Source organism: Micrasema longulum, unplaced genomic scaffold (genome assembly GCF_059751315.1).
Source record: "Micrasema longulum isolate JH-2025_06_02 unplaced genomic scaffold, ASM5975131v1 h1tg001954l, whole genome shotgun sequence".
Classification (NCBI taxonomy): Eukaryota; Metazoa; Arthropoda; class Insecta; order Trichoptera; family Brachycentridae; genus Micrasema; species Micrasema longulum.
In genome coordinates, this window is record NW_028279128.1 from 20,677 (window position 1) to 92,765 (window position 72,089).

The 72,089-nt window shown below is 33.1% G+C and overlaps 4 protein-coding genes across 7 annotated transcripts in view; 3 read left to right on the top strand and 1 right to left on the bottom strand.

Annotated features, from left to right (window-relative positions):
• Positions 1-2,255: 2,255 nt before the first annotated feature.
• Positions 2,256-14,871, top strand: LOC148273431 (uncharacterized). Of its 2 annotated transcripts, XM_088238707.1 has the most exons (4): positions 2,259-2,369; positions 9,294-9,367; positions 10,755-10,852; positions 11,451-14,871. In XM_088238707.1, exon 4 carries the CDS (start codon positions 11,490-11,492, stop codon positions 12,696-12,698), a length of 1,209 nt encoding a protein of 402 aa, XP_088094833.1. In that variant the 5' UTR covers positions 2,259-2,369; positions 9,294-9,367; positions 10,755-10,852; positions 11,451-11,489; the 3' UTR covers positions 12,699-14,871. The 2 variants fall into 2 exon arrangements, with proteins under 2 accessions (XP_088094834.1, XP_088094833.1); XM_088238708.1 differs by lacking the exon at positions 10,755-10,852 and having other exon boundaries at positions 2,256-2,369.
• A 4,010-nt stretch (positions 14,872-18,881) lies between these two features.
• ArfGAP1 (ADP-ribosylation factor GTPase-activating protein 1) lies at positions 18,882-29,697 on the bottom strand. Its single transcript, XM_088238709.1, has 8 exons — positions 29,330-29,697; positions 27,585-27,752; positions 25,843-25,956; positions 25,572-25,747; positions 25,364-25,484; positions 25,155-25,277; positions 21,346-21,497; positions 18,882-20,805 (listed from the first exon to the last, which is right to left on the bottom strand). The coding sequence occupies exons 1-8, from the start codon at positions 29,387-29,389 to the stop codon at positions 20,655-20,657; spliced, it is 1,065 nt and encodes a 354-aa protein (XP_088094835.1). The 5' UTR covers positions 29,390-29,697; the 3' UTR covers positions 18,882-20,654.
• A 4,611-nt stretch (positions 29,698-34,308) lies between these two features.
• On the top strand, positions 34,309-42,889 carry wnd (Mitogen-activated protein kinase kinase kinase 13 wallenda). 2 transcript variants are annotated; one of them, XM_088238720.1, is made up of 4 exons: positions 34,309-34,657; positions 34,923-35,301; positions 40,720-41,370; positions 41,456-42,889. In XM_088238720.1, the coding sequence occupies exons 1-4, from the start codon at positions 34,432-34,434 to the stop codon at positions 41,970-41,972; spliced, it is 1,773 nt and encodes a 590-aa protein (XP_088094846.1). In that variant the 5' UTR covers positions 34,309-34,431; the 3' UTR covers positions 41,973-42,889. The 2 variants fall into 2 exon arrangements, with proteins under 2 accessions (XP_088094846.1, XP_088094847.1); XM_088238721.1 differs by having other exon boundaries at positions 34,339-34,657; positions 34,926-35,301.
• Positions 42,890-56,784: 13,895 nt separating this feature from the next.
• LOC148273434 (lysosomal proton-coupled steroid conjugate and bile acid symporter SLC46A3) overlaps positions 56,785-72,089 on the top strand; it is an 18,887-nt gene continuing 3,582 nt past the window's right edge. The window contains exons 1-7 of one of the 2 annotated variants that reach the window (XM_088238722.1): positions 56,818-57,190; positions 62,225-62,431; positions 64,742-64,916; positions 66,474-66,662; positions 70,236-70,526; positions 71,643-71,797; positions 71,965-72,089. The exon at positions 71,965-72,089 is cut by the window's right edge and continues 44 nt beyond it. In XM_088238722.1, coding sequence (XP_088094848.1) covers positions 57,176-57,190; positions 62,225-62,431; positions 64,742-64,916; positions 66,474-66,662; positions 70,236-70,526; positions 71,643-71,797; positions 71,965-72,089 — 1,157 coding nt within the window. In that variant the 5' untranslated portion in view covers positions 56,818-57,175. Of the gene's footprint in view, positions 57,191-62,224; positions 62,432-64,741; positions 64,917-66,473; positions 66,663-70,235; positions 70,527-71,642; positions 71,798-71,964 lie in introns of both variants that reach the window. The other variant, XM_088238723.1, reaches the window with a different exon arrangement.

Here is a 72,089-nt window from a genome sequence, read left to right on the forward strand (position 1 = left end):
TACTGAGCGGGTATTGGGTCAAGTCAAGTCTCCTCCCGCACTGTCCTGCCCCCGCTGCACCCACTGCCTTCCCCCGCTGGACAAGGTGTACCCTGCGCGAAAGTTCTTCCACTCACTACTCCACTCGCTATGACCATGCCTCGTTACTAGCTCAGTACTCAGTACTAAATCGTATGTATAGTTTGACATGCCATATTGGTGAAGCTTGAAGCATCCAAATTTATCTAATCGGAGTATATAATAGTAGTTGGTGGACTCTTAAGAACACAAAAAGCATCGGATGGTGAAAATTGCACTAGAGCGTAGAGAAGATGTACCGAATATGGAATAGCTTAGGGAAAAAATCTTATTAATTTTAAGCAAATTGTAAATTACGTAGTTTAAACAAAAATCTTTGGGAACGTAGTAAAGTTATGTAACATAAAATCGGGTTGTGGTCCCGTGGCTAGTGTCTCGGACTCACGGCTCAAAGGTCCGTGGTTCGGATCCCCCTCTACCCCAACTTGATACTATTTTCTAATAGTGAGTTATTTAAAATTCGTTGAAAATGGCCCTCAAAATTAAATATTTGGGTAAATCATAAAAACGCAAACATTTCTTTAAAAAAAAAAAAACAAAAATGGCATCGATACATTTGAAAATCTGACAAATGTCATCGTTTTGAACAAAAAGTAAAACGATAGTAAAAGTGCGTCAAAAGGGTGCTCCTAATATAGGATACTCAGTTTTTTGTTTATTTTTTCATGCAATAATCACATGGTACCGATGACGGCAAGCTTTAAACTGGTTTCACTCTTTCTCTTTTATTTCGTGCCTTTTTCGAAATGTCCCTTTTCTTTTACAAGCCTTTCAGTTCTGTTTTATAAGGAATCTACAATCAAGAAAATATAAATTAATTTAGTTATCTAGAATTCCATAGAAACAATTTTCCAAATCTCAGGGACTACTCCATATTAGCAACAAGATCAGTACCAACAAATATATTCACAGAAAAAATATACTTAAGTTTACTTCAAAACATTATGAAAACATTAAAAATTGGTGGTGCATGGTGCGTCTGCGGCATCCGGGAGAGTACTAACAGGTCGGGGTCGGTCGGTGGGGCAGTGGGTACGCTTGGTTATAGAGGGCGTTCTTGTTTAATTTTTGACAAACGTCCTCATCTCATATTCGAGACAAATACCATATTCGGTACATCTCTTCTACTACTACAAATTGATGTTTTTTGCAACCGTTTGCGGTTGGCCAGATTAAAACCTAGGTTATATTTTCGCAAGTATTTTCCTAAATTATGTTTTACCATAATAGCTCTAGCATAGGCTGATACATTCGACCGAGGGAATAAAGCAGCCAAGGCTTCTCGCGATATTTGCACAGAGTACGGTGAAGATGCTTTAGATTACTTATTAACAAATTACAACAAAGATTAAGAGTATTTTAGAGAAGGGAATATGGAAGTTTAGGCAATTACAGTATTACAGGCAGTTTAAGTGGCCACTTTACACACTGTGTAATATTCACCATTTTGCCTATGTTTGAACTACCACATTTCCTCCATTCTTCCATCTGTTGAATTTAGAACCTTTATTTTTGTGAAGAGAATCATCTGATCGAATTATTTTACATACTAGACAACGCCTGAAAACAATTTTCATATTTTTAAAACTTCTTCTTGGACCAGTTGGTTTTATTACAATGTTTTGAGATTGTCCAAATGTTTGCAGTCAAACATAGGCAAAATAGTGAATGTTACACAGTGTGTAGAGTGGCCACTTAAACCAGCCAACGACAGGTCATAAGCCCTGTAAATGCTTAGACTTCCATACTCCCTCGTCTAAAATGTTTTCCATCTCTGTTGTAATTTGTTAATCTTAATGACTTTCTAGGGGGCGAAATCCAGTCTTTTGTCTACAAACATTTGGTCAATCTCAAAACATCGAGACTAATTTGTTGTAAAATGATGAAGGAGAACACATAATTGACTTATGTGCTGTATTTTTTGTTGCGTCCTCTTGTTCTCATAATTTGTAAAAACGGCCACAAATGACGTTAACACCCATCCTCTCTCACTGTAATCGTTGATTCGTTTGCGCAGGGCTAACCGCGGCGGTACAATGTGCAGTACATATATGTAGATCGACGGTACCGACAGCCGTCGCGCGATGGTCACCTCGGGCCGCACGTATGCGGGAGTAGCCTCAGCACACACTCCCACGATACGAACTGGTCGAACTTTGGTGAACAGTTAAGTTTTTGTTGGCGCAAGTAGTAAGCGCCGGCAGGTGTAGCGCGCGGCAGTCGCAGCCGGATCTCGGCGTGGGAGGTACGGGAGGTTCGCCGGCTTCTCGAGGGCCCTATTCCGCCATGGCGTAAGTCCTTTCTTATTCTTTATTCGGCGCTACAAATCGTCGACAGCGAGGAAACTGTTGACCGCCGGCGTATTTTTCGTCCGTTTCCTCATCTATTGGTACCTGAAAAAAATTTGACCATCCGTCGGATAGATGAAGCTGCGCGATTTATCCCTTCTAAGGAGGAAGTTAAAAGTCTGTTTTTATTTGTTAAAAGACTATTAAACTAAGCCAACATTTTTTTATTTTTTTACATATCGTATTATCAGCGCTATGATTTTTTGAAGTTTTGTATTTCTGAAATAACTCGTCGTGTGACGTCAGAGGTTTTTCTCTGTTAGTTCTTCCCATTGGTTCGTTTACGGCAAGCCAACCGGATATCCTTCACAGCTCTCACATCATTGGTTGGTTCATATGAACCAGTGAAGTCAATCAAAGTAGTTCGTTTTCATTAAATTATTTTTTTCGTGCATTTTCAAGAAACTTTGCCGTACAATTTAACGCTCTAATTTTTACCGCGCGCAAGAAAACATTTTTTGTATCCAATTTCCCGTAGGGCTGAAGTTCCTCATTACAAAACGAGCTTACAAGCTCTTTTGCAAAAATAAAATAATATGTTAAATGTTATTCATTTATCACTGACCTTAAATTTTTCATCAGTGGGCATTCTTAAAGTTTCCAAACGCTAATGCATTTTTAAAAATTGTTGATCTAAATCTGCCGCATGAGAGAGGGTAAAACATTTAGAGAATGCAAAATGGAAGTCTAGGCATTTACAGGACTTATAACTGTCATTGGCTGGTTTAAGTGGCCACTTTGCACAGTGTGAAACATTCACCATTCTGCCTATGTTGAAACATCCACATTTTCTCAACTCTTCTATCGGTTGACTTTTGTGAAGTAAAAGAGCTGAAACCTTTATCATGTGGGTGAGATTCATCCGGCAGAACATCACTACCTACTAGGCAACGCCTGAAAACAATTTCCCAATTTTTATACTTCGTCTTGTACCGGTTAATTTAATCAACAATGTTTTAAGTATGTCCAAATTTTTGCAGACAGGCTGGATTTTATCCCTGGGAGTTATTTAGATCTCATCAATTCGTAATATTCTATAATTTTGACAAATACCCATAAAAAGCTACCAATAAAAAGTCAGTATTTAAATTAATTTTTTTTATCTTTGAAGGTCCTTGCATCTTTTTTCTGGAATGAAGAATGGAATAAATTTACGTATTACAGAAAATAAAATTTATATTACAAACCCGCCACAGGCGAAGGCGGCAAGCACGCAAAAATCGGAGATAAGTCCGCCTCGTCGTGTAGTGGTTGACGCATTCGCCGACCATTCTTCAGGTCCTGGGCCGCGATTACAAACGACATCTTCATCGGTGCATATCGAGACAGTATAAAGTAAAATTGATATTTATTTTGTTTATTCAATAATATACATGGCCTACGGGCTTTACATTTACTAGGAATACATTTATGTGCAGCAGTGAAACATAAGTATGTACATTTATTTAAAATTAAAGAAAAACCTAAAGATACAATAATAAGTGAAAATAAAGAAATGTACCAACATAAGTATATGTATATGGGTATATAAAAAGATAATAAATATACTTACATATAAAAACGTACACACATACATACACATGCACATACATACATACATACACATAAGTATTTACATTATTATAGAGATACATGAAAAAAAAATGTAAATAAAGAACTATATAAAGACAGACGAAATATATCAACTTCCCTTTATATTTGTATGATAATTTGAAGTACCTTCATCTTCTTCTGCCTCGTTCTCTCCACTGATGGATAAAAACCTCTTCCAAACGTCTCCATTCCTTCCTATCACCCGCTTTTAACATCCATGTTTCACCGGCTATCGAGGCAATGTCATCGACCCATCTTTTTGTGGCTTTCCACACGTCTTTTGTTTGCCCATGGTCTCCGCATTATTCTGCTGGGTGTCCACCTGCCATCATTTGGCCCCGCCAAGTGTGATGCCCACTGCCATTTTAACTTTGCTGCACGATCCACGATATCTCCGAGACTCCGGATCGGCGCCTTATTTTCTTCGTACTCGTATTTGTATCTTCGTCGGTAACCTGTGATTTAATATGTTTAGAAAAATAAGAAAACTTTATTTTAACTCCTAGATAAAATTGACGATAAATGTAAACTCATCAAAACATTCCCTTTCCGCACCTAATGATGCATAGGGCACTAAATTGTTACACCAACCACAGCATATGGTGCACTAGAAGTAAAGAATTATTTTATTGTAACAATTCTCGTACCAACTTAGAAATGCATTCACCTTTTCAATATTTGATATTTTCAATACAAACTCTGTTAATGCATTAAAATGAAATTTCACTCGTTATTTTTTAGAAAAGGAATGAGTTTATTAAAAATACATTGTTAAATATAACTTTGTTTTCTTGGATACGTATTTTTGTTTATTTCTTTATAAATAAATTATACATTTGTGGATTTATTGCCAAATTCCAACGTCTTCCAACCAACTGATAAAATAAAGGTTACTAAGATCATATTAACCCAAAAACGTGTTATTTATAAAGTATTATTGTAGCATAATTTTTCTTTTTCATTATTACCTAGTTAAATACTAACCACCTTATGTTTATGTTAAATTATTCTCAATTTTACTTTGTTATATTTATATTAGAACATAAGATTTTCTCACGTTAATTGTTATCTTTTATTTGTCATCTTAGATATGTTATGTTTCTTTTTTACTTTTTTGCAGTTTTTTTTTTTTAGTATTTTACTTTAACTTTTTGTTTAGTTTTAATTATTCAGTTAAATTATATAGTTATATTTCATATTATATATTACATAATGAATTGTTTATCAACCATGTCGGGAATCGAGCCCGAGACCTCTTGCATGGTAGGCAAACGCGCAAATGTAAACTTCCTAATGTAATACGGGCCCTGACTTCGGTTCCCGGCAGAACGAACTGGCGATATTGATTTTAAAGGCTTTTTAAACTGCAATATTTCATTGACTGGTAACTAAAGCGTAGGACTGGCCACCTTACCTTCATGTTGCGCTAGGCAGCATTTGTTTTTACGGTACAGTGACCTATGCACTGAATGCGGAAAGGGAAATGACGATGATGATGGCAAAAACGTATTTAGTAATATATAAAGAACGACATGCCTTATTATAAAAAGGTCATTTTAAACAAGACTCAAATTTTATAAACACACAAAAAGCTCTACTCAGATTCATTATATAATGGGTTTAATCACAAATTCAAATAACGCGTCACTGCCCCCGTAGTGACAGTAAATCCCTAATCATAACCTAATAATGTGTCGCCTGAAAACTTCATTAATTTTTTAATATTTAACCTACCATCGTAATCTCAGTTTTCCAATTTTCTTGGCGTCTTAGCTTTTCTCAAGCCGTTACATTTGGGATAATAACAACTACGGATTCTTAAAAGCGCACTCTCGACAACTGACATTCCGGTAATGCGTTTATTTCCGGTTTCAGTTGCAGAGATCCACTTGTTGCGTTCATCGCAAAAGCACTCCTGTCAGAAGCACTAAACGTTTCGTGGCTAACTGTTTAATAAATTATGTTAACATGTTTATTTAGATTTATAAATCATCATTACTTAAGATTATCAAACATAAATGATGATTTAAATATATTATTAGATCTAATAATTAAAAAGAAACTAAATGCGGTTTTGGCTGTATGTATTGCGAAATGTGTCTTACGATTTACTTCTATTGTTTTTTATTAAAGTTATCTATCATAGTATATAAAGTGTTTCAAATTACAATAGGGATGGAGAATACCTAAGAGAAGGGAATAAGGAAGTCTAGGCATTTACAGAGCTTATGATATCTCATTGGCTGGTTTAAGTGGCCACTTTACACACTGTGTAACATTTACCATTTTGCCTATGTTTGAACATTCATATTTCTTAAATTCTTCCCTTTGTTGATTTTAGTGAAGTTAACGAGCTGAAACCTTTATTGTTGTGAAGAGATTCATCTGACTGAATTATTTCACATAATAGGCAACGCCTGAAAACAATTTTCCAATTTTTAAACTTCTTCTTGGACCAGTTGGTTTCAGTAAAATATTTGAGTTTGTCCAAATGTTTGTAGACAAAAGACGGGATTTCACCCCTTCGGGAGTCATTAATATTAACAAAAAAATGTTAATCTTAATGACTACCGAGGGGGTAAAATCCAGTATTTTGTCTACAAACATTTGGACAAACTCAAATATTTTTTAAAAGGTGTTTCCATAAGCAATCGCTCATTTCGTGGGATATTTTCCATAATTTGTTACTAACGTTTTTATTGAATTTCTCCAATCTACCAATCATCATTACCCAATCTGCACCTACTGGTGCATAGGGCACTGCATATAACTCCAACTGCAGCATAACTTAATCATTTTTATTACATAAAAATAACGTATTGCTTTTCCGGTGCCAATTATGAAATATTGAAACAAAGAATGGAAAATACTCGTCTAGGGTACTCATTGTATTCCACACTCAATACAAACTTACATCATCATTATCATCCCTTTCCGCACCAAATGGTGCATAGGGCACTGCATCGGTACACCAATCGCAACTTATCTTGATCATTTTTTGTTACATGAAGATAAGAGGATTAGTCTTCCGCTTCAGGTACCAGTCCAGGGTTAATTTATGTTATAGCTTAATTTTAAATATTTTTTTAAAGTGTATTTTTGTAATTAAAATTCTATGTAAATATATGTATGGAAAAAAAAGAGACTATGAAATATTCTAATGTAAAAACACCCTTTAAAACATCAACCATGTCGGGAATCGAACCCGAGACCTCTTGCTTGGTAGGCAAACGCGCTGACCATAACACCACGGGGCCGACAAACATTTCATTTAAAAATCATTTAATTTTAAGATTTAATTTTAAAATCAATTTTGTTACGTATTCAATATAATTATATAGCTAAAAAAATAATGAAAGTCGTCGTCTTTCTGCACCTTTATTTTTTTTCTTTGCCTTGTCGCGATTGACATTCAGTCCTAATAGCTACGATGGACCAGTCGATCGCGGTCGCACTAGCGCTGTTATATCATTTAAAATAAAATAAATTACACTAGTACACTATTATAGTAAAATTGGTGAATATGGCACCACGGAGAACACGCCGCACGAACACGTTAGAGACCTCTTAATTTCAAAACATGTACACATATGGCGATAATCTTCTACTTAACTGGTCAGTCGTCTATCTTACATATGTTTTTGGTGTTTCTGTGTCATATTGTTTGATATTTTTGCACAAATTAATATCTAACTTAACTATACAGATGCCCATCATATCCTTGCTCAGATAAACATTAATGTACCTCGCAGTAACTTGCGTACCAATCCTGTCTTTGCTGTGGGAAATTATAAAACTAACATCGGATTATTTTCCCCTCTGCCAAGGATCCTCAAAACAGTGAACGAACTCTCACTAAACTGTACTGTCGATGTGTTCCTACAGGAAGGGCAGGCATTTAAGAAGCATGTGGTGTTGTCTCTCCTGACTTGCGATGTCACACTGGCCATTTCCGCCTAGATTATGCTATATACATACCTTTTGTTAATTTAAATAGATTTTAAGAATGTTTAGATGAAGTATTATTCATTAATGTCAATCCATTAGGGCTTACTTAAGCCTGTTGATTGGCTTTAAAAAAAAAATCGTTTTAAAATTCAAGAAAAAAAAATTAAGGGAAAACCAAGATATGCACCAAAATATTTACATCATAATTTTTTACTAACTGACTCATAAAATTAGGAGTTTCATATTTTTGTTTAGAATCACACAACAACAAAAAACTATCACGCCTTTTCCCATAGGGGTAGGCAGAGAGAATAGAACGCCACATCACTCTGTCTTTGCATACAGACCTTGCTTCCTCTACATTCATACATCTTCTCATACACGCACGCCGATTATTCCTACTTTTGACATGTCCATCTTCAAGTATTTGATGGACTTGATCGTGCCATGTCTTTCTCGGTCTTCCTCGATTTCTGCATCCATCAACATTCGCATCGTAAATCCTTTTAGCCGTTCTTTCGCTGTCCATTTGCTCTACATGTCCAAACCAACGCAGCACCCCTTTCTTGATCCTGTCGATAATGCAAGTCTCAGCCTTGCATAGTTCACGGATCTCAACATTTGTGCACCTATCATGCATCGTTTTACTACACATTCGCCTGAGGGATCGCATTTCAACACCATTTAACCTACTTTCATCATTATTTTTCCAATTCCATACTTCCCTCCCATACATTAGAGTTGGCACTAGAACTCCATTGTGAACTGCTAGTTAATAAACATTTGTTTGCCAAAGTAGATTTCAGTGCACCGTTCACCCTGTTCCCGGCACTCACCCTCCTTTCAATATCTTTCTCAGTCTTTCCATCCCTAGTAAACATACTTTCCAGATACACAAATTCTTCTACCTGATTCAGAATATCTCGTTCACTCTGATCTCACATTTAGTTATATTTTCATCCCTTTCAAACACCATCATTTCAAACCATTGTTTCGTTGATAGGAATTTTTAGATTCAGCTAACTGGGGTTTTTTTTAAAAATGAAAGTGGCAGTTTACTAAATTGAAATTTTTAAAGAATAAATTGTTTATTGACAAAAAAAATTTTTTAGTATGAGACCTACAGTCTTTAAAACAGTTTTCAAATAGTTGGAGTGAGTGCTTTCACTAGAATGTATCTTATAGTACTTTCATATTCTAAATGGACTCAAAACTGTTACAATAATGTATCTCGTGCTTTAAAGTTTTGTTTTCATAGTAAATATTCAATAATTTGTATTTTCCAGTTGCATAAATATGATTTTTATGTTTTTACCTTTTTTCCAGGTTTTCCATTCCGTTCCTGTTGAAGAATCGCTTCCAGTTTATACACTCTACACGCCACTGCTTTAGGAATTCGGGTATATATATTCATTATCTAAATTTGAGTGAAGAGTTGATAAAACAATATTGCGAGATTTGCACTTTAATAATCCTTTTGTAAATAACATTTTCTTGCACTGCGAATTTGTGAATGCCATTTTTTGTTTCACCTAGAGAGCGAACATAGGAAAAAAAAGACTTGGTGGTGGCCAATAAATGTTATGTGCGAGAATCGTTCTTCCCTTTATTGTAATTGTGACATTTCAACAACATATTGAGTGTTTTATTGTTCTTTTCTGATTTTGTATAAACTTATTTGACAGATATCTAAAGTGAACATGACAAGTCTTCCATATTATATGAATAAAAACTTAAATGTAATAATATATTAATACTCAACTAAGGTTTTGCGGCAATGATGCTTTTTAAATATTTGTAAAAACAAATATAAAGTATTTATTTAACTAGCTTTAAAGCCTTTACAATTAAAATAAATCATTCTATTAAATGTTTCAATGTATGAGTAAAGAATAAAACTTTCATAGCAGAGCTTTTTTTGTCAAGAATGCCGTGTTTTTAAAATACTAAGCAATTTAAGCTAAAATAAATATATTATTATTTTTCTCCATCAGTGGAAGTTCTCGGCAGAAGTTAATTGTAATTTATCGGTGATTAGTGAATTTATGGATTTTAGTGTCAATAATATTTCATTTCTATAATAAGTAAATTTATATCAATATTGACTAATTCATTATACGCCACTATAAATGTAATATTTTCATGGCAATTTAGTAATTAATTGGCCCTTAAAGGGGATTATTATGTAAAAATTAAACAAGTTTGCCCTTTGGTCAGTCAAAGGCCATTGGGTACTTCTGCAACATTATAATTAGTTGCAGTCTTGTTTAATACCAAATATCAAATACATACATATTTCTTACAAATGGTTTCATTGAACATTTCAATTGGTTTTTCATTGATATATTTTCACAGCATTGGATATTTTTCATCACTAGTTATCATTAGTCACCATTTAAACAAAATCAGTATTTCAAGCTCTTTGCTTTGAAACGGTATGTTTTTACATTAGTGGATGATATATATTTCATTTATCCATATATTTTCAATTTCAGTGTTCAAATTTTGATGAAAAATTGTGGATTCTGTTTCGGAATTTTCATCTGCGTATAATGTAGTATGTTTATGTATTTTTGCGAACAGCTGACCAAGTATTTATTATGGGATTTCTTATTATATTTTATTATTTGCTTTACAATAATTATAACTTTTTGCGGTATACATACTCGTATGTAATAACTGTTCCTTTTTTGCAATGTAACTTTTTCGCGATGCATTCACTGTTTTTACAAAAAAAGAGTAATGTTATTTAATGATTTTTATTAATAAAAGTTATTTTTTCTTTAGATTCATCTAAAATAACTGCATCAAAAGCTTTTCTGGTTCCAACAAGCAGCCACAAACCTATCTGATTAGTTTTAACTGGTTAAAAATGTTACATTTAGGTGAGATTGAAAGTGATTTTGTAATCTTAACTCCCTTTTCGTGAATCCCTTTTCTTATATTACAATAGCTGTAAGTCAGGCAAAAATCACAAACTGAAAAAAAATCTAGTTTTATCAACATGAAGCTAATTATTATTATTAGATGCGCTAGCAGCTTTAAGCTGATGCATGCACATCTAATGCACTGTGTTTTGAATCATTAAAAACAGAAAAAAAAATGTTTATACAAAATACAACAGAAAACATGTATGCTTTGTGTTGCTAAAAAGGTTTGGTTTTTCATGTATAACAGGAAAAAATAAAAAAATTACTAATTTACTTGGAATACTATTCCAGGATGGGGTTTGCATGAACAGTGCAAAAATATTATTTAAGAAGAAAATCAAGCATTTGTGAATGCACAATACCATTAATCTATAAATGGATGAGTTTTTTTAACATCAAAATAGAATCCTTTTTTAAATGCTTAGTAAAAATATAAAAAGATAATTTACTTTATATACCTACGTATATTTCACAAGTGCTTTAAATATTTTTTTTTTGAAAATATAGTAATTGAGAAAACTGTAAATCTAAATTAAATTAAATATTTTTACAGATTTACATTGAAATCTGCGAGGAACATCTTCAGTCAAAAATGGCTAATGAAGAAACATCGGGGAAAATATGTTTCACCAAAAAGAAAATAAGACTTAGCCAAGTAGTTGATAAGTTGGCCGAGTTGGGTAATGGAAATCTGATGGCTGATAAGGAGAACAATAATGTGAGTGTCTCCCAGCAAAAGCGGGTGGCACTTCAGATGATGCCTCAAGTGGCTTGCACCGCGCCCCCCGCCTTCCCCCACACCCCTGTGCTGCCCGAGGCGGGCTCGGTGCTTGCTGCTTACGCGGCATACAGCCAAGCTGCCTATCCACGCGGCTCCTACCACGGAAAACATTCCCCCCCGTCGCACACAGTGACGTCCGGCTCCTACCAGCCTCCTGTTTACAGCTTCCAGGCCACCACATCGCATCCATCTATCGTGAACCCGGTGGAAAATCAATTCAACCGACTGACTTTGCAAGAGAGACATTCCAGACCGAGGAACAGGTTAGAAATCATCGAACAATGTCTGATTAAACAAGAAGTCAGACATGCACCGATTGACGGATATGGCGCAGCTTCCCAAAACGAAGCAAAGAAGCCTAAAATTGAAGCCAATTACGAAGTTCAACAATACCAGCAGGTGCCCCTAGACCTGTCGGTTAGAGGGAACAATACAAAGCGGAATAATAATAAGACACCGAAATCTAAGCGTCCCACAAATCGAGAGGGTGGATCGGGGAAAGGTAAGGAGAAGGCGGCGGGCAGTGCGTATCCAGAGGTGTGCGGAGACGTCGCGTCGCCGACAACGCGGCAGAGTGTGGCGGCGCGCTACAATCTGCACGTATCGCCAGTGGTGGAGCAGATGCCATTGGGCTCGGACACGGCGTGGGCGTGCCCTGTATGTGGCCAGCTGTTCAGCCAGCGCGACCGGCTGGCCAAACACGTGGCGTCGCGGCACCGCGGCCGCTCGCCTAGCCGCAGCCATGTGTGCGGCAAGTGCGGCCGCGGCTTCTCGCGCTCCGACATGCTGACGCGCCACCTGCGTCTTCACTCGGGCCACAAGCCTTACCGCTGCGCCGTATGTGGACAGATCTTCTCTCGTTCCGACCACCTGGCCACGCACCGCCGCACGCACACGGGGGAGAAGCCCTACAAGTGCCCCCAGTGTCCGTACGCCGCGTGCCGCCGCGACATGATCACGCGCCACATGCGCACGCACCGCGGACGTTCCACCCACTCCTCTGAGTCCAGCCAATCTTAAGAGGCGCTTAACCAAAGATATGTACAGTCAAATTTTAACATGTAATTTTTATTCTCATACGAGTGATATTTTATTTTTACTGACAGGTTTAGTTTAAAATCTTAGCCTTATAATAAAAACGCTTTCTATTCTTTAATTTAGTTGCTACTGATAAGCATTGTCTTAATTATTTATAACAAAACTAACGCTTATCATGCTTGAGATCCCGGGTTCAATTTCTGGGAAGTTCGACATGAAATGTTGATTAGGAAGTTGGTTCTACACTGCAATATTTCATGGCATTGACTGGCACCTGAAGCGTAAGGCTGAGCACCTTACCTTTATGTAGCAGATGATCAAAATGGACTGTATTTGGTTTCCAAATGTGGTATATATGCGGATTGCGAATAAAACCAGCACATCCAGCACTTTTTTCATTATATTATTTTGAACATTAATTATAAATTTATTACGCAGTACAAAAATATTTATATACCTACTATTTATACGTTAATTAAAAAAAACTAAATTATTGATTTCTTATGAACATTCTTACTGTAAATATTAATCTTATCTATTTTCAATATGGCTGAGATGAATATTGTGAAATTTCTTCGTCTATGTATGTTGTACCTGCACACTGCACATTCTTAAATACATATCAACCCCATTCAGGCAAGTCTGTTGGAACTTTTTTTTTTACTCCTGAAAACCTATGTGAATCTTGTAAAACAAATGTTTGTTCTAGTGTAGTTTTATTAAAAAGTCAGTTTTGAATTTGACAAACCTTTACTGAAATATGTTGATGATATAATTTTTAATGTATAAAATTAAAATATCTTTGTGCCAATTTCGTTATACTTACATTATGTGTTATTCAGTCATAATATTATGAAACATGAGAATTTCAGTTAGTTAAACTACTATGATATATTTCAGATAAGCACATCTAAAAAAAACCTGAGTATGAACTATACTATAAAGCACATTTTTTAGGCTAAGATATTTATTAAAAGATTTTTCTATAGTTTACAAAACTAATGTACGCATTTGTTTTTATTGCATAAACAAATTATAAAAGAATGGACGCTCAAATAATATATGAATTTAAAGTAGATAGAGAAACATACATTCCTTAGTTTGAAATAATAATTAGTTTTTTTATTGACAACTTAATACATTTAACTATTCAATTTTTCAAAGATTACATCAAGTTAAATTTTATGAACTTTAAACTGTAGGTATTTAAGTTAAGATTTTACAGTTCTTTTAAAATCTCATGAATTAATATTCAACGAGAAGATAACAGTCCGCTGACACCGACTGCTATATGCTAGGTTGGCCCTTCGGGCCAACATTAGTTGTTCTTCCAGGTCTCTGTATAACTCTGTAAACATATTTTGTATCATAAATTACAGCAATTACAAAGTCAAATACATTTTATGTTTAAATATGACCACAGTTCACTATATTTTTACAGAAAACAAAAGTCATAAACAAACTAATACAAAGTAAACATGCAATCACAGCATGTTTTTAAAACCCAATTGAAAAATAAAAAATTGAAGTTTAACCGGCGTATAAATATAACCTAAAAATATTTGACAAATATAATCTGATTGTCTCAATAACTTTCTGAAAATGTGATCATTCTAACTGAAATGTATTTTTGTTGCGAGTTTAAGTTTTTTTATAACTAAGATAATTTATTCCATTTTTCTATTATGTAAGTTTTGTTGAATTTGTCTTTTGTCGCATTAAAATAAAAAGTTGAACTTGTGAAAAGAAATATTTGAAGTTTAAAACGTTTTAATGAATACGGTTCTTTATATAATAATTTTAATTTTAGGGATTGTTTTATTTGTGTCAGTCAAACTCACAGATATCTAGTGTTTCTTGGAGTTTAAAAATTGAAAAATGACTATTATTATTTAAATACATATGAATAATTATATAAACTATTGTGCTAACTACTTAATATTTAAAAACAAATGTTGTTTGCTTTTTACGTGTCATGACAGCGATCGCAATAATAATTAAAACACCAACACATATAGCACTTATCGTTGCTTTAAAAAATACTCAAAATTTGATTCTTAAATACATATCAAATTATTGCGGAAATTATTATTGCACAGCTGTCTACATAATGTTAAGAATATGTTTTCAATAAAGAAAATGATGTTTAACTGTGTTCAATTTTTCACTTTTTACAAATCCATTGACCTCCCAAAATTATTACTATGGTATGCGTGTTAATTCCTTATAATCCACCCAACTGATGGGCTATTCTCAAATACGAGGCAAAATTTACACCAAATGGAAAGAAATTTCATGGTAATTTCATTTATTAAAAATTTCACCGTTTAACTATGGACGACTTCATAGAAGAGGTGGCAGCTCTAGGGTTAGGCTACAGGATGAGTGATAAGGTCATCAATATCATAATATATGCTATGCCAATGATGGACCCTTAGTAGTAGGATCGGAGGATGACCTGTAACAAATGCTAGACAAGTTCCACCTGGCATCCTGAAGGTTTGACATGAGCATCTCAGTTTAAAAAAAAAGAGCTTAACTTTATCCAAACAACCCAGGAGATGCAAATTAGATTGCAGCTAAGGAAATCCCACATGGTCATCGTATTCCTGGTAGGACTAAAAGATGGAGACAGTTGGATCTCAACATCCCGAGAGTAGCAGCTTTCGCCATAACAGATGAACAGGTCTAAACGAAGAGGAAGAAGAAGAAGAATAATATGTTTTCAGTTTCATTGCTGACAGAATCGGCGTTTATTTTAGTTTTGTAACGCTTTATTCTTACAATAAAAGTAATAAGGCGTATTATCAAATTTTAAGTATGATTACTAGCACACTCATTGGTATAGCACGCAATGATTCCTTGGCTATTTTTTTATGTAATGAGTATATTATGAAGAAAAAAATAATTTTCAAGTACACACAAGACAAGTCAGAAAAAACAAGATTTAAGTCAATTTAACACAGTTTTGTGTGAATTTTTCTTCTCTATCTAATCTAATATCATAATTTCACACAACCATGCTCCAAAAGTAGGCTACTTATTAGAGATTTTGTTATAGTGTTCAAAAAAGCATTTCAAGATACTTTTTTGCTGCATTCGAGAATTCAAGAAGAACATTTTGCTACATTCAAGACCATAAATTGGTATTAAAGAGTTTTGTTAATTTGTGTTAACAAATGACTGTTATGAAACACATGACTATAAATAGTCCATATCACATTTCCCTTAATAAATCAATAAAGAACAACAGTTGGTGAACTGCTTTGCAACCATCTTACAGGAAAATCAATAATCTTTAATGTAAAACACAGATATGATTAAGTCTATAGTAGAAATAATTTATTTTTCAATTTTAACACCACACTAAAAGAAAGTAATGATATCTACATAAAAATTCAATGGAAATCAAGGCAAATGTTTTATTTTTCAAAATCTCAGATAAAACATTATCTGATCAACAAATGGTATATTTTAAGGTTTACCATATATCATCGGGTTTCTGCCACAAGTTGCTAACAACCAAATTTCAAGAAATGTCTTCATTAATGGCATTAAATAATCTTTATTTAAAAAGAAAAAAGGAATATTTCATAATTTATAAATACAAGAAATTATATTTTTTGCAGTTTTATTTGAATTGTTGATTTGGAATGGGCATTTAACTTTAAAATCTATATCTATTTAAAATCTAAATACCTCACAACTAGTAAAATGTACACAATAAGTTTTTCTGGGTTATTATGCCGTGTGTCGTTCGTACTCTCTACCGACGTTTCGGATCGCGTTACAGCGTCCATCATCAGGGTTGATGTTATTTGTGTATGAATATGTGTTACGTTAGGTACTTAGAATTTTTACCGTGTCGTAGTCGTTTTTTGTGTGATGTTATGTATTTGGGACTTGTACCGTGTCGTAGTCGTTTAGATTAATGTGTACCATTATGTACTTAGGATCTATACCGTATCACAAATCTGTGTTACATTGCAATTTGTGTTACATTGCATTTTTCATTTTTTTTTTTACATTGAATTTTTCTTGTCGACATTTATGGGAATCGAAACCGGGACCTTAAGCGTGTAAGCTAATGTGCCAACCACAACGCTACGAGGCAGATTGATCTCCACTCAATTTCATTTTTCAGGACTTTTACCAGAGTAGTCCTTAAGTCAAAAACGCTCATCTGGGATTCTGTTTTTATTTCACACATGAAACTGTATTCTTCATCTGCCTAGATACAGAATTTTACTAGGAGAAACATATATTTTTTTATTACGTCCAATTGATAATACACAAACCATCTACAAGACTATTTAAGTTCTATTTTAAATTAATCAGGGGGCTTTTTATATCATGCCAACTTTACTGTCACCACTGAAATACTTTTGTAAATAATATATGCACGGTGGCAATAAGCTAAATGTCTGTAATATTTTCAGAAGTTCAATCCCGATATTATATCCTGTGTCATTCTTGGCGGGACTTAAGCTTTTTATTCAATGAGATAACCTTACCGGGAGCTGATTAATATATCTTACACAAAGCTCACTATTTCTTGAAAAGCTTCTATAAATTAAGTTACATTATATAGAAGAAAAAATAAAACAATAAATTATGAATTCCTTAATAAGCACGCATAAGTTAATAATGTCATATCAAGCAAAATAATAATCGCAAATCAAAACAAATATATGACGACGCTTCACCTGTCTAAGGAATGTATGAAAAGAAATTAAGCATTTGGTGCAACAAGTTATAAGTAGGATTCAGCATGACAACTGTTGATAAATATTTCAATAAAGATGGAAAACCTCTTTGAGAAGGGAATAAGGAAATCCAAGCGTTTACAGGGCTATGACATGTCAAGTCGAGTGATCACTTTACACATTGTCTTGCATTCACTATTCTACCTAAGTTTAAACAACCACATTTATTCATTCTTCAATCTGATGGTTTTTTTTTAGTATTGGAGCTGAAACCTTGATTGATAGATATTGGTGAGATACCATCTTTATTGAAATATCTATTAATATTGATAAACCGGGTTCAATCCAGTAATTCATAGATTTGACACAATCAAAACATTGATGAGAACTGCTACCAATTTTACTTTCCCGGTGAAATTAGTTTTCTTTCTGGGAGAGTGGATTAAATACTTTTTACTGTAATATTATTAGAAAGCATCCAAAATTTTACTGAAGATTATAAAACAAAAAATATGCTAAATTAATAGGATTCAAGAATGAAGAATAATAAAAACTACTTAAATATCATTACATTTGTTTGGTAAATTCATACTTAAGATTGGGGTGAATTCATCTTATAAAATTTTCAAACATGTTTAATGTAATTCAAATTAAAATACGAACACTTTATTATATTTTTATTTTTGACTAAAAGTTAGTGGCTTTTATAAAATTTACTATCACACATAATATTCTCTTTAAAGAAAATGTTGAAGTACTGCAAATAATATGGACAAATCGTTGACATTTTTAAATCATTAGATAACTTTGGAAAAAAATGTAAAATTTATTTATTATATTTAGAATTTATTTATTACTAACTGTATATTTTAAAGCATATTTTAAAAAATAGCTTGTTGGTCTTCAATATGCAGAATAGTAAAGGTATTCTTATATCATATACCTAATGAATTATTTTTTTTCAAATCGTAGTGATCTTTTTTGTTATTGAAGCTATCAACTGACTACTGAAAAATTAAGCATTTTCATGAATGCTCAGTGATGGAATCAACATGAATGTTTTAACGTGGTTAAATAAACAAATTATTATTTATTAAATATATGCAAAAATGAATTACTTTCGATTCTAACAGAATAAAATAATCAAAGGGGTAAAAAATTGTTTTTTTTTTCTAAACTCAAGAAATATTTTTTCTTATTACAGGAGAAATTACCAAACGATTTGTTCCATAGTAAAAAGCAGTTTTTAAAATAGTTTCACTTAGTATTACTGATGCAATAACCATTATATGGTTTTGTGTGTATTCATACATATTTTTTTTGGTATTTGATTTTTTACTGATGAAAATACTCACGCATTAAATTTTACGTTATTTATTATTATTTTATCGGGGTGGTGGTTTTATTTTGAAAGATATTTAAGGATTGGGTAAAATGGTTTGATTGAATAAATAGAAACTTAGAAAAAAGTACTTTTATTTTTATAATATAATGTTTTAACAAGTCTAGAAAATATATTCAATCGAAAATATACAACTTTCATTTAACATGGCAACATATAATGTGACATAACTCTTATATAGATGCCAATTATTATTATTCTGGTAGTTTTTCCATTTAATTTTTAAATACTTTCATATTAAAAATACTATTTGCCAGTTAGCTATTGTGGATAAAGAAAAGAATATGTAAACAAAAAATATGTACTTGAAAAACCAATATTTCAGCTAAATACAATGTTTGAAACATGAATACTGTTCAGTTAAAGCTCAGATTTTCACCTCATGTTTAATATTTAATGTATAGTAGGTGTACGCACATCAGTAGCCTTGAGATTAACTATGAAATTAATAAATAACTAATATTTCTATATTACTTCAGATGTGATCTGTTTTAATAAGAATCTATGTATAACAATCAATAAATTCAATAACAAAATACTATTTTTATGTGATATGTGATACTAAAATAGGAATGTATATACACGAAAAGTGTGAGATTAATGAATACAAAAAATTAATACATGATAATTTTTTGAATCTTATACAATAAACAAACAAATATACACTTATAAATCGCACAACAAATACAAAACGCCACTTAAATTGGCAAAATTAGGGTAAATAACTTGACTTATAGATAGGTATACAAAAAAAATACTGCAATTATAAACATCGTCCAGTTCAAGATCTGAATTTCAAATTTAAGCAAATAAAGATGAAAAGGTGTTATTATCAAAGAAAACTTTATTTCTAATTTTAAATTTTATTGGAAGATTTTAATGAGTACATTAAATAAAATCTATATAATGCCATTTTAGAATTTGAATAAGACTATTGAACTGAATGATTGAAAGTTTAAAAGAAAAAAAAAACTAAATTAAAAAATATACATACATATTATAATTGTGTTATATAGGTACATATATGTAATATAATTAATCGATCGCATCAATTGAAGGTTTTAATTCTACCAAATTTAATTAAACGTCCACCACAAATAAGTGTACACGGAATATAATTTTTAACATGGGTAAATAAATTAATTTTATTACAATAATAAACGCATTTTTAAAAAAAACTACATTTATTTTATATGATCACTTTTTGAAAATTAATATGCCATGTTTATTGTTACGTTTTTTAAAAAGGAAGTCGTGTTCCGAAACCAGTTGGCATATTAATTTTGATTAATAACTTGTAACAAAATATATACATTCATTTAGTTAAATTGTTTAATTTAGAAAATTACAAAATTAGCACATTGAATATTCATTTAATGCATTTCATTTAATTGCATAATTGTAATAAAATTTGCACTTAAAAATTATAATACATAATGATAACAAATCTTACAATTAATATAATATTGTGATACATGACAATAAAAAATATATGAAAAGACTTAGAAATCAGAACTATACAGAGATTAAAACATTTTTTCGCAAACATAATATCTGTTTTTTTTAGAAGTAGGTTTTTTCTAGTGCTCAAATAACTATTTCATTATATAATTGATAATTTTTTACCGAAAGATTAAATTAGGTTATATTGACAGCCATTAAAAAATATATAGAAATAAACACAATTGTATAATTGTTAAGATTTGGATGTGAAATTGCCAGTATTAAAGATGGATCAACACTTTTAAAACGCATTGCTTTCAATCAAAAGCTTTAACATAGAAAGAAAAGATAAATAATATATGTGAATCCATTTTACTATGCTGACCTTTAGCCATTGAGTATATCCCATGCAGCATCATCTTTCGCTTTAAACGTCGTGCTCTTTACATCAAGTCCACTTTTCAGGTCAACTTCCTGCACCGGCTTCCTAATCACCTTACCACTGGCTTTCGGCCAAGACTCTTCCGTTGGAATATTCCTAAACAAGCGCATAATACATTTAGAAAAAATTATTACTAACTCTTTAGACACGCGCTTATCACCATGGGATATAGTAACCATACAAACATTAGTTAAGTTAGACGCGAGAAATCTGATTGAGCGATTTTATCATGCATATTCTGCTTTTCATACAGAAAACTTAATTTTACTTTGTAGATAAAATTGAAGATAAATGTTAACTTCCCATTGAAATCAATACAAGCTACTTTCTTTCCTGAAAAAATACATCATTCTATCAGGAAAATTCTTATTGCTAAATGAAAAATCTAATTAATTACATGAAATTTGACCTTGAAAATTTAGCATTTTGTATTCAACGATAATCTAGGAGGGAAAGCCACTCTATAGCAGGGAGTGTAATAACAGTGGTGACTGTATTAATTCTTAAAAATAGAAATAAAAATTAATGTACTTTTTTTTTATTTATATCCCTACAGAGATGAGGTAGAATTTTTTCAAATTCAGGATTATGTATGTATGTACAAAATACACGTACCAAAATAATTAATGTACTTACCAGTTTCCAGCAGGTTCGGAAGCGGAATTCTTTAAAGCACCATACGAAAGCTCAGATTGATATGTTGTATTGTTACTTGCAGAGGGTGACATTCCCTTGTCGGCTGGATTATTCATGCCCCCTAAGCTACTCCAACTGCCTCGGGAACCAATCTGAAAACATATTCAATTTAAACATTTAAAAAAGGGGGTTTTGAATTTGACTCTCTGGGCCCGTATCACAATTGAAAGTAAACAATGGAGAGTTTTCTGTTTATTGAGGTTTTGGGCAGTTAAAACACCACGGCTTGCCAAGCAGGTTGGTGAATCTTCCGTTTTCGTTAGCCTTGCAGAGCACATGAGCTACCGTAACACAATTATGTCTCAGTTTCCCGCACTTCATACTAGTGACCAGAGGCAGCACGTGGAGGACGAAATTTTAAAAAATTCAGAGCTGAAGTGGAATTGGGCAGGTCATGTTTCTCGAACGGCAGATAGAAAAAAAAAAGTGATGGACTGGAGACCGAGAACAGGGTGCAGATGCGTAGGGAGGCCCCAGACCAGATGGTCTGACGAAATTAGAAGAGTTCCAGATCCAAAGCGGCAAAGGTTTCCATCTGACAGAGAATTGTGGAGGTCCAGATGGGGAGCTTTTGCTTAACACTGAACTCAAGAAGTAGGCTTAGTAGTGAATATGTCTATATCATCATCACCATAATAATCAGGCCATGTTGGCCCACTGCAGGACAGAAGGGGGACCTGTCTCCTCCACTCCTCCGGGTTCTGCACCGTTCTTATCCATTGTCTACCAACTATTAATATCATCCAACCATCTCATTGGTGGGCGTCCTTGGGGCCTAGTATTCCTAGGTCTCCGATTGAGAACACGCTTTGTACATCTATCATTAGACATTCGTGCGATACGGCTGCCCATTTCCACTTCAACCAACCAATCCATTCCACCACTTCACATACTTTGGTTTGACTGCGGATCCAATTGTTTCTCTTTCTATCGCTTAATGTTATTCCAAGCAAAACGCGTTCCCTCTTTGCAACTTGCAATTTATGATATATGCTATGCTTGGTCAGTCATAGCCTTCGGGCCATATGAAGGGATGGGTAGGACATATTGGTTAAATACTAGGCATTAGGAATGGAGTTATTAAATGTGGAATTTAATTTACCAAATGCCACCCAAGCAAGATTTATCCACCTTTCTACTTCACAGGTTTAATTATCCTTGCCGACAGTGATTTTGTGACCAAAGTATATATAATGGTCAACCTTGTCTAGGGGAACTATTCTGCCATTGGTATGGAGTGATTTTGTGACCAAAGTATATATAATGGTCAACCTTGTCTAGGGGAACTATTCTGCCATTGGTATGGAGTGATTTTGTGACCAAAGTATATATAATGGTCAACCTTGTCTAGGGGAACTATTCTGCCATTGGTATGGAGTGATTTTGTGACCAAAGTATATATAATGGTCAACCTTGTCTAGGGGAACTATTCTGCCATTGGTATGGATTTTCGACATTATTTTTGTTTTACTGAGGTTCATCGTAAGTCCAATTTTAGCATATCGAATTTTTTCTTAAATTTTTTTATATACGAGTACATATTTATTATTTTAAAGAGCCCATTAGGGTTATACAGGATGCGGCAGCTAACTTTGCTGATTTGAAAGGTTAATAAAAAAAAGGAGTAAGGATATCTTTTTTTTCAGTTTTAAAGATTGTATCAGTGAAGTGACAGCCCCCATTGTGATTACACTGAGCAAGCCGAGTTCTAAAATATCGCTCAACTTTTTCAAGCATTTCGATGGGTATATCGTATGGCTTGGCGTATGTTGTCTTTGAGTTGAGCCAGGGTTCGTGGACAGTCGGTATACATGAGGAATTTAAGGTAACCCCATAAAAATAAATCGAAAGGAGCCAAGTCAGGTGACCGAGCGGGCCATGGAAGGTCGCCTCTCAAGATGAGGCAGTCGGGGAAGGGTTCCCTCAAAAGATCCATTGAACTTCGTGCAGTGTGTGCCGTGGCTCCATTCTGCAGAAACCACACATCCCCTAGGTCCAGTTGTTCAAGTTTTGGGAGAAAAAAAATCTCAATCATTTGGCTGTAGCGAGCTGAAGTCACCATAATAGTGTGTTTGTTTTCTTCGAAAAAGTGAGGACCAATTATCCCCACTCTCAAAATCGCACACCATACAGCCACACGTTCACAATGAAGTGGCTACTAATCAAGTTCACGTGGGTTGTTCACTCCAATAACTAATAAGTGAGCCTCAACACTGAAGAAGACGAGCGCGTTCTGAGGCACTATTTCAATTAATGCTTCACATGCTTCTTGACAAGCAATAAAATTGTATGAAAAAAGCTCTTGCACCACAGCCAATTTCTAGGAATGAAATGTAAGGTCAGAGTGAAGAATTCATTTCACAAAGCAGTCGGAAATCCCCAAAGCAGCTGCATGTTTGCACACCGAACGCCCGGGAGAACGCAAAAATGACTGCCTCACTTCATCAACATTATCGGGTGTTTTGGCAGTCTGCTGGCATTTTCGAGGGTTTGGTAGCACATTGAAACTTTCCTTAAATCTGTCCACTCATGAAACAATCGATTGCCAACCGGCGATAACGGAGCGGCCGTTTGAAAAGAACACTTCGACAGCAAACGCGCGCTGCTTACTGGTTCACTGCATGGCGGTTACTGACGAGGTGGCGAACGAAACTTTAGGACCTCCCCTTTCAATGAGACTAACCCACTCTTCTACGACCCCCCTCCTTAACGCTCCAGTCTAATGGTTCCTTTAAGTAATGGCTAGTTGATTTTAGCGTTTCGGGAATAATATTGTCTTCCCCTGGACTTTTTCTGTTTTTCATTTGCCTAAGTGTCCTATCTATTTCATCTACAACTATACTAGGCATGTCTTCTGTTTCTACATAACAAATTGGGGCTCTTCCTTGATAATTGTAAGGGGTTGGCCTTGGAATTTTTGACTTATAAAGATTTTCATAGAATTCTTAAGTAATATTTAATAGAACTTCTTGGTCTGAAATAGCTTTACCTAATATATAATCAAATTGACAGCCTATATAAAAATAAAAATTAAATTGTATAAAAATAGAGTGTAAAAATTTTATATTAAATACATTTTTAGATATGTTCAATTACAGGCTTCCGACGATGATATTTCAATTTTTCATACAAATATACACATTTTTACTAATTTTTTTAACTTTATAGACAATTTAAGATAGCTGCTAACTTCCTATTGCAATCGGGGCGTTAATATGCAAATCCAGATCTCTACCACCGGAACACAGCCCGGTATGAAACATTAAATAAATTTATTTAAAATAAAACACTAACTTTTTACCACATACGAGTTTGATATAATAACACTACTAGTTCCAGGTATTCTGAATTACCCATCATCGGGTGTAAATATATACAAAATATGTAAATATATACACCTGATGATGGGTAATTTAGAATACCTGAAACTAGTCATGTTATTATATTAAACTTGTATGTGGTAAAAAAAAATTACAAAGTGTTTTATTTTAAATAAATTAAAAATGTTCTTCCACAAAGTAAATGCTGAAACAATAAATAATATTGATCTAAATGTATTGCAATAGACAGGGAAAACATTTTTGAGAAGGGTGAGTCTAGGCTTATGACCATTCTGTTCACCATTCTGCCCATGTTTAATCATCCACGTTTTCTCAGCTTTTCCATCTGTTGACTTTAAATCCAGCCCGTCTGCAAACATTTGGACATACTCAAAACATTTTTAAATAATACTGTTTTAATATTAATACCTTTTCATTTACATTATTGGCCATTTCCAAAACTTTCTGCGAAGCGATTCCACCGTACTTCATTGCATTGTCACTCGCTTTATGTGCAAATATTGATGCCGATGATGCCAGCATTGACCACCCCTATAACATAATTCATTTTTTAAATATACAAAATGAAAACAATTTTATTATATCCCTCATAAATACAAATATATTTCAGTACTTACACTGGCAAGAGAAGTCATAGTGTTATCCAAAAGTTCCTTTGAGTAATGTCCATTGCTGCTAGTGCTCTGGTTATAGTTAGTATTACCAAATCCAAAGTAACGGTCGGAGTTATTAGAACCACTGAAAAAAAATAAGTATAAACTGATAATTTGTAATTCACAAAAACTAAAAAAATATTATGGAAAATAGATGGAAGAAATAACATACAACGAACTATTCCGATTCATCCCGGAAGATTCTTGGTAATTATTCTCACCGGTGTTAGTATTAGAATAACTCGGATAAGAAATTTCCGAAGATTCTGATTTGTTTTTTGTAAATTCTTTTTCATAATCCTTGTATAGCGATTCGCTCCAAGATTTTCCTTCCACTAGTGTTGTAATCTAAAAGCCACAACAAATGTTACATTCCTCATTTCAAAATTCTAAAAAATAAAAAACATAAGTACATTGTTGTTTAATTCACAATAATTATTTACCTTGTGTCTGTACATAGCTGCTGCTTTAGTATTATACTTTTGGTTAATATTGGACTCACTATTCCAATCTTGATGACTTTGTAAAAAGCTTTTAGCTCGATCATTGCCACCAACCTACAATAAAGTAATTTTTTGAATTTGTTTTTTACACCAAAACAGACCAAGAAACCCAATTAGAAACAAATATTGATAAAATAATTTTAAATTCTACAGTGGCAAATTATATATTACAAAGTGTCCTGGATTAAGAACACTTATGTTTAACTTTTGTGTGGTTTCACCAGGAATCAAACCTAGAACCATCTATTTGTGAGGCAAGCGTCTTAGCCATATCACCACAGAAGCCACCATTGAAAATGGGCATTGTAAATTAATATGATTTTTCACAATTTCAGGAAGATTACATAGTGTGATGTATATAGACAGTCTTTTAGAGTGATATAGCTTGGTTTGTTCACTGTCAAACAATCCACCTTAATTTATTGAATACCTCATTTAAAAATATTTTTCAATGTAAATTGCCATGGTTTAAGCAACCATAACCTATTAATTTAAACATCTGACCATTTATTACATAAACTACAAATAAACACAGCACAGACATATAATAAATACACACGAAACTCACTTATTGGCCACATAAAATGTTTTTATGAAAAATAAAATTAATAGTAGAGAAACGGGCTAGTAAGAAGATATTTCCTTAATTCATTTTTCTACGCAACTAGTTGCCATAGCTACGACACTGGCCACACGTGCTACATATGCATAGAAAGATCTGACAATTTGAAATCACGGTGGCTAAAAGAACGAACTCATTCATGCGGACGATCATTGTGGACGATAGTCTTCATTTATCACCCTGTGACTTCAAATTCGTCAAAAAATCATTGAATCAACAGTGAGCCAGCACTTCATTGAAATTGTGAAAAATGTACTTCAAAATTTTTCAACTTTATTTTGAGTGTCTAAATGTTTGCAGTCAGGGTCACTTAAACCAGCTAATGACAGGTCATAAGCCCTGTAAATGCCAAGACTTTCTTATTCTCTTCTCAATTTTTTTTTTACGAGTGAAAATGGAACCAATATTTAACAACTTTTTTTTTACCACGGTTTCAAAGCTACAACAAGCTTCCTTATCAAGATATAATTTTGTAAATTATCAGTAAAATACACCTTGATGAAGAAACTTGTATAAAACCGGTGTGTCTGTTCTCTACACTTGTAGTGTAATAAAAGCATTTATCATTAAAAAAGATAGCATTAATCTGCGTAGCTTCATGTCTAATCATGACAAAAGTGCAATACCCACCAATTGAAATGCTATTGAATTTGCACATGTCTCGTGTATCTATTTAATTATACGCCATAGCAAATAAAGAAATTAATACAACAGTCCATAATATTAATACCACATGCTATGGCTTGGTAGAGATGGTTAAAAAACTAACATCATCAAACCCTTATCCGCACTCGATGATGCATAGGGCACTGAATTGTTAAATCAAATGCAGCATATCTCGATCGTCTGTTCGGGAAGGTCTTCAGTGTAAAACCCAACTTTAAAAACAAAATTTTCATGACAACCTTCCCAGGAAACGAACCCTGGACCTCAAGTAAGGTAGCCGAATGCGCCAAATACTGCACTTAAAATGGTTAAAAAATGTCTACTTTAAAATACAAAACAATAAGTAACTAAAAGTGATAATTATGAAAATAATATTAATAACAGTACTACAAACCTTCATTTTCTCCAATTCTGATGGCTTCCATTTATCCATTGTTGCTGATCGAACAAAGGATAAATGCACTCCCAGGCTTCTGTGCTTTCCGGAACATTCTAAACATATCCAGATTCCGTAGGTCACAGAAACCCATTGAGGATTTAATGATCCACACTCAAAACATTGCTGAAATCAAAAAAGGAAACTTCACTTACTATTTATATTTTCTGAAGTTATTTCTGGATATACAACTCTAGATTATTACGTTTCATACATTTTTATTGTTGTTAAAAGCAACATTTGCATTCGAACGATTTACCAAAATGTTCCAATTTTTGGGCCTTCAAAGTAAATAACTCACATAAAGTTTATATTTGAAGCACTAACTTTGTGGTTATTCATTATAATAAAATAAATAAAACAACTTTGTTTTTAACCACTAATTTTTTACGTTAACCTTGACGAAGAAGCTTGTTTGCTTTGAAACCGGTTGGTGAAAAATAAAAATTAGTGGTTAAAAACAAAGTTGTTTTATTTATTTTATTAAATAATTCACTGGTAGAAAATGGAAATCAAGTTGGGGTAGAGTGGGGTTCAAACCTCAGTCTGCGACACTAGCCACGGGACCACAACCCGGTTCAAATTGGGTGCGCTTATTTCGATGTGCATACTCAAAATTAAAATTTTTGCCATAAAACATGGAACTGATCCACTAAAAACTATAGATTAAATGTGTTGTTACAAAGAATTATAGCTTAAATGGTAATATATGCTTAGAGTATTAACACACCACTGGCTAATAGTCACCCATACATAGAAAAACCCTTCTGTGATTATTAACCACGAAGTTAGCTAATATTACACAACGGACCGTAGGTACTCGGGTAAAGAATTGCAAGCACACCGAAAGTGTCCGTTACAAGTAAAAAATTTGGAACGCTTTTGTTCTATACAATAGAGCTAAAGGGCTTCTCTAGTGAATTATTACTCTGAGAATATATGCATACTAAAAACTATAGTTAAAAAGCAGTATATATCATATGTTTTTGTAAATGAAAAACAGTATATAGTATAGATCAGTGGTCGGCAGTTAGTTTTGGCGGTGGGTCGTAATCAATTCTGTGTCACTCATCGAATGCGAGGCAAACGCACCAGATTTAGAACCAATGTGCCTAATATGCAATTAAAGAATTTCTGTGGTGAAAGAATACGATTTGAAACAATGTTTTAATACAAAACATGCCAATTACACTGGAAATTCTAATTCACAAAGAAATAAAGTGAAATCTTTGATTGAAGGCCGGGCTTCATGTACTTCTAAACTGTGGTCCAGGAAGAACTGAACAGGAACCTGCAGGGCCAGAAGAGAGCACTTTGCAGGCCGAATCTGGCCCGTGGGTCGCCAATTTCCGATCGCTGGTATAGATAGTATAATCATAGTACTTGATTTTTTTTTAAATTTTCATTGTACTATTTTTTTAAACGTATTATTTGATACTTAATATGTAACGTTCGAAAAACCTGTTAAAATTAATAGCGTAATTCCATGAGCTTTTTGATGGGCGATATGCCGAATCATTCGCCGCTATACCTACAATATTATTTGATATACTGAATACTAAAACAGCTTGGGTCTGGGAGAATTTGAATCACCATATTGAAAAATCAGAATTGGATATGGAGCGTAATCCAAATCACTAAAATAGTAATGAACACAGTATTATAAAAATTATTTTATTCGTAAAAAAAACTTCGATACTCACATTATTATCTTGAACTAGTCGCAACTCTTGTAACTTACGACGCGTATTTGGTGACGCCATTGCACTACAATTGCCACAAGTTCAACACGGTCGATCAGAACAAATATAAGATGGACAGGAGAATAAAAAAATTATCTACTTAAATAAGTTAACCTGTAATATTACGGTACGTAAAGAACTTCGGATAGATTTACTACACTCACAATATTTTAACATTGTCAAAGACATAACCGACGGGGAAATGAAAATTGATAAAAATAATTCATTATTATAAAAACTAAATGAGCCCCGTACACAGAATCAGCAAGCATACACACCCGCACGTCCCGTACGCACCACAGATACACAGATTTAAGTAGCAGACACTGGCAGACACATCAGCAGAGCATAGACAAAAACAGGTTGCTACTTGCCAAAAACAGACAGTATTGCAGGTTGACACAATATACTCACCCTTTTCGACTATTTTTATAGGGGAGACCAGGTACCAGTAACAAACAAGTTTCAAAAATAAGAACTTTTCTTGTACAAACATTTCTGCTACTATTATTCGTCTATTCTACTTCTCTGTCACTTCTGTAATGCCCGTGGCTCTGTGCTAGATGGTCGTGAGTTGTAACCTTGAAAAAACAATGGTAGGGAAAGGATATCAAATCAAATCTTCATCCATAATACCAACCTACTCGTATTGTTACCTCCCAAGAAAGAAGTACATGCACATATACGCATGAAATCTCCCCGGCCCATTTTCACTCCACCCCTCACCCACGCAGTCCTATGACCTTGTGCATTCATATTCTGTATCTTAAAGTTCTAAATTTTAAACAGAACGAAGTCGTTAGTTGTTACCATTATAATATGACCGCACAGATTTCATCCAGTATATGGCCTAAACGTTTGAACGACTTTACTATTTTTACTTTGGTACCGTTTATAAAAAGTGATGGCACATGTTAATTTAAGTTTTTTTGTCTTAAAGACAACCATTTTGCACTTTTTGCGTTGTACTTTAATCCATGATCTTTAGCAAACTGCTTACATACATACTGAAGTTAATTGTCGTAGCCATGCCAAGGACAGAGCTAGTAATACTATGTCATCAGCGTCTGATATGTCGTTCACTCTTGTTGAACCTATTGAACATCCTACATGCAAATTATTAAGCTGTTGAAGTGGTAGATCGACATACAAGTTGAATAAATTCGGAGATGCTATACCCCCCAGATAGCAGTGAAACTTGGTACAAACTTGATTTAAGATTGATGGAAGGTTGAAAAGGAAAATTTGACGGGACAATTTTTTATCAAAAGTTGTTGGAATATTGTTATGACAAATTTGAAGAGACAAGCTTTGACAAAACTTGCAGGAATCTTGCTATGTCAAGAATGGTATTTCAGAATCCGAAAGTCATAAAGTGATGATCAACGCATTACCATATACATAAAAATATGGAGAGAATGCTTACAATAGTTTAAACTGATTAATTATTAAATATCACAAACATTATACTATTATTGAATTGAATTGATTGAATTATGTTTTATTTACAGAATGAAAAGGCTGTTGATAACCCCAGAGGCTCTTATACTTCACAAAAGTTAACAGATGGAAGAGTTGAGGAAATAAAGATGTTTAAACATAGGCAGAACGCTTAATGTTACACAGTTTGTAAAGTGGCCACTCCAACCAGCCAATGACAGTACATAAGCCCAGAAAATACCTAGATTTCCATATGTCCTTCCCAAAATGTTTTCCCTTTGCTGCAACAAAATTTTGATTTATATATCGGATACTTTTTACCATGAGAAATCCCGCTAGCCGAAAAGCTAGTAAGTCATAAAACAGTTTTTGTTTTTTTTGTAAATAAATCCAAACTTGCATGATGTTTGTTTTTAAAAAAAAAAAAAAAGAAAGATTTCAGAATTAATCCAAAAATGAAACCATTTTAAGGTCATTGTAGTTGGGCTGTGTTTTCAGAGATGTCTAAAAGTCACCATCAAAGTCATGGTAAAGGAAGTACCATTGACCGTGCTGTAAAAATAATACACAGTAACCCATCATTTAGAAAAATCTTTTTTTTATATAATTGCCACCCTTTCTGACAGTTCATCGAATGTTTTCCAAGCTTAAACGCAAGAAAAAAGCATCCAAGACATGTTTGAGTTTTAGAAACATACCGAAAAACATTGATAAAGTTACATAATACATCTCACTGCACGTGTCATGAAGTGACATAATACATCTCAATGAACATGTCATAAAATGACATAGTACATCTCACTGCACATGTCACAAAGTGAAATTATTGAATCATTTAATTTTGTCGAATTTAAAAAAATATGTTTTTCGTTGCTATAATTTTATCACTCCATGCGCTTTGTAGCTGCAAGACGTTTGGTAATATAATAATTTATATTGCGTTAATTCACTAACTAAATCTATTCTTCAACTTCTTCCATTGAATTATAAAACTTCCAACTATAAATGTGTAGGTATAATAACAAAGATGGGCATCTGTCGATTTGTCATGGACATACTTAGATGAATTTCAGCTAGCATAACTTTTTTACTGAGGTAGGTAGTCTGTGGCTAATTTTTTGCTTTTGCGTAAAACAATTCTTTTACGTAATGAAACTAAGCTGATTTGGTATTTTTACGTCACAATCCGCAATGACAAATTATTAGCCACGTGACCCAAATGCCGGCCTTTTATTGGTTGATTGACAGATAAGTGATTTTTCGAAATCAACGTCGATTTTTTATTAAGTTTTTCGTCTATGCTTGTCACACGCACATAATACTAATCGAAAGTGTAAGTGAAAAACGAAAAATATTTTTTTCCTAAATTTTGACTTGAATGACAGATGGTCCGTCTTTTTCAAGTTAAGTTATGTCTTTCTCGGTCTTCCTTATTTTCTTCGTTAGTTAACATGCATTCGCATGGTAAATCCGTTAAGTTGTTTTTTTGCCATCCATTGCCATACATGTCTAAACCAACACAGCACTCCATAATATTGCAAGGATCTTGATTTAGTCGATAACGCTTATCTCAGCCTTATATATTATAATGCAAGAATCTCGACATAATTAAAATCTGCTATTTCTTAAATCTTTTAATGACAACTTTTGTTTTTATGCCCCAATGTCCAGAATGTACAGTTTAGTCAATTCGTCACACAACTTTCTTTGGAATATATCTTCCGGCGTTTCATAGATCCCATTGCCATTGAAACAGTGGATGAAGATGGATTGGCATTAGCTCGAAATTTTAAATGTTCATCGTGTTTATGAATATATTTTATGCCTTTATTTTGTTGCCCTTTGTCTTTGCTACATAGTTTTATGTTATTTTTGTTTGGTTTGTTTTATGTACTCGTATGTTTCTTCGTGTAACTGTTGTAATTGACTTAGGTATCCATAGTAAATAAATTAACACGTTCACCTTTAATATATTGTTTTAGCATATATTCGCCTGAGAGATCGTGTTTGGATAGACTTCAGCTTACTTTCATCACATTTATTTACTGGTCGATTAATTAGTGTTAGCGCGATCGCAAAACTTACACAAACGCATTTAATTCTGCAGATTGTTGACTTTAAAATGGTTAGACTAAATTTTAACCGAATGTGCTACTTTTTTAAATCCGTGTTGGATGTTGTGTTTATGAAAAAAATATATAATGGGTTAAGAAAATGTAATTTATTTTTACACGAGTAAATTTTTTAATTACAATAATATCATGTCAATATTGTTCAAATTTTAATAAAAAGGCTGGTTTTTTCCCGCCGTTTTCGGCAGATATTTTTATTTTTGTTTTTAAATAAATTTATGTCATTTTTTTTACTGATTGTTTTTTTCCGCTTTCATCCAAAACGAATTTTAAAAAACACAGAACATTTTACTAAAATATAACATTAACGTTTTTCAAATAAATATTTTATACATTAAAAATATATTTGTGTAAGTTTTGCGAACGCGCCAGCACCAGATAATTGACCTATACATGAGTAGATTAAATGAAAAAATATGTTTCTAAGCCAGTGTTCTTAATCCATAGAGATACATTGAATTGAACCAATACAATAAATATATATTTTTACTGTTAAGAATCGCAGCGAAATTCAGACGAAGGTAGGAGCATCTTCCGTATATTTATTTTTTTATATATTCTAACCAAGCAATAGTAGTCCTTGTCACGCTCATAAGCGCGTTGAAGACAGACATTATTTTTCTAATGCGTATGCCGTTCGATGTCATACCATAACTCAGAGTAATGATGCGCCAAGCTATAGAGGAGCCCAAACGTAGGAAACTACGTACCGATAAGACACCGCCAGGTATCTTATTTCTTAATTTATGACTGCATCAACAGCTTAATATATAGCATCCGCAGACCAGGAGTGCTAGGTGGTTTTTCTTTTATATTTTCGCACCCTTGCAAAACAAAGAAACTCACTTTCGCATTTATAATATTAGTTAGAAAAAAGATAACTACAAATATTTTAGGGGCGGAACAGGGTACCACCCCGTTATGCCCCACCCATAGTGCCCCGACAGTAGCGATCTTTAAAACACGGGAGTTATGTCCGATATAAGTGTTGATCTTGAGTTCTCATTAGCTTCAAAAGGAAGTTGAAATCAACATGTTATGTAAATTTTTGAATAAAGAATGGTGTAACAGAGCAAATTTTAGAACTTTCGAGCTTTTTCTTCAACATTCGATGAATTTCAAACTAAGCGCACTCCTACACTGACAGCAACCGCTTCATATAGCGCAGCGCAATGAACTGACTGTTGTGTGCGAAGTTCATGCATCTTTGTCGTACGTAGCGAATCTCCTGCCCATTTCCCGTTCCGACCCGGTACCCCGTTCCACTCCGGGTTCCTCTAACTGTTTAACTATTTTTTGTAGTTGGCAACTCTGTTGGTACCTTTAATCTGTGGTATATTGTTATAGTGCTACATTATCTCTGGTTATATTCTTCATCTTTATCACAGACTACGGATCTTTATCTTTATATCCTATATCCTATTATGTCTCTGGAAATGGGAACCTGAATCCAATGTTTTTGTGTTTTTACTTTTTGCGGTCGAAATCGAAATGGAGTCAGGAAATTCAGGAAAACATTTATTTTCATCCAGCAGTGACAACAATCAGTCTTTCGGGGATACAGAAACAAATATCGTCGACATGGAAGTAAAAGAGATAGTGGAGTTCGAAAACGGATCCAAATCTGGAGGCTGGGTTGATGGTATCATGTCTTGTATATGGCCAGTGTTTTCTTCTTTTGTCAACAAAACATCTAACGACTTGAAACAAGGAAAAGGTACGAATGTTCTTTATTAAAGGTTGTTATCTATTTAGATTATTTCTTTCGAAATAAGGCGTATGGCGATTGATCGTTTATTGTGTATGTACTTATTTACTATATATAATTATGGCAATATTTGTTATTTTTGTGTAAATAATGGAAACTATAGCGATATTATGTATTGTGTTTTCTCAAAACGAACATTATGTACACTTTAATGTTTCTTTTGAACTGGGGAACGATAATATCAATGTCAGATTATGTTTGGTTGTGATTACAGCAGACTCTTGGGAAGTTCCCTTTGAGGCCATCAGCGACTTGTTCTGGCTCGGTGCCGGAGCTCAGGGAGCAGTATTCAGTGGAAAGTTAAAAGGAAAGACTGTAGCTGTAAAGAAAGTTCGCGATGAAAAGGAAACAGACATCAAGCACCTTAGGAAATTGGATCATGAAAATATAGTAAAGTTCCAGGGCGTTTGTACTCAAGCACCGTGCTTCTGCATCATAATGGAATACTGTCCTTACGGTCCTCTCTACAATGTGCTAAGAGAGAGAGTATCGCCGAGTCCTTTTCAGATTATGATTTGGGCTAAAGAAGTGGCTTTTGGAATGGCGTACTTACATTCACATAAAATAATTCACCGAGACCTGAAGAGCCCCAAGTATGTTTATCTAATTTCTTCTATAATTCTTTTGAAATCAATTGACAATGTCCACTATTGATAATTATTACTATCCAAATAAAGCGTAAATAGATAATTGATGATTTTGATAAAATAATCAATGAAATTCCTTGGTTTAGTTTTACTTCATTTAATTTTCCTAACAAATGCTTTCACCAAAGTAGGCATCTTCAGGACTGACGCCTATTCAGGCGAAAGCACTTGTTGGTTAAATCATTAACTATGGAGTTTTATCAATAAATGTCCACAAAAAGCATAAATATTAATGGTATAGTGTGCGAAAATTATTTGATGTTATTTTTTATCATATTTTTTACCTCATGGCATAATATCCATCCATCCACATCATCCATACAAGCCCCAACTCTTAAAAAAAAAAAAAAAAAATGTTTTTTTTATTTGATTACAAGTATCTATAATATTTGTTAGTATTATTTTTTCAATTTTATATTTATTAGGGGAAAAAAATAAACACATTATAAATGAGATATTTGTCATTGTTTTTTAGAATAATGTGTTTTGATGTTCTTTTAAAATACTTATGTACTAAGGGCGTTTCCAAAATAATGGGAATTATTAAAGAACTGAACACTTACGTTTCCGGTAAATATTTTTGATACTGGGCAAGTTCTTACATATTTATCTAGCAATCCCACTCTCTGCCAGACAGTTTGGTTTTTTTGTATTCACTTACAAGTACAGACGTGTTTTTGAAGCCTCTGAAGTGTAATCATGGAAGATGCCATAAACGCTGTAATGGTGACTGCAAGGGAATACTGGAAAATTACCTGCAGAATACTATTTTTCTTTGTTGTATGGTCCACTACGACAATCCTTACAAAGCGTCTTAAAATAGCTCGAAACTTGGCTGTTACTGTAGCCCGCTATTTTGGAAACACTCCTCGCATCATCCGCCTAGCGTTATTTGCAACTGGGAATTTTTTTATGTTTACCAATTTTAACATATTTTCCAAATTCAATAGTGCACTGGTATATCACCCCAAATCAATTTCAAAATGCATATTTTATTTTATTTTACTAGAGCATTGCGTGGGTACTGTATATCACAGATACACAATGGATAATCACCAACTCATATACGTTTTGACAATGAAGGATATCGGGGTCATCCGTGAAAGCGGGTTGACTTTTCATGCTAACATTGAGAGAATGTATAACTTTACACTTAAGATGTTGGGTTTTATTCTATGAACGAGCAAAGTTTTCGAATATATCAGTACATTCAGAATCCTGTACAATTTGTTAAATAAAAAAATCTGTTAATTTCATTTGAAATTGCTTAGATAATTTTTTAACTTTCTCATTGAATGATGTCTTGCTGATGATAAAATTTCTAAACATGCATTATTCTCCCACAAACAAGTCGGGAATAATATTAAAAACAAAATTTATATTTAGAGTAGATTTTTAAGAGTTTAATGATATAATTATCAATATATTTAAAACAAATTTTCATTTATAATTTTTGAGTTTAAAAATGAGCACATACAAAACAGCTTGCAGTTAGAATCACATCCTTTTAATGTCACGCGTTATGACCGCCGACTGCGCTTCTAATAAACATCAAGTTTGCCGCCAAAACACCGTTTTTCCCACAGGGCGTGAACATCTTGTTTTTAAGTATTTCAAAATATGCATATTTTAAACCTTTTTAGAAAATTTATCTAACATTGTTAAAAAAAAAAATTGAAACTTTTTGCTTATTTTAAAATAAAAATAATAAAAAATCGTGGAAAGACCCTAATGTTTAAAATAAGATCCAATTTCTTGCTAAAGCATTTTTATTTCTTCTAAATATTTTTAAAATATTAATTTGATTTCCTTTAATATCCCACTCTTGACACAAAGCCGGTGATTTGCCAGTTTGTCTTTAAATTATATTTTTGTATCAAAAATTATTAAAAATGCATTATACAGGATGTTTTTTAAACTCTGTCACATCCGAAACCACAATGATCAGTGTGGGCAAGAAGACATATTAGCATTTTTGAAAAAATATTTAGGACAAAGAATTTTTTTAGGAAGTAGTGGGTTAGGGAGAAGTGAGGGGAGCGCGGCGCAGTATCAGACTCCCCCCTCCCCCTCCTTATTTCTGCCCGGCAGAAGTAAGCAACCATTTGCTTATTTTGATATTTTATTTTTTTAAATTTTATTCGTTCTAAAAAATTATTTTAATGTGCCAATATGTCTTCTTACTCATACTGATCATCGTGGTTTCGGATGTGACAGGGTTTAATGAACACCCTGTATTTGTAAATCTAATATTATTTTTTGTGTTTTGATTCTATTTTAAAGACATTCTAAATAGTGTATTAAAACAATGTCACTTGATTTTTTTATACATATTTTTAAATTTTAATGAGAAATTAAAAGTGCTTTTAAAAATTAATGATCACTTAACAGATATTACCGGTGCAACAACGATAAGTAAAAATTATGTTTTTATATTTAAAATGGAATAGGTTAAAATAGGAAAATGTGCCATTTTATTCAATTCAAATTGGCGATTTCACAATGCTAGATATTCTAGTATTGCCCTATCATTTTTTCTGCATTTATTTCTGTATTCCATCTCTTCACTTACCTGCATTAAAAAATATTTAAAAAAATAGAAGTACGTATTTCTTGCTGTTTAATAAATATACGATTGTGTTTGAAAATTTTATAAAATTAGTATTGTTATCCCAGTTCTGTACTAATTTACAGGACAAAAAATTTGTTATAATTTTATTCTTTCAAATTTCTCCATATCAATATTTATGTACTTGCTCTCTATCTATGTATCATAATTTATATTAGTGATCTCTTTATAAATATGTTAGTAGATATTTTATTACTTCGCATTGTTACTGTTTTATTTCAGTTAAATGTTATAGCTGTCTTTGTTTGCTATAGTTTTTTTATGAAATATTTGGTGGACCTTATTGATCTATCGTGAATTTTTTTTAACATGATTTTGTAAATATTAATCATTTTATGTACAGTAGTAGGCTGGGCCGCTGTGAAATATGATTACATTCTGATAAGTCTATCTGCCTCCGGATTAATATCAATATTTCAATATTATTTCATTTTCAAGGTAAGTTCCAGTTTGGGTTTCAACCAAATTAAAATGAAGTTTGTTTGACATTTCATCCTGCAAGTGTAAGAATATCAATGAATGCATGTCCCAGACACAAAAATGTACCTATCAAACTTCCTTATCAACTAACAAACCACTAGAAGAATGGCGATTGAAACCGTATATTGTGTTAAAATAAATAAAACAATCAGCACTGAAAAGGAAAATGCTTTGGGGAAAATCTCAGATTCAGCCTTAAAAAAAAAACACAGATAGGCTCTATGTGTTGACTTTATTTTCAAACTAGTCAATCGGAAATGGACAATAATGACAGTCTTTGCCAGTCACATTCAGAAGCCTCAACGTAGGCTGCTCCTATTGATAAGTTAATCGCTACAAACAGTACAGTAGGCTATGATTTATTATCAATAACATGTAATAAATTCAAATTCTCAGACAAAGCTTGGGCAACTATTGCTTCAGCAGTTCTTCGGCAATTATTGATAAAATTAGCTTCACCGAAAATGCAAAATAGCACAAAATTGGCCACATTAGTCAAAGTCCTATAAATACTTGCTTTATACTTCGACAGAAGAAGGATGTATTCTTCCCCGCATATGATTTAACTGCCCGAACGCAAGAGACATTTGTGAAAGTTTTTTGTTCTGTGTTCGCTGAAAATCCAAAGCACTACCTGGAAAAAAAGACTTTGGCATCCGAATTCCTGTCCCTGTTTCCCTTTCCTGACTTCTCAAAGGTCAGACACAAGTTTCAGCCACATTGTGCAGAACATCTGAGAGAGAAGACTTCACTGAAACCCAGATAACGCCTTGAAAAGTCATGCCAAAATTCGATAGCAAGATAGATTTTTCATGCTAATTGAATTATTATGTTATAATACCATAAATAATATTTTTGTAAATGGCATTTTAAAAACTTTTCCTTGTAGTAAATAAATGTTACTTATAAAATTTCAAATAGTTTTGAAGGCCCACATTTTTAAACTTTTAACAAAAAAAAAGTATATTTCAAAGTCAATCCAGAGGCAGGAAATGATATCCAATTTTAAAAAAAATGTATGTGAGCTAAAGCTTCATTTGGCACCCTTTTTTCTGCTGTGCCGGATAGAAGTTGGACTTTTTTCCCCATTGAACTGTGGCCCAGCCTAATGTACGGTGAATTTGGTAGTTGTATTGTTTTGTATGTTTAATTAAATAAATAGTCGCTTCCTGGCGCCTAATTCAAATCAGCAAATTATGCTGCCACACCCTGTATTATGGAAATGACACCATATGTTACAAAATATGTTCTTAATATTTTTTTTTGTATTTATTTATTCAAAATCTATATTAGTTCTTAAGATGTTATGAACTAATTTAATAATGCATAAATAAATAATAGAAGTTCTTCATTGGTGGCCTCCGTGGTGTAATGGCTAAGACACGTGACTCACGCACATAATATTCCGGGTTCTATTCACGGTGAGAACACAAAAATTAAAAATGTTATTTTTCTCAACCCCGGGTGTCTGTGCTGTAATTCACCACTTTAATTAGACCTCTTGGCCTGTTGTGCGAAAAAAAAAAAAAAAAATTTCATCTGTTATAATAATGATTTATTTCAGTAAAATGGCTTAATTCCTTCATGTAAAAAAAATAAAACATTCTTATTCAAAATATAAAAATGACTCATTAAAAAATGGTAAATAAAAATGTTCCTAACAATGAGAACTAAGAAAATATCTAAATTTATTACAACAGAACAGGAAAACATTTTTGAGAAATTTCCCTTTCACCCCTTAGGGAGTGAAATCCAACCTGTCTACAAAAATTTGGACATACTCAGAATATTGTTGACTAAGAAAATAAATTAAAACAAATTTAAAGTAAAATGAACAATGTTGCAAAAAAAAAACAAATAGTACAGAAGGAAAAAGATTTTTTTACAAAAAAAAGTAAAATCAGTAACACTACTAATAAAAAATTATGATCTGGGGCGAGTGGATCCACCCTGCAAGTAGTAGTCCAATGGTTAGCTCTTTTGTAATGTGCAAGGATTTAGTCAGTAATTCTAAAATGTGATTTTTTTAAAACTCTTCTCTAAATGTATCCCTATTGCGCTTGCATTTAGCTACAATAATGTTTTATGGGAAATGTATCAGATGTTTTTATCGCGTGGCTTAAGCTAGAAGTAATGTTAAATTATAATAATTGCTGTAGAAATATTTTTCTAGCTAATAAAATAATACAAAAAAAGAACTCAAGAGCTATTAATGTTCTTTATATAATAAACTAACATTTCGTCATTTATTTTAGTATACTTATTGGGGAACATCAAAAAGTGAAAGTTAGCGACTTTGGAACTAGCCGAGAATGGAACGAGAGAAGCACCATAATGAGTTTTGCTGGAACCGTTGCTTGGATGGCCCCTGAAGTAATACGAACAGAGCCTTGTTCCGAGAAAGTAGATATTTGGTCGTATGGTGTGGTTTTGTGGGAATTGTTGACCTGCGAAATTCCTTATAAGAATGTAGATTCCTCAGCCATCATCTGGGGGGTGGGAAATAATTCCCTTTCTCTACCAATCCCATCCAGCTGCCCTGACAGCCTGAAACTGTTAATCAAGCAGTGTTGGAGCTCTCAACCGAGGAACCGACCATCCTTCAAGATAATTCAGGCACATTTGGACATTGCCAGCGATCAAATCTTGAACCAGCCTACTGAAAAGTTTAAAGAAGCACAGGAGTCTTGGAGAGATGAAATACAGTTACATATGGAGTTGTTGCAGGAAGGTTCCGTACAGAATAACACAGAAAAGGAATTGGTACAGAGGAGAAAGGAAGAGCTTAAACATGCCCAAGATATCAGGCGTATATATGAACAAAAGCTAACCAGAACTAATGATCTTTACATGGAATTGAGTGCTGTCATACTGCAGTTAGAACAGCGAGAAAAAGATGTTACTGAGTATGTATAATACTTTTACGATGGCCGTAAATTACTTAGATTTTTTTGGTTTACTTGCATCATTATATTTTGTTATTTTTTCCAGGCGTGAGAATGCAGTGGCTCAAAAGCAGTGCAAATGTGATGTTCTTATGAAAAAGAATCATACACAATACCAGAGGCAAACTTCATCTTCTCCCGATGGTCCTGTTTCACCGTGTAATCATATGGACAATCTTAACAATGTTTTGCATTCTTTTGGCTGCAAGATAGATCTCAATGTCTCAAAAATACGAAAATCTCAAAGAAAATCACATGGACAAGCTCGATCAACAGTGTCCAAAAATATCCAGAAGAAAAAACGAGTACTAAGTGATGTTTGCACTCAAACAGAGAAAAATTATGATGCCATCAATAGGTTTTGTGTTTTTAATGAAAACACAAAAAGTGATCCGTCGTTACAAGTTGAAGGTAATATGACTACAGCTGTACAAGAAGTTCTACAAAATGAAAATGGAAATGATGTTCATATTCCAGAGGAGACATTTGTTGCGGATCAAAAACTAAATATTCTCAATGGCATATGCAAAATGTCAGTGGCATTTTACGACAGAAGATTTTAATCGAAAGTGAATATTTAGTGTCTACAATTTCCAGGTCTACTTGTACACAATATGCTCATAAATTTTGGCCTCTATTCAGATTTAGCTTTATGTTACATATATGCAACATACACAGCTGCTTAGTAGGATATTTTATTTTATTTATATTTTAATGTTACACATATTTCATGAAAGCAAAAATGTAACAACTCAGTAAATCATACATTGACACGGGCTTTCTTTTAAGTGCATATGCACTTAGATCATAAGACTTGACACTCTATTTTAAGATAACATTACCACAAATGTATCACCAGGCAATTGACTAATAGAAAAACTACTGCTGGATGTTTTTTTTTTATGTTGAGCAAAACTTTTCTATTGGTGACCTGATTTTGTAAGTATGTTCCAGCTATGTGTAATTGGTTATTAAGTTGTCTGATTTTTGTGAAAAAAAATCTAGAATTAATATGACTTTTTTATGTTTAGTTCAGTGAGCTGTGAATTATATATTAGTATTTTTTCTATTTTTACATGCTTTATAGAATATTAATAAGAAGTATGTAATTTGTATCAAGTATTTTATAAAGTTAATTCCTGGAAGCATTTTAAAAATTCTCTCCAAGCAATATGACTAAGACTTATTGTGACACAAATATTGAAGATTGGAACATAATTATGTGTTTCTAAATATAATGCAAAAAACGTACTGTCCTTTAAAGAGGTATATATTTTTTTTAAATTTAATTATCTTCGAATTCTAATTGATTTTTAATGTTACTACTACTACTACCATCACGCCATTTCCATATTATGCATCTATCTTGGCATTAAATACTATTTTATTTTTTAGTGTTGAAAATTGTGCTGCAAAAAGTTTTTAACTGTATCTCATGCATGAAATAATTTTTAAAATGCAGGACAACCCCAAAAATAAAGTATGTATTGTAATTAATAATTATTTTATGTATTTTTTTATTGTTATTTGTGAAATAATATGACTTCTCTATTATTGTAGATCAGATAATATTTTTATTTATAAAACTGATGTTCAAAATTTGATTTGTGAATAAGTAATGAATGTATGTGTTGACAATATACATTTAAGAATTATAATCTTCAATCTCATCAATAAGGTGACAAAGTTTTCTTCGTAGATAAGATTAGAATTTGTTTCAGATTTTGGTTGATTTCTGTTTCATCTCATCTGTCAGTGGTAATAATAATATTGTGAACTTTGGAAATTAATTCATGTTTTTATGTAAAAAATATTTCTATTTCATATGTAGTTAAAACCATTTTTACTGCGCATCTCTTCATGTCTTATACAATATTTCTAATCATCCAGTCACCATTTGACATTTGTAATTTAGTATTACATATATCAGAGAAAGAATGATGTAGTTTTTGAAAATAAATAGGCTTATCCTATACTATTATTTAAAAAGACGTATGAACATTGTCATTCGGCTTGGCCGTTACCTAGAAAACATTATTACTTTTAATAATATAATCTTGTCGTGCCCAGTTTATAGGATTCAAATAAGATGCATACTCAACCAGTGACGTATAATTAAACAGACACGTTACAAGCGCTTACTAAATGGCGTTTAAATTTGTGGGTAATTGCCTTACTTATCTTTGTTCTTTAACGGACTTGTGTCGACATCAGACGTGACGATATGAAGAATAATGCCACTCCGTGTGATAAGAAAATGCTATAATTACATTTTAAATGTGAAAAATAGTACATATTGAGGCTATATTGACAATGCATTAAGTCAACAGTATTTATATATTTCAAATATTTTTTAATATAGGTGCTAGATGTTGATTTCAAATTTTATGCTATGCTTAGAATAAAGATTACTCTTTCGCAGCTTAAAAAAAAAAGAAAATTGTGGGAAAAATAATGCGTTGAATGAATAAAAAAGCTTTAAATGCGATTATCTCGGAACTTGTTTTAATGACTTAATTCATTTTGTCACTAAAGCCTTAATATATTAAATATCATTTCATTCAAAAATACAATCCAATTTATTGAATGAGCAGATAATTTGTTATATTTTTCACAATTTTATTAAGTAAATAAAAAATAACACTCACAGCTGCCAGTTTGAAGTGTTACAAAGTGTCGTATCCATGGTAATGAGTTACACAAAAAGAAATATAAACTTAGGAATTTGCTATCTCTTCTTTTTTAAATTGTTGAGAGAATGCAATATTTGCTATATCTTAGTATAGGAATAATGTGTCTGTTTATTATACATCAGTGTACTCAACACATTCAAGTTATTCTTAGCCTAGTTTTAAAGTAAACAATGTCCAAATTCTACACATTTTGTGTACATACTGTTTTGGGCAGAAGTGTACATTAGAGGTGGATAAGACCCTGTCACCGATATCACCAAAGTGACCGGATCTTTTAAGTAGTCTAATTATCACTAGCTCATTTATGTCGTCATATCTTTGCGTCTTTCGCATCTTCGTATCATTTGTATCTTCACATCTATGATTTTTTTGTGTCTTTCTTGTCTCTTGTTTGTTTAGTTTTGTTTACTTGAGCCAAATGAAACAAATAATTCTCAATCTTTGGCTGGTTTATCAACATAATCTTCTCTTTTCGATTTTATATATTATTATAATATTATTCTTTAGATATTATGATTATTGCAAACCTGTAGAAAACAGATAAATTATTTTATTTACAAAAATAATGTTATTACTAAAGGGTTTTTCAATAAGAGCGGGTAGATGTTGAAATCAAATAAAACAAATTGTGTGTTAAATTAACAAAATATTTTTTTCATATGAAAGCCCATAAGGTAAAGGCACCAGCGATGGACAGTTTTAGAAAATGTTTTTAGACTTTATAACCCTACGATCCATTTTTAACAAAATTAAATCAGACGATGTGAAATAATAATAGTACGGTATGTTGGAAATCGTTTTTAAAAATAAAATTAATAACAGGTTACAGGTTTAAATAAAAAAATAGAAAAACCATAGTTACTTCTAATCACCAGTGATGGACAGACAAAATCTAATTATAGACACCCATTAATGGACAACGCCCAGTAATGGACGTCCAGCATTGGACGTATGAGTAACAAAATCTCTTTAGGTCGTATAGATATTAGGTAAATATTTTTCCATCTTCATTACTTTAAAAAAACCTCTTTTATTTTGCTGTACAGGATCATTTATCCTTTCCACAATGTCTTCTATTTTGTACCAAATCTTATCGGTTCTTTCCGGCCATCTGAAGGTGTTTCCAATAGATAACGTCATTGTACTAATTTCAAACAAACTTTTTTCTTTGTTTTCAATTATTCCTGGGAAATATTCTCCCTCGTATCTAACTATTAGGTAACATCCCCTTTTTATGTATTGTACAAGAGCTTCACTGCTGGAGGACGTAAATTCATTCAAAGGTACATTTTCTAGATCTGATTCAGAGTCAAGATTTAGGGAAAGGGTTTTTTTTCTTTTGTTTTTTTGTCCTTTAAAAGAAGAAACATTCGGTAATCGTTTTTTTCCTTTCGTGAAATATTTTTCACATCCCTTATTCTCTACAATAGAGTCACTGTGTTCATTCCACTCACTTTCACCACTTTCGGCATATTCGATTTCCACGTCGGTGTTGTCTGAAGACGAACATTGTTGTAACTTTTTCATTTTTTTCTTATTCATATTTTTCTTTTCTCTGGCAATTTTCTCTTTCAAAACTATTTTTTCTGCTCTTTCTTGGTTTTATTTTCTTTTTCTTGTAATCTATGTTTTTCTTCATCTTTTTTTCCTTAATACTGCTTCCATGATTTATTTGTAACTGCCGATGGTAGCTTTTCTTTCTTTCTTCTGTTTTTTTTCTTATCCTCAATTTCTTTCAAACGGCGACGGCACTGTAATACCTAACACATCGCTTAATATATTTTTCAAAGGTGTACAATATTTTGTCGCTGGATTAGTACGGGAAGTGCTAGGTCTAGATTAGAATATAAGGCCATGGGAATGAAAAGGCTTAGGGCCTAGTAATTAAATACCAGATGCAGTTGATGTAGAGTCTTTTACTGCGTCAGTACTTCTAGTCGACTCAAGCTGCTCTTATTCCATAGTAAATGCTCCTGGTGTAATATATTTTGGCTCATCAGTTTCTCTCGTCGATTTCACACTTATTTGACTCTACATTAGATGCAGCCGGTATTGATTTGTCAGTTAAATAATCAGTATTCAATGATGACTTGTGTTGCTCTGACTCCTCAAAAGATAAAAAAAGAATATTTTTCTCAGGATTGTCAGCAGTTCTAATCGTTAAACGAGGTTTACTGACTCGACATCAAATGCCGGTGAGAAGAGTTATTCGTGGTACACCATATTTTAACGCTGCTGCCCCTACTGCTTCCCCCCTGTTCACTGCATCTACGGCACGTCCCATTTGTTTTGGCGTATAATTTTTTTTGGGTGCCATGGCTAGAAAAGAAAACACAAAATATACCTTTATTTAAGATCCACTTATGGACAACCAGTATTGGACACCCATGTCCATGACTAAGTTGCGTACACTTATCAGTACCACAAACATAATGTACAACAAAGACGGCATGACAGACTTAAATTGAAGGTAACTGCGATGAAAACACAGATACACTATTTGACTCAATTTATGGACATTTTGTCCATCACTGGTCTAAGATGAAAATCGGTAGTCAGTTATGAACATTCAAATTTGACAAAATATACAAGTAGCTAGGTATGAATTTAGATTGATTTCGTATCTACGGTATGTCTAGAAAACGTATTATTTAATATTTCAATAAGTAATTTCTACCAACTAATTACAAAATAGTTACTCAACTCACCTAATTATTTCTGCAAGAAATTATGAATTTCGCTAACGCCGTTCGATTGGTGCCTTTAAATGCTAGGTATTTTTTAACGTAATGGCCGATTGTCGCGATATGCATCCCGGTTGATAGATAAATATCTATAGTTTATGATTCATTGTTGCCAGCATAAAAATATGTTGAATATTTCTTATTTTAGAGGATTTAATAAACTTTTGTCCATAACTAAGGTGCAGTCCATTACTGATGCCATTACCTTATGTGCCATTAAGTGAGAAATATGACATCGTTTTAATGCCCGCTTCGGTTTCTTACGGTGGCACGAATCCGAGTGGTCCAATTTTCAATGACTCTTCCGCATAGATCTGGCTGAATTTGAGCGATGGCCTGTGTTATGTCCACCTTTAGGGCATCGGTCGATTGTGGTTTATTTGCATAGACCTGTGACTTCAAGAAACCCCACAAGAAAAAGTCTAGCGGGCTCAAATCGCATGACCTTGGTGGCCAATTCAGATCACCCCCGCGAGATATAACCTTACCCTCAAATCGTTCATTCAGAATGTCAATTGTGGCGTCCGCTGTGTGGCACGTAGCGCCATCCTGCTGGAACCACATGTCGTGTAGGTTCATATAGTTCAATTTGGGCCATAAGAAATTGGTTATCATTGTTCTGTAGCGCTCGCCGTTGACGGTGACCACCTCACCAATGTCATTTTCGAAAAAGTACGGATTAATGACGCCGCTAGCACAAAATCCACACCAAACGGTAACTTTTGAGGATGCATTATCACTTGGTGTTGGTGTTGTCCCATATATGGCTATTTTGCTTGTTCAACACAGCCATTCATCCAAAAATGCGCCTCGTCGCTAAAGATGATTTTTCGGCAAAAATTTGGGTCGTCTTCCAAACGATTCGAAGCCCAGTCAGCGAACAAACGGCGTTGTCTATGGTCATGAACTTTAAGCTCCTGGGTCAGTTGGATCTTGTACGGGTGTAGGCCTAAGTCCCGACGCAATATTTGCCAAGTTGAAGTCTGCGAAAGGCCAAGTTCTTGTGCACGGCGAGGAATTGAATGCCTCGGGTCCTACTGTACACTTTCACGGACAGCGGCGATGTTCTCGGCCGATCTTGCGTTCCTCGAACGTACGGGCGTTGGCTGATTGATTACTGAACCGGTCGTCTCCAATTTGGCCACCAAACGTTGAAAAGTTGATTGTGAAGGGCCACCACGTCTACCGTAAAACAGGCGCAGTGCGCGCAACGTTTGCACTAACAAACACTCATTTTGATAATAAAATTTTATCATTTGAACGTGCTGTTCAATTGTGTAACTTCCCATGGTGATTTGGCATAAGTAACTGAATAATTGAAAAGAATATTTAACAGATGTCATCAAAACAAAATGGTTGCCATGAGCCGTCTAAATCTACCTGCGCCAATCGAAAAACCCTTTATAAGACATTTTTTTAATAAACAAGTAGACACAAAAATTATATTTCAAGCAAAGTTTATTTACTTTGCAAATAAATACTATACTCACATGCTACTTTTATAATTAATGTTTATTTAAATTATAAATATTTTAAACCCTCTTAGCAGGTTTTACATTTTTTTTAAAGGTGGGTTTTTATATTTATAACTGTAAAGTTATTAGCTGTATAAAATAAACAAATTTACAAATGGATAAATGACATAATCAATTATTCTAAAGGTAATAAAAGTATTTCTTTAATTTTTTATATTGAACAGCAAAATTCTATATCTAATCAATTCTAATAATATCTAATCAATTGTTATTCACATTTGAGGGCATTTATAAAATACGAGTACCTACTTAATATTTTTGCCTTCATGTAAATAATAATTTGTAATTTTTACCCTCCACATTTTATAATTAGTGCAAAGTAAGTTTTAAGTGTCACATCATAAAACCACTGAGCTGACATTGACAGGACAAGAGATTTATTTACAAAAACAACAAAGTAACAAAGGAGCCTGAATAGACTTACAGGTACCTACTACAGATACATAGCGTATATATAGGTACTTAATCTACCTACTAAACGCGGAGATAAGGGATCAATCATAGCCAATAAATGAACTAGAGATACAAATGATACGAAAGATAAGAAGATACATTTAGTTTGGCGCTCTTCTCATTTGCAAAATTGGTGACCTAGATGTAAGAAACATATCTCCAGTTTAATAAATATTTCGACCTCCTCACTATGACTGGGTCGTTTGCAAACTACACACCTATAGTGTACATTCCCTAGTTTCATTATTTAAATGCAGTATGTAATCTTTGTATGAATTAATAAACAAAAAATACAGTAGTTCATAAAAATTCAATTTTAAATAGATAATGTAATTTTTAATGATGCACTGTGTATCTTAAATAAAGATTCTCATACTCATTAAAATTTTTAAATGAAATGAAAAAAAACTTGTTAATTTGGTCACGCACCTAAATATATTAACCATAACATGAAGTCTTTATTATTTAATGAAATTATAATGTAAGATAATATATTATAAGAGCTAGTGGATATTTGTGAATGTGTGCTTATTGTAGAATATTTATCATGTAATTTAGTTGGGTATTGCAGCTAAATAGTTAACCGCTGGCAACTAGAATTTGAGATTATCTACACTTGAAATTTATTTTTATTTGAGATACATTGTTTATGCACTAAATGTGAAGCACCTTTAGTCTAGTAAACCTTTCGTATGATTTAGGATCTGTCGAGGTTTGAATGCAGTGGGATTATTTTAAGAATTTTAGACGTTAATTCTACCTCGTAACAAAAATGCTGTGTTCCTTAGTTAGTTTTAGAATTTCATCAATATAATTTAATAGAGTTTTTTTTATGTAAACCTTGATATAAGAATTAAAAATAATATATTCAAACAAAACTGACAGTTTACTTTATACTGTTTTTATGCATTTTAAACAACTGTTGATAAATCTGTTTATCCATTATTGAATAAAGCAAAAGTACATAAAGAAGTTATAGAAATTGGATACATTCCCTAACAATAAATGATCTCATAACTAAAAATGAATACCTGTTGTATACATTAAAAAAAAATAGAATATTGAATATTTTTACGTATTGTAATATTAGAAATATGAATGCAAATAATCTTGTACTTTCTTATGTTTGTTTTGTCTTAATACTCGTAAGATGATTAATGGTTAGCGTCACATAAAATATTAAAAAAATAGAGTTTGATAATTTATACCGTATTATTTCACTTTTAAACTGAATATTGTCAAAAATATAGACTATGAAAATATTTTGTGACAAAAAATATTGCATAAATAAATAAGGAAGTTTAGTGTTACCTGAATTTGTTTTTTATTTCTTGGACATAACAATACAATGTTATTGTAATGTAAAGCATCTCTAAAATGTTGAGAAAGAATAACTAAAATATTTCAATTATTATTATGAATAACTTATATAGCACCATTTTCATAATAGAATACCTCAAGGGCTCTTACAATGTGATTCTATACATAATTCTACAAATTAAGAAATTAATTTAATTTAAAATTTGTAATTTAAGTAAAACAATTTACTTTGTTATCACATGCAATAGATTTAAAGAACAAGTGGGTTTTAAGTTTACGGACTGTAGGTGAGTCATTTTATTCATTAATAGATCTTTATAAATGAGCCTATGAGAAACTATTTTTAATATGATGGGAAAATTTAAAATAGGGCTAAAATTAGAAAGATCTTCCACATCTAGTTGGGATTTTTTAAAAAGTGGAATGACATTAGCATTCTTTATGAGTCTTGGAAAATGCTATGCTCCATGGAGCCAATATGTTAATGCATTTTTTTTTTAACTGTGTTTGAATCGGATTTAATATACATTGTTTGTGGGGTAATGTTGGAATAATCCTTTTAACCTCATTTTCAGATGTTTCTTCAAATTTATTTAATTTTTGGGAGGTGATAGCTGAAATTACTGGTTGTTTCGCAGAACTAGGTGCTACTCTGTTTTTTTAATTTTATTTGTAAAAGGGGCGGCAAAATCAGTAGCAGTAGTGCCTGTATTAGGTGTCTGCTATATTGTCGCCACAGACTGAAGGCTTCGCCAGAGTTGTTTCGGAGACTTTCTCTCTTCAGTGATTTTTGTGCACCAGAAACATTATTAGGTAGAATAGGGGGATATAATGCACAATTCGTGTAATATTAATTTCTCCGTTACTAATCACAACTTTCTCATAATGATTGGATTTTTAGGTACCCAGGACCTTTACCTATCATGGGCATTAGGTGCAATTGATTCTGATTGTGAAACTATTATTAATTTCAAAAGCTGACGGGGTGGGGAAATAGCGCATCGAGGGTGAGGGATATGGCTTATGGCAATTTTCTTGTAATTTAATGTAAAAAAATAAACAATTTTTTTTGAAAAAGTTTAATAAAAACTGAATCATTACAAAACTGTTATTGTGTAAGGGAATTTAACATCAAAGTTATAATGACCCTGACAAACTGTTGATGCTGGCTTAATTTTTTATATTTTTTCCATCTTAGTTTCTATTTCACCTTTTGCTAGGGGGAAATTGAACTGTATTTTCCCCCTCTTTATGAATGAACAGTAACATATTCATCTTTGCATTGAAAAATGACCCCAATGTTGTAGAGCGGTTTGACTTTTTCTGTGAACTTCACGAGAACATAATCGTTCACATTTACATTTTTGAAAAAAACTTTTTCTTGAATTTCGTTTTCATTCTCAGAATTTTCATCATATTCTCTCCAGATGAAAAAGGCAATTGATATTCAAATGAAATGCTTTTGTTGCGCAGTTTAAACATGGCTTTTGGTGCTTTGCAATTTTTGCATCTCTTGTGGCTTTTTTGACGGCGATATTCTCAGGAGTAGTCAGAACTTAATCATGTTGCTTCCCTTTGACTTCGGAAGGAGAATCTTTTGGTATCAGGACATGACATCAAGGAATTTTGATGGAGTTAATGTAGGAGCTTCAGGAGAGGATATCTTTGGAGTACTGGATGTGCTAGGCCTTAGTTCAGATTCTGGTTCTTTTTCTGGACTACTTGATATGAATAATAAGCCATCGCATGCAAAGAAGTTTTTGCCGGGGCGTACCTTACCTTTTGAAGGCGCTACACGTGGGTAACCATTTTATTTTCGCCATCCTATAATTATAAAATGTAAATAAAGCCCAGCATGTGCGTGCATACTATTTATTTTTTATGGCATAAGATACCATAGAATACATAAAACCGATTTGAAGTTTAGAAGAGAACGTAATACGGAACTTTTAAAATAATGCATTGAAATTTCACCTGTAAAATTGCATAGAAAATGGGTCCTAACTTGAGCACGGTTGGCCACACACTAAGTTAGATGCGCTTCATCTGGTAGTTAAGAATCAAACTAAAAGATTATTAAGTAGAAGATACTGGTTCGTAGTCCTGGGGTGAAGCGATGGTCAAGTCCAAGGGGTAGATCCATTAGTAGAGCGGGAGGTCGGGGGGAGTGACGAAATAAAACGATTTGACTAAGGTGAACTTGAGGCGAACTGATTTATTATTTTAAATGTACACATTATATAGGGCATGTTTTTTTTTCATTTTCATTTTTAATTTTTTTTTTTTTTGCACCACAACAGGCCAGGAGGCCTAATTACAGTGGTGAATTACATCACAGAGTACCCAGGCTTGAGAAAAATCACATTTTAATTTATGTGTTCTCACCGGGAATCGAACCCGGAACCTTCCGTGCGTGAGTCAAGCGTCTTGACCACTACACCACGGAGGCCGCGGTTGCGGGCTCCCGCTACCTGCGTCCGAACTGGCGTTAGGCTACTACGGGAGTGGGGAAGGAAATACCGCCCCCACTATTCCCGGCCGGCGCGCCTCCCCCAAAGTGCATATGGGGAGGTGCCGGCACTCGGCTCGGTCACTTCACTGGGAGCCGCCGCACGCGCCACATCAATTACAAAATGCTTTTTTAAAGGCAAACATTAGTCTCGTTTACAAAAATGCCTTTTTTAAGGCAGACCTTAGTCTCATTTATAAATACAATTGCCCCTTTTTAGGGCAATAATTAGTCAAACGTTTAGCTCCAGGCCCTTTTTAGGGCCTGTAACATAAATTTATATTCTATAGTACCCCGGTATCGCTAAAGTCAGACCCGAAAGTGGAATATTTATCCTTTATTGTAGGTCTAACATTTAGCCGACAGATACCGGGGGCCCAACTATATTATTGCATATTACATATTTTTAACCGTCCGTTACATTACACGTTCATGTCATGTCATAATTTAACAATTATTATGCCATTTGTTAATGCTATTTGACCATGGTTAAAAAAGTTCACAGATTTCACTGAACAACTAGTAAATTTAATGCAGGGATTTTAAAAATCTAATATCAAGAAAAACCTAATGGCATGCAAATGATAAGCGACATTTAAAAAATGCATTTTGGCATATTTCAACAGTAAAGTAATATATATTTTTTTATAACACAAAACTTCTTTATTGGCTCATTATTTTCAAATTACTCTCCTCTTATATTTATTATTTATGTATGGTGAAAGTGTTTTTGCATGTGATTTATTTGTAATAAGTTTATAAATATTTATATAAATAAAGTCATTGCATTTAGTTGCCTTTTGTTATTTTTGTACTTGAGTAAAAAAACAAACTATGCTCGACAGACCCTGTAGATTTAGCATAGGCAGTCTTTGACTTACGACCACAGTTGGTTCCGATGAACAGGTCGTAAGTTGGCTTATGGAATCGTATAGTTTATTATTTTTTTTAGAGTTTTCTATGTTCTTGTTATAATCACTTCGAGCCATGATCGCTAAAGTATCGTAAAAAACATTATTTCACCAGAGAACACTTCTCAATTAACAAGGAATACATTTTGAGAATTGAACTGTGTTTCGCCTATTTAATTTATTGGTATCAATGAAGCCAAGAGAATAAGTGAAGAAGAAAAGACCCAATTTGTAGAAGAATGAGTTATGGATTGGTGAGCACAGCTCACAATGTCCTATTTGTAATAATATTTTTTAGCTGGCAAGCGCATTCCTGTGCTCGATCATCCTCTGTATTTGCCAGATCTACCCCTATCAGGGGAGGGGGGAAGCTTGATTGTCAAATCTAAATAAAATAAAAACTAAGCACAAGAGAGGTTTCCTCTTTTTTAATTTGATGTAATATTCATTTCCTTTTCTTCATATGTACTTCCGACTTATTAAATATTTATTTGTAACTAAAACATGTTAAACAAATTTAAAAAATGAAAAAAGGGGGTAGTTTGTTATTTTGATGGTGGGCGATATTGAGAAAAATAAAGATGACATTAGATAATATCGGAGGTTGTAAAATGAATAGTATAAATAGATGGAAGCTGTCCTTCGAGTAATAATGCGCAAGGGGGCATTATTACTCTGAGAAGCTGTCCATCTCTCCGCTAACCAAGAGAGCGCGATTGGAACTCAAGAGGAGATGGCTTCTTTCTCGTGCCATACCGAATTTGTGAGATAGAAATTTAAAGTTCGCCATGTGTTTCCCATTTATTTGTTTACTTTAATTGTATGCTATCATTGTAACTTAAATTAGTTTAAAGTCCAAAAGGAAATAATTAAACAGCTGACGCCCGGCGCTGTGTCCGGTCCGGGCTGCACAGTGTAAAATTTGCTACCGGCCACAATCCTGTTCAGCAGCAGGCAGGTTGCGGAATAAGTGCTACTGCAGCAAAGATAACTGAAAATGATATAAACCGTTTGTCATCCCATAATAACATTACCACTTATAATAGCCACTTAGAATGTTCGTGGTCTAATACAACCAGGAAAACTTGAAATAATAGAAGTAGAAATGGAGAGATGTAAAATAGACATAATGGGTATAAGTGAGACACATTGGAGAGGTAGCGGACATTTTGCATTATCAAACAATAATTGTGTATTCTTTGTTGGTCTTGAGGATTGCAGTCGCAATGGAGTGGGTTTTATCGTATCCAAAAAACTAAACAATTATGGGATACAAAACTGTAAATGATCACACAATTAAAATTAAACTGCAAGCTCACCCTTAACATTTTACAAATATATGTCCCAACATCAGCAGCATCTGATCTGGACATTGAAATTTTTTACAGGCAACTAGAAACTATTAACGACAATACCTACAAAAGAAATAAAATACTGCGGGGTGACATGAATGCAAAAATAGGTATAAAGGACGACTGTGTTTTTTAGCGGGTAAATTCGGACTTGGAACCAGGAATGCCAAAGGTGAGCATTTTGTTCAATTTTGCACAGAAAATCAATACTTAATTATGAACACGTTTTTCAAGCAACATCCAAGATGTTTATACACCTGGTGATAGGCATTGAAACCAAATTGACTATATCACCACTAATCAAAGTTGACACTCAAATATCACTAGTGTAAAAACATTGCCGGGTGCAGACTGCGGTAGTGACCATCAACTGTTGGTAGCTAACTTCAAAATTAGATTGAAGTCGGTATTCAGAGAAAAAAAACCTAAATAAGATAACCAGGCTTTAGAAGTTTTTGAAAGAGGAATATGCGCAAAACTCATTACACTTGAAAATGATCCTTTTTAATCCGCTAATGCCACATGGACGAAAGTCAAAACCACAATCTTAACAACAGCCAATGATGCCTGTCCATTGAATGACACACTCAGAAGAAATAAGGTATAGATGAGCGATGAGACTTAGGCACTAGTAAAATAACGCATAATCCCAAATGAGAACAGTGTTGCTTGCAACAGATAGCAATATAGAGCATCACACCTTCAAGTGCGAAAAGCATGTAGATGTGATAAAGATGCATACATTAATACTGTTTGTAAAGATATAGAACAGCTGGCTCATACTGCACATACTAAAGACATGTTTCTGAAAATTAAAATCCTTATGAGTAACTTTAAGCCCAAAACCTATGATTGTACATATATTATTATTTATGGCCATTGGTTAGCGATTATTGTTTTTATTTGGATTCCACATATTTGAAATCATCATGTTTTTCTCGGCGGGAAACATGGGTAAATTATACACAACAGTATTTACAAATATTCATTATATTTTCAAGAGAAAAGTTTCTGTATTCCAGGTAATTTGACGCTAAGCAAATTTATCCGAAAGGAATCGAATCCTAACTGGCTTTAACAATAGACGGAAAATATTAATATTATATTTTATTTAATGGTATTTAGTAATCATTCATGCAAATATTTAAATGGATTTATTTCTAAAGGCCGTAATTAAAATGCTGGTTTTTCTGAAATTAACTAAAGACTTATTTGATTTTTGTAAATTAATTTATAATTAATTATATCATTAAAGGCTTATTATTATTAAAGTATGATTAAAGTGCTTCTTTCAGAAACCCTAAAACACAAAATGTCGAAAACGAATTGTCGTTCGTTCGTATCGCCGCGTTATTTCCCAATACAGACCACAGACTACAGATATCATACAGACAAAGGTTGACCATAGTTCTACATTATCTCTGAGGTTGACTAGATTAACACCACCTAGACTCAAGGCTTTGGCACTGAAATGATGGAGGCCATTTTTTGTCAATTTTGTTAACGTCAAAAAAATTAGGTTATGAACAGTTTAGGTACCTGTTGGTTTTTCAAAAATTCTGACTGAAGAAACAAATGCCGTTCTTTATTGTTGAGTCACCGCAATAGTGACGTACCACCATAAAACTTCACTATCGCTCGACGATATCAACTTTATATTGAATTATATTGTGCATGTTCATTTTAAGGAGTTTGAAATGCGATTTATTACAATTGATTGACGATAATTTTGACATTGAACTATTACGTATCAAGCTATTTAGTCATGAACACCCGTTTCTATTTACCCCATCTGACAGAAAATTATTTGAAACCGATATTGAAAATTGGCAGAAAAAATACTGTTCAACACTATTGTAATGTGTCAAAGTCAAAAGTACCTTCTTATCACAGACTACAGAAGTGCTTCTTATATTGAACTGTAATCTATGGGCATGACGTTAAAATCGTAAAATTTAAAATAAAATGTATATAAATGTGGGGTTAGGATGTTATACGTTAGAGTCAGCGGAAAATTGAAACTTTAATAAGTAGTTACATGTCACGTTAACGATCATTGTAATTATTGTAATTTTGATGTAAAGTGTTAAAATGCGTGCCTTCACAATTGTGTAAAGTTTTGATGATCAGTCTTCGTACATTACTGAAAAATGTGTCTATTTTGATGATTTTTGTTAGCTACTGGGCCCGTAACGTAGTAAAACAACATTTTCCTTTATGCCATATCTACAAGAAATACGCAAATCGACATGGATGCCAATAGTGTAAGTACTCGATAGGTAGATGTTGCACAGGGACGGGTAATTTCTCTAAACCTATCCAGCTTCATAGCCTTTTAAAATCTAACACCTTATCTCTTATAGAATCTCTCCTGTTACCTGATTGTCAACCATTTTCTTTCATTCGTGTCACGGAAACAGAAATATACAAAGTTCTTCTCTCTATAAAGTCAAATTCTTGTGGATATGATGGGATTAGTATTTCTATGATTACCTTGATCATGGACTATCCTACCCATTATAACTCACATCATTAATCACGGTTTAACTTCACAATCCATCCTGTCAATGTGGAAAATGGCCAATATCATCCCACTGCCAAAAATTCCTTCACCCACGCAAGTGACAGTCTTTCGTCAGATCTCCATTCTTCCTATCCTTTCCAGAGTAACAGAAAAAGTAGTATTCAATCAAATTAATATATATTTAACTAACAACAACTTATTTGATATTTACCAATCAGGTTTCCGTTCAGGTCACAGAACTACGAATGTTCTTGAAATTTACAGACGATACTAGGCAAGCCATGAACAATAAGACAGTCACGATTTTAACTCTCGGATTTCAGCAGCGGTTTTTATTTAGTTCTATGATAAATATAGTCTAATAAAACATTTACAACACAATATTTACATCTATACTTATTCTAACATATTATTTATTACTATTGTACACTTACTATCCTAACTTATAATATTCAAACTGTTCTGTTTTAATACTGTTGATCTTGATATCCTTCTTGCATGGCTTGGTTCTCTCAAATTTTCATTTCCAATCTTAAAATACTTTTCGTCTTTCTTAAATGTGAAAGTCAAAGAGTCATACGGGCAAACAGGGTATCTAAATTTAATAACCTTAGCACGGCAGTTCCTCATGGTAGTGTACTGTTTCCACTTCTATTCTCCATCTTCATAAATGAAATATTTTCTAATTTAGACAGTTCGTTTCATCTATAGACAGGAAAATTCCCAACTATAAGCATTCAGCACGGAGATGAGATTGTCCCTTTTACGACCCAGATTAAGTTCTTGGGAGTAATTTTGGACACTCATCTTACATAGAACAAATACATAAATCATATAGTAAACAAGTGTCAAGCCCAAATTAATACGTAAAGGGAGCCACCATTTTTATACAGAGACTTTTTTACACTGTGTATATCCGGAGCTATCTGGATTATGCCTCGTTCTTTTTAGAACCATGTTAAAAAAAAGAATCTCCAAAGACTCGACTGGATCCAATCCCAAGGTCTGAGACTAGTCATCGAAGCCACGAAGTACTCTCCAATTAAAGCTTTACAGGTAGAGGCGTCTGATGCCCCACTCCGAATGAGAAGACAGTATTTGGCGGATATATTTTTGCTAAAATGCTCTGTCCAAAAAAAATAACCTGCTCCTCAAAAAAGTTCAATTACTTTCCGAGTGACATCATCTTTTTGGTCCCATACTAGTCAACAGTTATCATTTTTGGAAATCTTTTGAATTTAACACTAAGCCTAAAAACCCTTCATCCCCTTTGTCATTTTCCATTTCAAGTTTCTATTTATGGCCCAAATATTGAGCTTACATTCACAGTAGAAAGCCACCTACAGCTACAGTGTACATTCAACCGTATTCGGTCGTCAAAATCGATAGGTTGGAGAATTATCTACACTGATGGGTCTCGGTCAGATTCCCCAACCCACGTGGGTGCGGCCATATATTGTGAAGACAGCGACTTCCAAAGTACAATCTTTGGAAGTTTCATTCAAATTACATAATTTCGTGCCTGTATTTACAGTGGAATGTGTCGCAATCTGAGATGTTGGCAAGTACGCTTTAAACTCAAATAAAAAGATCAAATCTCCTCCATCCTCTTATCCCGAAGATGAGCTCTGCATGGAAACTCAATTTCTTCTTTCTTTAGCAAAGGCATCAAATGAAAATTTTGTTATGTCTTGGATCCCTAGCTATTGTGGTATTCCTGGTAACGAAAAGGTGGATGCGTTAGCAAAAAAGACGGTCCATTCCGGAAATCCTGCCTATGGTAATTTACTACCACTAGGTGATCTCCTCATTACGACAAAGGTGAAGCAACTTCGCACATGATAAGAATATTGGGTAGCCTCCTCCTTTCCAATTGAAACCAAATGTAACAGAAAAGCCTCGATTTCTCTAAATAATCCTGAATAGGTTTGAGACATCTTCTATATGCAGAATGCGCATTGGGCACTGCTGTAATGGTTCTTGCCTGTTCAGAATCGAATCGTTCAGAAAGAAGAAAGAAGTTCAGCTTAAGAAGGAATGTCTAAAATATGTTTTTTTTATGCCCTATAAATTATTGTTCCTAAGCTCCTATCTGACCTCTCTGATATTAACATCCCACTTTCTAATCATATTATAACTCTCCTGTCCCAATAAACCTATACATCAAATTTTATGTAAATTTTATATGTTGTAATAAATGTGAAATACTAACACACTGACTATGTATTACTAACAAATGTGTAAATATACTAATAAAAATATATTATATACATAGTTCAAATAACACTGGCTAGAACCCCCAATAGGGAGGAGAAAAAGCCATTAAAAAAAGAAGATGAGTGATCAATTTACACACTGCGTACCATTCACCATTGTGCATATGTTTTATTATCCATACTTCTTCAATTTATTTATCTGTTGATTACTGTAAAATGGTCAAAATAGCTTTGTCTTCAAAGGTGTAAAAAATTATTAAAATCTTCCTAATGAACTAAAAACTATTAAAAATAATGTATCAATAAATAAATTTAAAGTTAATCTAAAGAAATTTTTTGAACTCGTGTAAAAACAACATTAAATTTTAATTAGTATGAATGTATTATCGTATTATGTTTATTCTTTATATATCCTATGTTTTTATTTTTATTTTCATGTACTCGTATTAAAATTATATAAACTCTTATAAATAAACAACTAAAACAGTGTAAGTCACTCTCCAAGCACAAGAGTTGGTCTCTTTTGTGTAAAAGTAGTTATGTTTAGAATTTTACAAAAACTTTTACTTTTTATGAAATTTATGAATAAAAATATAAAAAAAGAGCTGAAACATTTATTACAGCTTATTTTAATTTTTTATTTTATTTTATTCAGAAAACATAGTCATACATAATAAATATTAAAAACAAAGATTTTCTAACATAAAAGGGCCAATAAAGTTTTCGTAAATTAAGTAAAAGATGTAAACATTAAATGTGATTAAAAAAAAACTTAAGTGCAAAAAGAATAATCGTCATCATGTGCATTTTCCAAGGAGGTATTATATACCATTGGTAATTAATAAAAATACCGAATGCACACTTTGGGTCATCCAAGCACACATATATCAACGTATACAAATACACATATGCATACGCACATCTACATGCATATATAAAACATACATGTGGTACATATACATTTTATAAACCACTCAAGATGTACATTCAGCACCTATCCCAAATAATCATTAATTACAATAATCTTGTATATTTCTTTACAGGTTTAGTATCTTAAATTATCTAAATTGTTTTTTTATGAAGACAATCTAATCAGATCAGTCCCTAGGGCTATCGGACATGAAAACGAACCAAAATTTAATATTCATTGCAAATGCATACTGAAGGCTTTTAATTATATTAAGAATGATTTTATCTTAAAAAATACTTATTTTCTGTTGATTTATTTATGAACAATTTAACTTTATATTTATTTTGTTTAAAATCACAAAATCAAACAATATTAAAATTATTATTAATTTTTAAAGCATTAACTTTGTGGTCAAACATTTTACTAAATGTTATTAAATATTTGTATATAACCACTTACCGACTTTTCTATGTCTACCGGTTTTGAGACGTACCCGTCTCTTCGTCAGGTGTTGTTTTTATATTTTTGTGCAACATGTTGGTTTAATTGGTGTCCTGACGAAGAGACGGGTACGTCTCGAAACCGGTAAACATAGAAAAGTCGGTTAGTGGTTATATACAAATATTTAATTTAATAACATTTAGTGATATTTAAATTATTCAACACGGAAAATCACAAAGTTATTTGTTTCCTCAAATATGTTATGTGTCTTAAAACAATGACGGCAATCTCCACTATTGGTCTAAAATGAGTAAGATAAGGCGATGGATACAGAAACAAAAATTCTACTGATAACTGTGAAGGTTTAGGAGCATAAATGAGAGTATCTCAATGTATTAATTTAATTCTGCAACATCAACGCCAGTTTCCTTTACGTTACAGAACCAAAACCTTCTATTAATTTAAAACAGGTTTATAATATTTACTGAATAATCACAATCAAATATAACTTCTGGCTATCTGTAATATATTATTCTTACAGTCTGAGAAAAATACATTTATTGCATATTACTCGAAATGGAAAAAAAAAATGTAGAATGCCACGTTTGTTTTAACGCGCCTCATTTATTTATTAGTATTCCTATTGACCTTTACATACATTATAAAATGCAGTAAAAGTACACACTTGAAGAAATAAAAAATACATGCAATAGAAATTCAATTATATAAGGCAGGAAAAAATATTATGATATGGGAAAAAACATTTATGAATAAAAAAATAAAATTCTTTATAAAAAAATTAAAAAAAACAGAAGGTTAAGAAATATGTGTTAACCAACTTATAAATGAAATATATGTACATTGTTATTATTAAAGCACACATAAGAATATGTTTATGTGTGCCCTATTTCAAGATTCAAAATAAATAATAAATACTATATTTCATTTATTAAATTTACATATCAAACCAAGACTTGCAGATCAGACAGTCGTCCTTGCCAGGAATCGAACCCTCAAACAGGCGACTGTGCTAATTACTGCACTACAAGGCGGACATATCTCCATTCAATTTTATCTTTCTGGATTCCTGAGAATAGCCATCCCGCCAAAAACACTTATCCACGATTCTATTTCACACACAGCAGCGTATTCTTCATACGTCCGAACACGGGCTTATTATAATGAGTACTATGTTTTTATATTTTAGGTCAACCAGCCAATTAAGAAACCATGGGTTTACGCTATAACAGTGGAACCTGTCATGTTCTTTTACATGTTTGCTTTTATGATCACTTCGGTCGTGGAACAAGGATTCTTCGTCAGCAAAGCATGTTTAGTTAATCATGGACTTTCCCCTGAAATATGTAATCATCTTAATGAAACAAACAATACTGAAATCAATAACAAAGTTCAGGTATATTTTCAGATGTATATTACTATTTTTTATGTTTTAGTATTTTACACCATCTTTTGTGTATCTCCTGGCCTGATTCCTTTTACCCTCTTTCCTCATTTTAGTTTGATCCATCCTTTTTGGTACTTAATCAGAAGACCTACATAACTACCTACATACTACCTAATGTGAATCGTTATAACATCAAATGACATACTAATAAAACAGTTCTCATACTTATTTGTTTGTCAGACCTCGTTCACTGTGTTTTTCTTCAAATCATATTGCATTAAACAAATTATTTTTGTTTGTCCAAGTTGTAAATACTCCAACTGTCCAACGGAAAAGAGGTATGTACCCACATGTTTTCTTTCCCTCCTACCCCATCTCTGAATATTCTGAAGTAAACTAGTTTTAAATCTGTTGATTTCAAATGTCGAAAGTAATAACTTTAATTTAAACCACCGTAACAGAGATTGATACTTGAATAAATGTTCCTTCCCTGCTGACCAAATTAAAAAAATATACAATACATAATAATGTTTATTTAATTGTTCACTTTCCGCATCTAATGGTGCACAAACCACAGAGTATCTTGATAAAAATTATGCTTTACTTACCAATTCAGGGACTATGAAATCGTCAGGTTTCTGGAACAAGTGGTCGCTACAAATTTTCAAAAATTGCAATGTCTTTATAACTGGCGTCAGATAATCTTTATTTAAAAAGTAAATAAAAATATTTCTTATTTTATAAATACAAAAAACCAAAAACCTTTATTGATGCGGGTGAGATTCATCTGATTGAATTATTTCACCTGCATACTAGGCAATGTCAGAAAATATTTTTCAGTTTTTATACTTCACAAGCATTAACAGATGGAAGAATAGGATGTATATGTTATAGGCAGAATGGTGAATATTACACGTTGTGTAAAATAACCATGTATACCAACCAATGACAGGTCATAAGCCCTGTAGATGCCTAGACTTCTATATTCTCTTATCTAAAATATCCTTCATCTCTTTTGTAATGTTAATATTAACAGCACTCGTAAGGGGTTGAATTCAGTCCTTGTCTACAAACATTTTTTACAAAAAACTATACTTTATAATCTTCTTTTTCTTTTTTTCTACTCTTTTTTCTCTCTTTATATTTCTTATAAGTAGTTGGCACGTTTGCCTACCATGCCTGAGGTCCTGGGTTAGATTCCTGGCAGGGTGGTTGTGAAATATTGGTTTAACTCATAAAGCCTTTTATGGCCACTTTTTTTACAGGCCTTTTTTTGTCTTTTTACTGTATGTATTTTTTGTCATCTTAAGAAAGTAAATTCCACTAGATTGAGGAATATCCATCTCCTCTTCCCAAAAACTCTGCAACCTAGAGTATGGCGATGATGCGCGGTTATAATTGACAATTTAGTCAGAGGTCTTCAGGCCACTGTATTTAGCCAAAATAGGTACTCCCCATGCATGGGTTTAAAAATCAACATTGTGCGAAAACCCATGTACTGTGTAACACTTCATACCTTGATGCCCAAAATCCCCTGACTGCCAAAACAAGTCATCGAAAGGGTAAGGAATTTCAAATACCTGGGAGTGTGTTACGGAAATAGACAGCTTTCAAAAAGAACCGAAGGTACGGCTAGGAACAGCATGCGCCACATTCAACAGTATGACGGTTGTCTGGAGATCGGATATTTACTCAGTGAAAACCAAATGGCGTCCATGTAAAGCCTGCATAACACCTATTCTCCTCTACGGATGTGAATCGTGGCACCTCACTAGCCAAGATAGCAAAACTCTGAGTTTCGAGAATAGATGTCTTAGAAGAATCTTGGGTGTGCGGTGGTTTTACTTTGTGAGGAATGAAGTAATAAGAGAACGGACGCAACAAACTCGCGCGCAACAAGCGGAGGTGATACGATTGGCTTGGCGATGTACTACGAAGCCCTGGACATCCACTGCTCACTGTTCATCGGCAGTTCATGTCTGAACTACGGGACGCGAACTTGATTTGGGAAGATGCACAGGAGCTGGCAGCCAAAAGAGATGTTTGGAGAATCTTCATAGACACCATATGCTCCGACTAGGGAGCTGACATGGAATGACGATGATGATTTTTTGTCTTTTATATATATTGATGTTACTAACGTCATAGATGGACACTGTACAATTAACTTTCTATTTTTAGTTGAACTGTACATTATTAAGTTTTATTTTTTGACAAAAAATTAGACAACAATATTAAATTCTGTTTTAGTTGTTGATGAAACCAGATAAATTGTGAGGATTTTTGATTAAGATACTATTTAAATATTTTTTTTTTCAGAAAACTGTGTCTACGTTTCATCAGTGGAATGGAATTTCTGGTCATGTAGTGCCAATAGTCCTGGCCTTTTTCCTCGGAGCATGGAGTGATAAACGTGGAAGAAAGGCTATTCTACTTGCCGGATTAATTGGAAAACTGATATATTCTTGCATGGTTATTATTATATCATTGAAAGGTAATATTTATTTACCTCGTGGTTTAGTAAGTATTGCGTTTGGCTACAATGCATGAGGGTGCAGTTTTAATTCCTAAAAAGGTAAAATACATTTTAACATATTACAACAGAGATGAATCAACATTATAGAAGGGAATATGAAATCTAGGCGTCTACAGGGCTTATGACCTCTCATTGGCTGGTTTAAGTGGCCACTTTGCACACTGTGTGACATTCACCATTCTGTCTATATTTGAACACATATATTTCTTCTAGAAAATTACTTCTATAAAAATTTGGACAAACTCAAAACATTGTTTACAAAATATTTATTTAAGATCTGATTTTTGCGTTGTTTACCTGGATTGACATGAAATGTAAGATTGGTCATACACAATAAATTTCCACAAGAATTCCATATATAGCTCTTCATGGAATATCAGATGGACAGCGTCCCCCACTGAGACCCTCAAAACAGAGAGATAGCTGGAGTTCAGCATCACAGGGGGATAATCCTGTAATAACAGAGTCTTTGGGCTCTTAGGGTAGACAGAGGGTTGTAATAAAAAACACTTTCTGTAAATAGTCAGTATTTATTTGATCTATGTTACATAGTGGGGCTTTCCTTAACTACTTCTAGGATCTAGGTAAATCTATCATCCATGCCTGGGAGGAGCACGACTCGCTCCGGCGAGGTGAGGCATGGATGCATACTCATGTACATAGGTGATTCTGCACTCTTTATGTCTACCATGCTTATCTCACACATGCAGTGCCATCACTCATTTCTTTCTTTGTACAACCTAATTGTTGCGCAGAGACACTTTCAGTACTTTCAAATACATATTGTCTTAACTAGGCTACACGTATTTAGTCATACTCAAAATATTGTTGATAAAACCAACTGGTCTAAGAAGTGTAAGAATTGAAAAGTATTTTTGTTTCCTAGTATCTATACTGCCGTCTAAGCAAGAAGGCAGCTTTTTGACAAAAATCACAAAATGCGTTAAATATGAGGTAATGTTCCACAAGAAATTTTGAACTATTTAAATAAAGCAATGAGCATAAAAAAATATATTTTCGTACGAAAAATGATAAAATGTTTTTTAAGCAATAACACAATAAATAGATTCATAAGCAAAAACTCAGTGTAGATATGACACACACAGGTTTTATGCTTTACAAACAATTGGACATACTGTTTTTTTTTACTTATGATTAATTACAGTTTTTTTTAATTTTCATTAAGTTGATAAATACTAAAAAGTGTCAAATCTCAAAATATGACTTCTTGCTTATAGGTCTTAACCCTTTTAATCTCATGAAGTTAATCATCGGCCTCAATGTTTAATGTTAAATATTTTTTTATAATTTTGTGAATTTCAAGGTTATGCTTGGTGGTGTAAACTTGCTAATCTAACCCTATTGACTAGAATTAAATAGGTACTGAAATAAAAAAACAATGTGAACGACTATTTTTTATTATAATTTTATTTTGGGATTTTTCTAGTCTGAGGTGAAAAGGGTTGATTTCTTTGCTTTTGAATAAAAGTAATAATATTTTCTTGCATTTTCCAGACACATGGCCTCTTGAATATGTAATTTACTTGGCAACAATACCGAGTGCTCTAACTGGTGCAGATGTGGCCATATTTGCTGCCTGTTTTTCCTACATTTCAGATGTTTCATCTACTCACAACAGAACCATGCGTGTTGGAATATTAGACATATGTTATTTGAGCACAATGCCGACTGGTGTAGCACTTGGTAAACAAATATATAAAACCTCCTCTGCAACACACTGTATATCAGTTTGGCACAGATCTGAGTTATGAAGGGCCATTCTGAGTTGAACCAAATCTTCGAAATAGAGAGGGTTTATAAGTGCTTTTTACGTGACTTTTATTTTAACTAATATAAGTATTGTTTCTAGCAGGGATATTGTATTGCAACACACTTGAATCTTTTAATTTTTTTCATGAAATACATTTTAAAGTTGATTTCTGGAAGTATACATAATCCAAAAATGCTAGAATAGACCAATTTATATGTTTCAAATTTCACAATCTAATGCACTGTTCTACATGCCCAGAAACTGTACTAATGAATTTCATAATTTTCCTTTAAAATGACAATTCGCTTGCTATCTCCTTTTACATATATATGTTTTGGGAGATGGTTGTTTATTTTTGTATCTACATGTATACATATATGTTCGTATATATGTGTGTGTATATGTATATATTGACTATCATACTACGCTTTTGAAACTGTATTTCTCATATTTCACAGTCTGTTATGGGAGTTATCCTATAATGCTGACTGCAGCATCAAATAAATCATGTTATACATCTCTCTGGGCATCAAATGATTTATTGAACAACAACAAGGGCGGATTGAAAATGAAGCTACCTAAGTAGGAAAAAACACTTTTTTTTTTTCAAAAACCATTTATTTCTCAACATAGTCTCCTTTTACTTCGACACACTTAGTAAGACGATATTCCAACTTATTTATACAATCTGAATAATACGATTTCGGGAACCTCTCAATATACGCGTTAGTTTCGGTAATCACTTCTTCATTTAAGCTGAATATTTTTCCTGCGAGCCATTTTTTCAAGTTTGGAAACAGGAAAAAGTTACTAGGAGCTAAATCTGGACTATAAGGTGGATGATCAACCAATTCGAAGTGTATTTCACGTAATTTTGGCATCGTATCTAATGCTGTGTGAACCGGTGGCGTTGTCTTGAAGAAAAAGCACTTTTTTCTTCTTTAAATGTGGTCGTTTTTCCTTGATTGCATCATTCAATTGATCCAATAATGCACGATAATACTTTCCTGTGATTCTGGATCCTTTTTCAAGATAATCAAAGAGAAATATTCCGAGTGCATCCCAAAATACAGTGGCCATAACCTTGCCAGCCGATTTTACTTTTTGCCTTTGCCTTCTTCGGAGCACTTCCACCAGCTTCCACCCATTGTTTCGATTGATTTTTGGTTTCAGGTGTGTAGTGGTGCACCCACGTTTCATCAACAGTTATTAATCGACGCCAAAAATCAACAGGATTACGCTTTATCATGTCCTAACACTGCTGTGAAGTGGTCTCTCGAAATCGTTTTTGTTCGACACTGAGCAAACGCGGCACCCATCTTGCCGATAGCTTTTTCATATGCAAATGTTCATGCAAAATGTTGAACACACGTTCATATGAGATGTTTACCATTTCAACAATCTCACGCAACTTCACTCGGCGATCATTCATAACTATATCGAGGATTTTCTTGATATTTTCTTTAGTAACCACCTCTTTTGGCCTTCCTGTTGATGGTATTGTTGCAGTGCTTGTTCGGCCGCGTTTAAATTCAGCAATCCAATATTTTAGCATCTAATCTGACGGAGCAGACTCACCGTAATGGTTATCGAGCTTTTCTTTTGTCTCTTTCGCCGTTTTCCCTTTCAAATAATAATGTTTAATCACTGCACGAAATTTGCTTTTTTTTTATTTTTCAAGAAACACAAAAGTTGTTTACTTCAAACGACTACAACAAATAAACTAATCGATGAATTTGTGTGACATTTTAACAGCTGCCGTTTGACAGATCGCAATTTGAAAAAATAAATCTTTTTTGTGTTTGTGCTGCCATCTAGCGCTAGGTAGCATCATTATCAATCCGCCCTCGTATTTGAACATATTAATTAAAAACATTATTATTTTAAAATATTGTTTTAAACAAGAGCCTTAAAACTTACTTCAATAAACCTTTTTTTTAAATTATATTTGACCAGCATTTATTAAAATAGATATACAGTGTTTTTGTGGGGGGTGCTCTTATATAGAGGTATAAAGCAACATGTTTATTCTTAATAACTTTAAAATTTAGATTACCTTGCGATTAGACTGCGATAATCTGCTAAATGAATTAATTTTTGTTTGTCAAATTTTGGTTTTGTTGCCAATTTATTATATATGTAATACATTATGTTTTCATTAAAATTCTACTTTATTACTTATATAATATGTAAATACTGTCAGATAAATACCGGGACTGAATAATTTATAAGGCCCGCGTAAATGGTTTTTCGGATTTTTTTTTTCTTCCCAAGTTGGTACAACTGTACTCTATATTGACGCTAAGTTTGAGCGCGATCTGTCATTTAGTTTGTTGCCAGCTATCAAAAACATTGGTTGTACTTAAGTGCGTGTTGCGATTTTTACTATGGAGAAAATAATTTAACAAAGAATTTGTCTTTTGTCTTGCGTCTTTGTGTTGCGAATGAAATTTCGGGTACAGACGCGTTGAAAATATTGCAGAAAGCCTATGGTGACTCTACTATATCAAGAATAAGAGCATTTGAGTGGTACAAAGTGCTCAAAGTGGGTCGTGAAGTGGTTGAAGACTCATCTCGTCCTGGACATCCTTCAACTTCGAATACTGAAGAAAACATCGACAAAGTGAAGAAATTAGTACTTGAAAATCATCATTATAGCTTAAACATCTCTCATAAATTGGTTGGAATAATTTTGGTTTGATGTTTTGGGCTTGAGATGCATCGCAGCGCGGTTTGTTCCAAAAGTGCTGATTTTTTATCAAATGCAGCAACGAACGCAATTGGCTGAGGATATGCTGGAAAGAGTTTGAATGGACCCCACATTCATAGAGCGAGATGAGACATGGGTTATGAGTACGATATGCTAACTAGCCAACAGGCATCGGAATGGTGCTTGCCCAATGAGCCGAAACCGAAAAAACCACGTCAAAGTCACTCAATAATCAAGGTCATGCTCGCTGCTTTCTTCAATATTTGTGATATTATTCATTCGGAATTTCTTCTTGGGGGTCAAACAGTGAATAAACAATATTATTTGAGCGTTATGAGATGTTTGAGAGAGAACATCCGCAGAAAAAGGCCAGATTTGTGGAAGAACAACATAGGCCAGCCTGTACCGCTGTCAGAATGCTATGATCTGTTTGCCCGTGCTGTGAGAATTAGCAAATGGTTTTTCAATATTTTAAGCGAATTTATTTAAAATACTTTTGACTTCAAATACACTTGATTAAAGCAAGAGCCTATGAATGTTACATTTTTTATAGTGTATTGACTGCACAGCCACAAAACGTGCAGATGTTTTTTGTACAGTAAGGGAATGGTTACAAAAAGAGACATCTATTGATAATTTCTTTAAAAGTGAAATGATATTAATAAGCTTTATATGATATTTTAATGTAGCTTTAAATTCTCAAGCTCTATTATGGATAGATTCATTATGAAGAATAGTGATTTTGTGCGACATTCTTCTTACATCTTTACCAACTAATCTAGTTCATGTTTTACAGGTTCCTACCTCTTCAGTCAAGTTTTTAACAAATCTTTCACAATACTATTTGCCATTAATGCTTCAATGTTGTTACTTGCCATACTCATAGCATTTTTAAATCTAAGTTGGCAAACATCAAAAAAGCAGCAATCAATGGCAGAAGCTGGAGTGAAAAACTTTTTCAGTGATTTTTTTGATGGAAAACATGTTAAAGATTCCGTCAAAGTTCTTTTCAAACAAAGACCTGGATACAGACGTTTATATTTATTGATTTTAATGTTAAGCATGGCTTTATACACATTCCAAAGAGGTAAATATTTGTGGTTATATCAAGTTTCTGGTAGAAGTTGGTAACTATCATTTTCCTGTTTTGTGTAAAACTTTTAACGTGATATTATAAAACTTGATAGTTTACTTGCATAAGATAATATTATGAAATCAAACTTTTAAATTATCATTTAAAAAAAGTGTATTTCTACTCTTAGAATCTGTTATTAACTTTTCAGACAGGTTTTTTTTTTTTTTAAATCATTTTCTTAAAATTAGCATTTACTAACTTTTGCCAGAAACCTGACGATTTTTTTATTTTTTACTAAGTTGTTGGTCCAAGTAAACTATATTGCAATAAGGAAATTCAGTGCTCGGGAAATTAGATATAAAAAATGTTTTCTTACACGCGGTAAAAATTAGATCATTTGATTATATGGCAAAGTTTCTCTAGAATGTATGAAAAAATCCATAAAAATGATAAAAAACTACTTTAAATGTCGTCACAAGTTCTTCTAAATAAGCCAATGATAGAGTATTGTGATAGATTTCTGGTTTACAGTAAGCCAACCCACCAATCAGGACAACTCACCGAAGAGATCTAGTGACATCACGCGCGGAGTAATTAAAAAATTACGAAACTTAAAAAAATTGTAGCGATGATTATACAATACATACAAACATTTTTTTTTGCTTAACTTGCTCATTATTTAGGTATAAAGTCTAATTGTGTTTTTTTTTCTGAAAAAAAATATTTGTACCTTTACAATTAATTTGTGAGCAAATTATTATTTGTTCTTTCACTTTTTTCCTGCATAATTATCAAATTAGTCAATGTTGCTCTACACAATATCTTTTGGGTTAAACTTATTTTCTCGTATTTATAGTCTTATTTTTTAAATAGTTGATTCCACTTAAAACAGAATCCTAATGAAAAATATATGTATGTATATCCTATTTCAAAAGTACAATCAAACTAAAAACTCGGTTTATGATAGTTTACAATACATGATATAATACTTATTTTACAGCCTTAAATCAATGGTTTCTTGGGTTATCTTATTTTTAACCACTATGTAGAATATATACCCACCTATGTAAATCCCTTAAAAGTGCTTTATCACAAATGTGTAGATGACATCACCTTTATTTATTTTAGATGAAAAACCAATGCTGTACCTCTACACAATTAAAGTGTTTGGATGGGATACTGTTTCATACTCAACATTTAAAACATTCCAAAGTTCGGGATATGTGATAATGATGTTGATTGGTATCCCCCTAATGTCTAAAGTCTTCAAATGGAAAGACACGGTATGTGGTGGTTACCGATTATCAAAATTATATTTAAGTATGCTAATCCCTCCGTTTGATTTTGAAATAGTACTCATGCTGTTTTACAAAAAAAAAATTATAAACATCGTATTTTTACCTTATTGTAAACATTTAAATAATAGTGAGTATTGTGTTTACATTTTCAGATTATTGTAATGGTAGGTGCCTTATCACATGCACTTGGTAGAGTCTTCTTCATAATAGCAAAAGTGCCAGAATTATTCTATGTCGGGGCATCTGTCGCCTCCCTCGGTCCATGTGTAGCACCGTT

Bases quoted from the DNA above. Each gene is read 5' to 3' on its own strand.
- LOC148273431 (XM_088238708.1), top strand. From the start codon at position 11,490: ATGGCTAATGAAGAAACATCGGGGAAAATATGTTTCACCAAAAAGAAA.
- ArfGAP1 (XM_088238709.1), bottom strand. From the start codon at position 29,389: ATGGCGTCACCAAATACGCGTCGTAAGTTACAAGAGTTGCGACTAGTT. The intron at 21,498-25,154 runs GTATTAATATTA...ATATGTTTTCAG, and splicing joins CCAATAATGTAAATGAAAAG to ATTGGTTCCCGAGGCAGTTG. The intron at 20,806-21,345 runs GTAAGTACATTA...GCGCTTGTTTAG, and splicing joins TCCGAACCTGCTGGAAACTG to GAATATTCCAACGGAAGAGT.
- wnd (XM_088238720.1), top strand. From the start codon at position 34,432: ATGGAGTCAGGAAATTCAGGAAAACATTTATTTTCATCCAGCAGTGAC. The intron at 34,658-34,922 runs GTACGAATGTTC...TTGTGATTACAG, and splicing joins CGACTTGAAACAAGGAAAAG to CAGACTCTTGGGAAGTTCCC. The intron at 35,302-40,719 runs GTATGTTTATCT...CATTTATTTTAG, and splicing joins CGAGACCTGAAGAGCCCCAA to TATACTTATTGGGGAACATC.